This window comes from Salvelinus fontinalis, chromosome 17 (genome assembly GCF_029448725.1).
Source record: "Salvelinus fontinalis isolate EN_2023a chromosome 17, ASM2944872v1, whole genome shotgun sequence".
Classification (NCBI taxonomy): Eukaryota; Metazoa; Chordata; class Actinopteri; order Salmoniformes; family Salmonidae; genus Salvelinus; species Salvelinus fontinalis.
In genome coordinates this window covers 722255-794343 of record NC_074681.1, presented here as the reverse complement: position 1 = coordinate 794343, position 72089 = coordinate 722255, and the positions used below count along the sequence as shown (strand labels likewise).

At 43.0% G+C, this 72089-nt stretch overlaps 3 protein-coding genes across 7 annotated transcripts; 2 read left to right on the top strand and 1 right to left on the bottom strand.

Annotated features, from left to right (window-relative positions):
- The first annotated feature begins 8645 nt into the window (after nucleotides 1-8645).
- LOC129814550 (bone morphogenetic protein 2-like) lies at nucleotides 8646-11595 on the top strand. Its single transcript, XM_055867725.1, has 5 exons — nucleotides 8646-9627; nucleotides 9864-10000; nucleotides 10125-10247; nucleotides 10345-10540; nucleotides 11173-11595. The coding sequence occupies exons 1-5, from the start codon at nucleotides 9255-9257 to the stop codon at nucleotides 11592-11594; spliced, it is 1251 nt and encodes a 416-aa protein (XP_055723700.1). The 5' UTR covers nucleotides 8646-9254; the 3' UTR covers nucleotide 11595.
- A 7797-nt stretch (nucleotides 11596-19392) lies between these two features.
- On the bottom strand, nucleotides 19393-23345 carry ccl25a (chemokine (C-C motif) ligand 25a). Its single transcript, XM_055865834.1, has 5 exons — nucleotides 23259-23345; nucleotides 22676-22797; nucleotides 21941-22058; nucleotides 21595-21691; nucleotides 19393-21511 (listed from the first exon to the last, which is right to left on the bottom strand). Exons 2-5 carry the CDS (start codon nucleotides 22734-22736, stop codon nucleotides 21479-21481), a joined length of 309 nt encoding a protein of 102 aa, XP_055721809.1. The 5' UTR covers nucleotides 22737-22797; nucleotides 23259-23345; the 3' UTR covers nucleotides 19393-21478.
- A 19377-nt stretch (nucleotides 23346-42722) lies between these two features.
- Nucleotides 42723-71187, top strand: LOC129813538 (ran-binding protein 3-like). 5 transcript variants are annotated; one of them, XM_055865831.1, is made up of 16 exons: nucleotides 42723-42813; nucleotides 50355-50410; nucleotides 50572-50608; nucleotides 52268-52354; nucleotides 52457-52534; nucleotides 53596-53661; nucleotides 53946-54133; nucleotides 54430-54519; nucleotides 54664-54755; nucleotides 54994-55069; nucleotides 55706-55805; nucleotides 55952-56076; nucleotides 60313-60433; nucleotides 64015-64157; nucleotides 66918-67098; nucleotides 69460-71187. In XM_055865831.1, exons 1-16 carry the CDS (start codon nucleotides 42792-42794, stop codon nucleotides 69501-69503), a joined length of 1506 nt encoding a protein of 501 aa, XP_055721806.1. In that variant the 5' UTR covers nucleotides 42723-42791; the 3' UTR covers nucleotides 69504-71187. The 5 variants fall into 5 exon arrangements, with proteins under 5 accessions (XP_055721806.1, XP_055721804.1, XP_055721807.1 ...); XM_055865829.1 differs by having other exon boundaries at nucleotides 53931-54133; XM_055865830.1 differs by having other exon boundaries at nucleotides 42724-42813; nucleotides 53934-54133.
- Nucleotides 71188-72089: the final 902 nt, after the last annotated feature.

Here is a 72089-nt window from a genome sequence, read left to right as displayed (position 1 = left end):
CTACTATAGAATACATCTCACCACCATCCCCAGTCCTCTACTGTAGAATACATCTCACCACCATCCCCAGGCCTCTACTAGAGAATACATCTCACCACCATCCCCAGTACTCTATATGATGTCCTCTACTGTAGAATACATCTCACCACCATCCCCAGTCCTCTACTGTAGAATACATCTCAACACCATCCCCAGTCCTCTACTAGAGAATACATCTCATCACCATCCCCAGTACTCTATATGATGTCCTCTACTGTAGAATACATCTCACCACCATCCCCAGTCCTCTACTGTAGAATACATCTCACCACCATCCCCAGTCCTCTATATGATGTCCTCTACTGTAGAATACACCTCACCACCATCCCCAGGCCTCTACTATAGAATACATCTCACCACCATCCCCAGTCCTCTACTGTAGAATACATCTCACCACCATTCCCAGTCCTCTATATGATGTCCTCTACTAGAGAATACATCTCACAACCATCCCCAGTCCTCTATATGATGTCCTCTACTAGAGAATACATCTCATCACCATCCCCAGTCCTCTATATGATGTCCTCTACTGTAGAATACATCTCACCACCATCCCCAGTCCTCTACTGTAGAATACATCTCACCACCATCTCCAGTCCTCTACTGTAGAATACATCTCACCACCATCCCAGTCCTCTACTGTAGAATACATCTCACCACCATCCCCAATCCTCTACTGTAGAATACATCTCACCACCATCCCCAGTCCTCTACTGTAGAATACATCTCACCACCATCCCCAGTCCTCTACTATAGAATACATCTCACCACCATCCCCAGTTCTCTATATGATGTCCTCTACTGTAGAATACATCTCACCACCATCCCCAGTCCTCTACTGTAGAATACATCTCACCACCATCCCCAGTCCTCTACTGTAGAATACATCTCACCACCATCCCCAGTCCTCTACTATAGAATACATCTCACCACCATCCCCAGTCCTCTACTGTAGAATACATCTCACCACCATCCCCAGTCCTCTACTGTAGAATACATCTCACCACCATCCCCAGTCCTCTACTAGAGAATACATCTCACCACCATCCCCAGTCCTCTACTGTAGAATACATCTCACCACCATCTCCAGTCCTCTACTGTAGAATACATCTCACCACCATCCCCAGTCCTCTACTATAGAATACATCTCACCACCATCCCCAGTCCTCTACTGTAGAATACATCTCACCACCATCCCCAGTCCTCTACTGTAGAATACATCTCACCACCATCCCCAGTCCTCTACTGTAGAATACATCTCATCACCATCCCCAGTCCTCTATATGATGTCCTCTACTGTAGAATACATCTCACCACCATCCCCAGTCCTCTACTGTAGAATACATCTCACCACCATCCCCAGTCCTCTACTGTAGAATACATCTCAACACCATCCCCAATCCTCTACTGTAGAATACATCTCACCACCATCTCCAGTCCTCTACTGTAGAATACATCTCACCACCATCCCCAGTCCTCTACTAGAGAATACATCTCACCACCATCCCCAGTCCTCTACTGTAGAATACATCTCACCACCATCCCCAGTCCTCTACTGTAGAATACATCTCACCACCATCTCCAATCCTCTACTGTAGAATACATCTCACCAACATCCCCAGTCCTCTACTGTAGAATACATCTCACCACCATCCCCAGTCCTCTACTATAGAATACATCTCACCACCATCCCCAGTTCTCTATATGATGTCCTCTAATGTAGAATACATCTCACCACCATCCCCAGTCCTCTACTGTAGAATACATCTCACCACCATCCCCAGTCCTCTACTGTAGAATACATCTCACCACCATCCCCAGTCCTCTACTATAGAATACATCTCACCACCATCCCCAGTCCTCTACTGTAGAATACATCTCACCACCATCCCCAGTCCTCTACTGTAGAATACATCTCACCACCATCCCCAGTCCTCTACTAGAGAATACATCTCATCACCATCCCCAGTACTCTATATGATGTCCTCTACTGTAGAATACATCTCACCACCATCCCCAGTCCTCTACTAGAGAATACATCTCACCACCATCCCCAGTCCTCTACTAGAGAATACATCTCACCACCATCCCCAGTCCTCTACTAGAGAATACATCTCACCACCATCCCCAGTACTCTACTGTAGAATACATCTCACAACCATCCCCAGTCCTCTACTGTAGAATACATCTCACCACCATCCCCAGTCCTCTACTAGAGAATACATCTCACCACCATCCCCAGTCCTCTACTGTAGAATACATCTCACCACCATCCCCAGTCCTCTACTGTAGAATACATCTCACCACCATCCCCAGTCCTCTACTGTAGAATACATCTCACCACCATCCCCAGTCCTCTACTGTAGAATACATCTCACCACCATCCCCAGTCCTCTATATGATGTCCTCTACTGTAGAATACATCTCACCACCATCCCCAGTCTTCTACTGTAGAATACATCTCATCACCATCCCCAGTCCTCTATATGATGTCCTCTACTGTAGAATACATCTCACCACCATCCCCAGTCCTCTACTGTAGAATACATCTCACCACCATCCCCAGTCCTCTACTGTAGAATACATCTCACCACCATCCCCAGTCCTCTACTAGAGAATACATCTCACCACCATCCCCAGTCCTCTACTGTAGAATACATCTCACCACCATCCCCAGTCCTCTACTGTAGAATACATCTCACCACCATCCCCAGTCCTCTACTAGAGAATACATCTCACCACCATCCCCAGGCCTCTACTGTAGAATACATCTCACCACCATCCCAGTCCTCTACTGTAGAATACATCTCACCACCATCCCCAGTCCTCTACTGTAGAATACATCTCACCACCATCCCCAGTCCTCTACTGTAGAATACATCTCATCACCATCCCCAGTCCTCTATATGATGTCCTCTACTGTAGAATACATCTCACCACCATCCCCAATCCTCTACTGTAGAATACATCTCACCACCATCCCCAGTCCTCTACTGTAGAATACATCTCACCACCATCCCCAGTCCTCTACTGTAGAATACATCTCACCACCATCCCCAGTCCTCTACTGTAGAATACATCTCACCACCATCCCCTATCCTCTACTGTAGAATACATCTCACCACCATCCCCAGTCCTCTACTGTAGAATACATCTCATCACCATCCCCAGTCCTCTACTGTAGAATACATCTCACCACCATCCCCAGTCCTCTACTGTAGAATACATCTCACCACCATCCCCAGTCCTCTACTGTAGAATACATCTCACCACCATCCCCAGTCCTCTACTGTAGAATACATCTCACCACCATCCCCAGTCCTCTACTGTAGAATACATCTCACCACCATCCCTAGTCCTCTACTGTAGAATACATCTCACCACCATCCCCAGTCCTCTACTGTAGAATACATCTCACCACCATCCCCAGTCCTCTACTATAGAATACATCTCACCACCATCCCCAGTCCTCTACTGTAGAATACATCTCATCACCATCCCCAGTACTCTATATGATGTCCTCTACTGTAGAATACATCTCACCACCATCCCCAGTTATCTACTGTAGAATACATCTCACCACCATCCCCAGTACTCTACTGTAGAATACATCTCACCACCATCTCCAGTCCTCTACTGTAGAATACATCTCACCACCATCCCCAGTCCTCTATATGATGTCCTCTACTGTAGAATACATCTCACCACCATCCCCAGTACTCTACTGTAGAATACATCTCACCACCATCCCCAGTACTCTACTGTTAGAATACATCTCACCACCATCCCCAGTCCTCTACTGTAGAATATATCTCACCACCATCCCCAGGCCTCTACTATAGAATACATCTCACCACCATCCCCAGTCCTCTACTGTAGAATACATCTCACCACCATCCCCAGGCCTCTACTAGAGAATACATCTCACCACCATCCCCAGTACTCTATATGATGTCCTCTACTGTAGAATACATCTCACCACCATCCCCAGTCCTCTACTGTAGAATACATCTCAACACCATCCCCAGTCCTCTACTAGAGAATACATCTCATCACCATCCCCAGTACTCTATATGATGTCCTCTACTGTAGAATACATCTCACCACCATCCCCAGTCCTCTACTGTAGAATACATCTCAACACCATCCCCAGTCCTCTACTAGAGAATACATCTCACCACCATCCCCAATCCTCTACTGTAGAATACATCTCACCACCATCCCCAATCCTCTACTAGAGAATACATCTCACCACCATCCCCAGTCCTCTACTGTAGAATACATCTCACCACCATCCCCAGTCCTCTACTGTAGAATACATCTCACCACCATCCCCAGTCCTCTACTGTAGAATACATCTCACCACCATCCCCAGTCCTCTATATGATGTCCTCTACTGTAGAATACATCTCACCACCATCCCCAGTCCTCTACTGTAGAATACATCTCACCACCATCCCCAGTCCTCTACTGTAGAATACATCTCACCACCATCCCCAGTCCTCTACTGTAGAATACACCTCACCACCATCCCCAGGCCTCTACTAGAGAATACATCTCACCACCATCCCCAGTCCTCTACTGTAGAATACATCTCACCACCATCCCCAGTCCTCTACTGTAGAATATATCTCACCACCATCCCCAATCCTCTACTAGAGAATACATCTCACCACCATCCCCAGTCCTCTACTGTAGAATACATCTCACCACCATCCCCAGTCCTCTACTGTAGAATACATCTCACCACCATCCCCAGTCCTCTACTGTAGAATACATCTCACCACCATCCCCAGTCCTCTATATGATGTCCTCTACTGTAGAATACATCTCACCACCATCCCCAGTCCTCTACTGTAGAATACATCTCACCACCATCCCCAGTCCTCTACTGTAGAATACATCTCACCACCATCCCCAGTCCTCTACTGTAGAATACACCTCACCACCATCCCCAGGCCTCTACTAGAGAATACATCTCACCACCATCCCCAGTACTCTACTGTTAGAATACATCTCACCACCATCCCCAGTCCTCTACTGTAGAATATATCTCACCACCATCCCCAGGCCTCTACTATAGAATACATCTCACCACCATCCCCAGTCCTCTACTGTAGAATACATCTCACCACCATCCCCAGGCCTCTACTAGAGAATACATCTCACCACCATCCCCAGTACTCTATATGATGTCCTCTACTGTAGAATACATCTCACCACCATCCCCAGTCCTCTACTGTAGAATACATCTCAACACCATCCCCAGTCCTCTACTAGAGAATACATCTCATCACCATCCCCAGTACTCTATATGATGTCCTCTACTGTAGAATACATCTCACCACCATCCCCAGTCCTCTACTGTAGAATACATCTCAACACCATCCCCAGTCCTCTACTAGAGAATACATCTCACCACCATCCCCAATCCTCTACTGTAGAATACATCTCACCACCATCCCCAATCCTCTACTAGAGAATACATCTCACCACCATCCCCAGTCCTCTACTGTAGAATACATCTCACCACCATCCCCAGTCCTCTACTGTAGAATACATCTCACCACCATCCCCAGTCCTCTACTGTAGAATACATCTCACCACCATCCCCAGTCCTCTATATGATGTCCTCTACTGTAGAATACATCTCACCACCATCCCCAGTCCTCTACTGTAGAATACATCTCACCACCATCCCCAGTACTCTACTGTAGAATACATCTCACCACCATCCCCAATCCTCTACTGTAGAATACATCTCACCACCATCCCCAATCCTCTACTGTAGAATACATCTCACCACCATCCCCAGTCCTCTACTGTAGAATACACCTCACCACCATCCCCAGGCCTCTACTAGAGAATACATCTCACCACCATCCCCAGTCCTCTATATGATGTCCTCTACTGTAGAATACACCTCACCACCATCCCCAGGCCTCTACTATAGAATACATCTCACCACCATCCCCAGTCCTCTACTGTAGAATACATCTCAACACCATCCCCAGTCCTCTACTAGAGAATACATCTCACCACCATCCCCAGTCCTCTACTGTAGAATACATCTCACCACCATCCCCAGTCCTCTACTGTAGAATACATCTCACCACCATCCCCAGTCCTCTATATGATGTCCTCTACTGTAGAATACATCTCACCACCATCCCCAGTCCTCTACTGTAGAATACATCTCACCACCATCCCCAGTCCTCTACTGTAGAATACATCTCACCACCATCCCCAGTCCTCTACTGTAGAATACACCTCACCACCATCCCCAGGCCTCTACTAGAGAATACATCTCACCACCATCCCCAGTCCTCTATATGATGTCCTCTACTGTAGAATACACCTCACCACCATCCCCAGGCCTCTACCATAGAATACATCTCACCACCATCCCCAGTCCTCTACTGTAGAATACATCTCACCACCATCCCCAGTCCTCTACTGTAGAATACATCTCACCACCATCCCCAGTCCTCTACTGTAGAATACATCTCACCACCATCCCCAATCCTCTACTATAGAATACATCTCATCACAATCCCCAGTCCTCTACTATAGAATACATCTCACCACCATCCCCAGTACTCTACTAGAGAATACATCTCACCACCATCCCCAGTCCTCTATATGATGTCCTCTACTGTAGAATACATCTCACCACCATCCCCAGGCCTCTACTATAGAATACATCTCACCACCATCCCCAGTCCTCTACTGTAGAATACATCTCACCACCATCCCCAGGCCTCTACTAGAGAATACATCTCACCACCATCCCCTAAGACTGTCTTGCAGAAATCTGCCACATCCGGTCCAGAAACAACCCCCGTAGAAATGGATTTATATGGCTGCAGTGCCACTTTAATAAGCTAAATTGAATTTTACCATCTAGGCTTATACATACCAGTCCTGTCTTTATGGGTAAGATCTTCAACTTGTTTTTGGACCTTCAGCTCTACCTGGTTCTAGGCTTCAGTTTAGGCCTATGTTGAGTCAATAGTTATTACTATACTACCACAGCTTCCAGATGTCTCTGAATGCAGCACTTTGCTGAAGCTATTATTGTGTTATATGTAAAAAACTATATATTTTGAAGATAAAATGAATTCCAAAACCATGAATCAACTGGCTATCAGGCATCAGTGTGTCGAACTGCTTTGCTTTATCTTGGCCAAGTCGCAGTTGTAAATGAGAACTTGTTCTCAACTTGCCTACCTGGTTAAATAAAGGTGAAATATATATGTATTTATTTTTATTTTAAAATCAGGTAAATCAATGAAGAATCAATGACACAAACTCCTTATCTCTTCAACAAATGCTTGACTGTACTAACTTACAATTCACATTGCTCATTATCATGCCTATGGAAACCATATTGTGCAGCATGCCAAAATCCTAGACAAATATATATATATATATATTAGCATTTTGTCATGCTGCACAATATGGTTTCCATAGGCATGATAAGGAGCAATGTGAATTGTAAGTTAGTACAGTATATATATATACTGTATATATATACGTATATACTATATATATACTATATATATATAGTATATATAGTATATATAGTATATATATAGTATATACGTATATACGTATATATATATACTATATATATATAGTATATACGTATATACTATATATTATATATATATAGTAGTATATATATATAGTATATATATATATGCTGTACTAACTTACAATTCACATTGCTCATTATCATGTATATATATATATATTTGTAAGATAATCCTAGTATAATTTAGACATTTAAATGACAATAGTTAGGGCTTAAACATAATATAACAAAATTGTAATCGATCCATTTAAATAGTGATCTGAGGGAAACAGTCGGACAAGATCTGTTTGAAGGGGCACACGTGTGTAAATAGTGGTGAAAAACAACGGGTTCAGTTTGTAACGTGGGCTCTCTTTTTTTCCTCAAGAAATGTTATGGCTTTAGGGATTACGTGTCATATGTAGTAAATAAGCGATAGAACATATTTTTTTGAAGGGCTTCTCTTTAGAGAAGGCACGGCACGAGTGTCTTGAAAGGTTTTTTTTATTGTTTACTACCACCCAAGTGGTTACAAATTCTTCATCTTAAAAGGACTGTGAATTTCTCACAATTTACTAAAAAAGCCACGCGTAATCAAATGAAAGACACCTAAGAGGCATAAAGTCGTTGGTGCGTAAATATTCACATTGTAGCTTCTTATATCCTCACTCTCTTTCGTGATAAATTATAAATACGTTACGTAAGTAATACATTGATAATACTATATATTAATTGTGTTGTTTGTATGAAGGTGTGTTGCGTAAATAGAGCCTATGCATAAAAAAGAGAAGGGAGACGGTTTGAAAAGTTGACAACGGCTGAACATGTGAGAATACATTATTGCAACACAACTCATTCGATTGAAAAAAGTGTATTCAAGATATTTTACGAGAATGCTCCAGCATGTTAGACTGAAAACAGTCCATTGTAATGTATCCCTTAAATCCACGAGAATACACCTAAACCTCCTTTTATCCATACCAATGAATGACAAATGTGTGTATTTCGAGATGGATTCAATGATTGTAATTGGAGTATAGGGACCGTAACAGTTGGGGCTGTATTTGACCAGGTGTGATGAAGCCAAGAGATGATTCAAAAGGAAACATCCTCAACTAGGAGGACTTCTCTTTCTGTTCATAGAAGTAGGTGTCGTTACCAAATTATACCCATTTGTCGAAATTAATGGATCCATTATAAGGCGGTTAACCTCCTACGGTGAGCAAACATTCTTGGCTGTGCTGTCCTAAGAGAGGTTTGACAATTTTCTCGATGTTTTCTATCCGATTGAAAGCTTTAATTTGTTCCTAAATACCTTGAAAATATTTTGTAGTGATATTATTTATCTAATCTATAAGTGAGTTATTAGTCAAAAGAAAAGTTGTTTAATTGCAATTTTCTCGTCAGACGTTGAGAAAATCGTTTTAATTGAATCTACAATCGGGTCACACCTTGTTAACACCAGCATTAGCCTTGCTTTACATTCGCTAATTGTTGATTTACATTTGCGACTACATAGCATCTTTTATGGCTGTTGTCCGTGGGTTTAGGGACACTGTAGCCAATGCTGGAGCATTTGATATAAAACCTGGAGCTTCCAAAGCTCTCCCCAGTCACTCCAACTTCGGACTTCGACTGCATGCTAGAGAACAAGACACAGATGCTCCAAGAACCCACAACAAGAACCATGCGCCATTACTTTATCTCTGAGATGTTACCTGTCGCGATAATCACTGCCATTGTCACGTTAGTGAGCGTGGCTGCTGCAAGACCATCATTAAATTATTTGGAAAGCCACTTTTCCACGGAGAACGAGTCTGAAGAAGTACGTTCTGCAGCTATCAAGAGGCTGCTGGAGGTGTTTGGGATGGAGGACGCTCCTCTCCTCCGGGGCGACAAGCAGCCGCCTCAGTACATGGTTGACCTGTACAACACTGTCGCAGATGTGGACGGCGTTACCAAGGACCCCTACATTCTGGAGGGGAATACAGTGCGCAGCTTCTTCGACAAACGTAATATTTTGATATTTTAACCTCGACCCTGTCGATAGATCAGTTATATTAGGTTAGCCCTATACCTGTATCGCTATTGCACCCGCCAGTCCTATTACTCACAGTATGCAATGTTTACAAATAATTAGTATTTTACGCATGATATTACGCACGTAGTATTAGGCTCACATTTGAAGTCTATCAGGGCACTTTTGCGTACTCATTTTGACAATAAGTATTATCCTTCCCGCACACAGTGCACAGTGAACAAATTGAGTTCCTGTTCAACTTGTCCATGGTGTCCAGGAGTGAGAAGGTTCTAACCGCGGAACTCCATCTCTTCAAGCTGCGGCCTCAGGCTTCTGCGACATTCAACAGTTATCACTTCTGTCAGGTATACAACTCAATGTGACCCATTTATATATGTATATAGGCAGACATGCAGAGACTCAACTGTCCTTTAACTCCTCAAAAGTAAGTTATGCAAAGCTAATGATGAGTTCATTCATTCCCTACAGGTCAGTGTCTACCAGCTTCTGGATAGCAGCAAAATGAACATTACTCAGGGGAAGAAGTTGCTGTCTTCCAGACTGATCCCTGTCCACTCCACTGGCTGGGAAGTGTTCACCATTACACAAGCTGTAAGTATCCCATTCATCCATCCATCCACCCACCCGTCCACCATCCATCCATCCATCCATCCACCCCTAACCCCAAAATAACTCTCTCCCTATAAAGGTGCGTTCCTGGATGGCTGTTGAGGGCAATAACCTGGGTCTTCTGGTCACAGTGCAGACCCTGGGAGGAAGCCAGATGGATAAGAAGGTGGTGCGTTTTTCTTCGGGCCGTAACCACCATAAAAGCAAGCAGCCCATGCTGGTGCTGTTCACTGACGATGGCCGCCGTGCAGCCGCTCTGGATAATACAGTCAAAGGTAGCCTAACACACTATCGAGTTATTATCAATGTGTTATTACTGTATTACTAACACACTATCGAGTTATTATCAATGTGTTATTACTGTATTACTACCACACTATCGAGTTGATATCAATGTGTTATTACTGTATTACTAACACACTATCGAGTTATTATCAATGTGTTATTACTGTATTACTACCACACTATCGAGTTATTATCAATGTGTTATTACTGTATTACTAACACACTATCGAGTTATTATCAATGTGTTATTACTGTATTACTAACACACTATCGAGTTATTATTAATGTGTTATTACTGTATTACTAACACACTATCAAGTTATTATCAATGTGTTATTACTGTATTACTAACACACTATCGAGTTATTATCAATGTGTTATTACTGTATTACTAACACACTATCGAGTTATTATCACTGTGTTATTACTGTATTACTGGTGTATTAACACAACATGATGGTCTCTGTCATAATACATCATCGGTTATTTGTACTTTTATCAGTATTACTACTCTATTTTTTCTGTTGACCCTAATATCAATAGTAAATCATCTTAATTGAGCGTGTATTCAGTTCAAATGGAACCACATTTCCCAAACCGACTCTACATTTTCCCTATCCAGATCCCAATGAGAGCCCAGCTGTCCCCGGCCTGCCCAACCTCCCCAACGCCCCAGACTTCCACCGCAGCACCCGCTCCCTGGACTATGACGAGGACGAAGAGAAGATGACGTGCCAGCGCATGCCACTCTACGTGGACTTCGAGGAGATCGGCTGGTCCGGGTGGATCGTGTCGCCTCGGGGGTACAATGCCTACCACTGCAAGGGCTCCTGCCCCTTCCCCCTGGGCCAGAACATGAGACCCACTAACCACGCCACCGTCCAGTCTATCATCAACGCTCTGAAGCTGACTAAAGGCATTGAGACGCCGTGCTGCGTGCCAGACAAGCTCTTCTCCATCAACCTGCTGTATTTTGATGATGATGAGAATGTGGTGCTGAAGCAGTATGATGACATGGTGGCAGGAAGCTGCGGCTGCCATTGAGCTGGACGGGGGGGGGGGGGGGGGGGGGTGACTGTGTCAAACCAAGATGGCTGACGCAGAGCAGCAGTGGGTCTCATTCAGGAGGGCACAACGTTGCAAACCTCACAGATAGAAATGTCTTGTATAGAGCTCACACCATTCTACATGACGGAGAATGATGTTTGTTAGATGTGCTATATTTCTATCTGATTGTACTGTAATCTTGCACTTAACTGAATGTGACTGTGCTCTGTGTGGATGGATGACTGCCACAGGACTGGTGATGTACAACGCTGACCAAGCTGTATTGTGTAAAAGCAAAGGAGGACAAATATTCAAATCAGATTTCAGTCTAGGTGTTGGTATAAAACTGCCTCTTACACTCAGCGATGAAGATGAAGCAGTATGCAGGCAGAGTCCTACGTGTAACATATGTACATAGGTAGAAATTATAATATATGACAGGGCATGACTTGATTTCCTGTGACAGATGTAAATGTGTATATTATATGATTGATGATTGTTAACTATTATAACATTTTAATAAATTGTGAGAGAAAAAAATAATAATTGTTTGTTTGACGGAATGAGTATACTGAGAAACATCAACTATGACGTACTGTAGGTACATTCCACTAATATCAAGAAGGGGGCCTTCTATATTTAGAAAACCTTCCTAGCTACATCCATGGCTTGCCTGATGAATACAGCAGACCGCTGCTGTCCTATCTATCCTACATGCCGGTGTAGTCGTACAGATGATGGCACCTTGCTGGAGAACAGAAAGCAACATACGTCACAGCTGTCTTCATTACAACAGGTTAGATGAAGCCTTGAAAGGAGAAAAACAGTGACCTAAACTGGGGCAGGTTTGCTCTGTTCTGTGTGTGAATTTCTTTATACCAAAGTCACTGTCAGACTGATTCAGTGATTAGTAATTAAGGATGTCCAGCAATATACAGGAATATATAATGCTATATGCTATAATTATATAATCTATGATATATACTATATATACAAATGTATGTGGACACCCCTTCAAAATAGTGAATTCGGCTATTTCAGCCACACCCGTTGCTGACAGGTGTATAAAATCGAGCACACCGCCATGCAATCTCCATAGACAAACACTGGCAGTAGAATGGCCTTACTGAAGAGCTCAGTGACTTTCAACGTGGCACCGTCATAGGATGCCACCTTTCCAACAAGTCAGTTTGTCAAATTTCTGCCCTGCTAGAGCTGCCCCGGTCAACTGTAAGTGCTGTTATTGTGAAGTGGAAACATCTAGGAGCAAAAACAGCTCAGCCGTGAAGTGGTAGGCCACACAAGCTCACAGAACATGACCGCCAAGTGCTGAAGCGTGTAAAAATCGTCTGTCCTCGGTTGCAACACTCACTACCGAGTTATAAACTGCCTCTGGAAGCAAGGTCAGCACAATAACTGTTTGTCGGGAGCGTCATGTAATGTGTTTCCATGGACGAGCAGCCGCACTCAAGCCTAAGATCACCATGAGCAATGCCAAGCGTCGGCTGGAGTGGTGTAAAGCTAGCCACCTTTGTACTCTGGAGCAGTGGAAATGCATTCTCTGGAGTGATGAATCACGCTTCACCATCTGGCAGTCCGACGTCCGAATCTGGGTTTGGCGAATGCCAGTAGAATGCTACCTGCCCCAATGCATAGTGCCAACTGTAAAGTTTGGTGGAGAAGGAATAATTGTCTGGGGCTGTTTTTTGTCGTTCGATAAGCAGGTGTCTAGATAGTCCGTCTGTAGATGCTCTACAAATGGTCACACTATCAACAAACTATCTGTTGATTAGCAACTGATTGCTAAGGGTAGGTTTAGAATAATGGGTAAGGGTTAAGTTTAAGTTTAGGATAAGGGTTAGGGTTAGGGTTAGTAGATAGTTGAAATGTTACTGATAGTCTCCAGACTATCCAAATAAAGTGTTACTGATATACAGTATAATATATATATATATATATATATATATCACACATTATGCGATAATAGAATTCTTATAATTAGCATTATATGCTATAATGCATCTGTATAGGTGACCGTGTGTACTGTAGCAGTGTACACATACGGCTATGCACAGACACTATCTGACCATTAGGAAGGAATTTACTTTTCACAGACTGACTGTCCTGCTTTTCAAACTGTATGTAAAACCAATTAAATAGGCAGGTAAAAGACAATTAAATAGTCAGGTAAAATATAATTAAATAGTCAGGTAAAATACAATTAAATAGTCAGGTAAAATACAATTAAATAGTCAGGTAAACTTACGTTGTGTTTTGACATTTCCCATTAACTTACATTGTGTTTTTTCATTTCCCATGAACTTACATTATGTTTTGTCATTTCCCATTAACTTACATTGTGTTATTGATTGGGTACTATTGCTTCTCTACATTCACATCATCATGTGATAATGTATGTCAACAATATACATGGATCACCTGGTACTACTTACTTGCCTACTTAATTTAGGAAATATTATAACCATGTCATAAATGACCGTACCATAACCATCAATGACATCAACAAGTAGGCCTAACTCATGTGAGAGCAATATTAGCACCCCGCATCTTGGACCAATGCAGTCTCAGTCCCTGAGTCTAAAATGCATTATTTCTTAACCCAACTTCTCAGGTCCACATTTTAGCAGATGCTTTTATCCAGAGCAACTTACAGGAGCAAATATGGTTAAGTACATTGCTCAAGGGCACATTGGCAGATTTTCCACATAGTCAACTCAAGGATTCAAACCAGCAACCATACAGATACTGGCGCAATGCTCTTAACCGCCAGGTTACCTGCTGCCCAGTAGTAAATAGTTGAATTCACCTGAAGTTATTTCAGTCTTTGAGGCACCAGTGATTGGAAACAATCAATCAACGAGTCAGCCGGCCAGGTACTAAGCTGTGACATGACTCACAGTTAGATGCTATCAGAAACACCATGACAGGCTCTGTCTGTTACACATCATGGAGGAAGACCAAGAACCCATGAAGATGGAAAAAGAGCAATGTGCATCCTAAATGGTACCCTATTCCCTTTATAGTGCACTACTTTTCACCGGGACAGATAGAGTTCTGGTCAAAAGTAGTGCACTATATAAGGAATAGGTTGCCATTTTGGACGAATACCAGACTTTACACATCACCGCTGGTTACATAATAAGAGATCACAGCACAGGATGGGAATGGACATGCATCAGAACTGTGAGAAAACAATCTAGTATCTTTGAGTTAATACCGCACCATACAGGTGATAAATCTCACTTGACTTGGTTAACTATGACATCGTAAATCACTCTCACTAGGCATCAGTTTTCACCAACATACATTTGATCAATCAGTCTTGCGATTAAAATCAAATCAAATCAAATTGTTTTTGTCACATGCGCCGAATATAACAGATGTAGACCTTACAGTGAAATGCTTACTTACAAGACTTTAACCAACAGTGCAGTTTTAAGAAAAATACCTAAAATAATTAAGAAATAAAAGTAACAAATAATTAAAGAGCAGCAGTAAAATAACAATAGCAAGGCTATATACAGGGGGTACCGGTACAGAGTCAATGTGCGGGGGCACCGGTTAGTCGAGGTAATTGAGGTAACGTACATGTAGGTAGAGTTATTAAAGTGACTATGCATAGATAATAACAGAGAGTTGCAGCAGCGTAATGGGCAGTGCAAAAAGTCTGAGTAGCCATTTGATTAGATGTTCAGGAGTCGTATGACTTGGGGGTAGAAGCTGTTCAGAAGCCTCTTGGACCTGAACTTGGTAATCCGGTACCGCTTGCCGTGTGGTAGCAGAGAGAACAGTCTATGACTAGGGTGGCTGGAGTCTTTGACACTTTTTAGGGCCTTCCTCTGACACCGCCTGGTATAGAGGTCCTGGATAGCAGGAAGCTTGGCCCCAGTGATGTACTCGGCCGTTTGCACTACTCTCTGTAGTGCCTTGCTGTTGGAGGCCAGGCGGTGATGCAACCAGTCAGGATGCTCTCGATGGTGCAGCTGTAGAACCTTTTGAGGATCTGAGGACCCATGCCAAATCTTTTCAGTCTCCTGAGGGGGAATAGGTTTTGTCCTGCCCTCTTCGCGACTGTCTTGGTGTTCTTGGACAATGTTAATTTGTTGGTGATGTAGACGCCAAAGAACTTGAAGCTCCCAACCTGCTCCACTGCAGCCCCGTCGATGAGAATGGGGGCATGCTCGGTCCTCTTTTTCCTACAGTCCACAATTATCTCCTTTGTCTTGATCACGTTGAGGGAGAGGTTGTTGTCCTGGCACCACACAGCCAGGTCTCTGACCTCCTCCCTATAGGTTGTCTCATCGTTGTCGGTGATCAGGCCTACCACCGTTATGGCATCGGCAAACTTAATGATGGTGTTGGAGTCATGCCTGGCCGTGCAGTCATGAGTGAACAGGGAGTACAGGAGGGGACTGAGCACGCACTCCTGAGGGGCCCCCGTGTTGAGGATCAGCGTGGCGGATGTGTTGTTACCTACCCTCACCACCTGTGGGCGGCCCATCAGGAAGTCCAGGATCCAGTTACAGAGGAAGGTGTTTAGAGCGTGATCACACAGTCTTCCAGAACAGCTGATGTTCTCATCCATGTGTTGGTGTTATTTGCCTCGAAGTGAGCATAGACGTAGTTTAGCTCTTCTTGTAGGCTCGTGTCAGGAGGATAGAATTATGGTCAGATTTGCCAAATGGAGGGCAAGGGAGAGCTTTGTATACATCTATGTGTATGGAGTAAAGGTGGTCCAGAGTTATTTTCCTTTGGTTGCACATTTAACATGCTGACAGAAATTTGGTAAAACGGATTGAAGTTTCCCTGCATTAAAGTCCCTGACCACTAGGAGCGCCACCTCTGGATGAGCGTTTTCCTGTTTGCTTATGGCGGAATACAGCTCATTGAGTGTGGTCTTAGTGCCAGCATCGGTCTGTGGTCGTATGTAGACACCTTCAAAAATTCAGATGAAAACTCTCTGTTGTGCACCAGCTGTTGTTTACAAATATACATAGACCCCCACCCCTTGTCTTACCAGAGGCTGCTGTTCTATCCTGCCGATACAGTGTATAACCCGCCAACTGTATGTTATTTATGTCGTCATTCAGCCACGACTCGGTGAAACACAAGATATTACAGTTTTTAATGTCCTGTAGGTAGGATATATGTGATTTTAGTTCGTCCAATTTATTATCCAGCGTTGTACGTTGGCCAATAGGACCAATGGCAAAGGCAGATTAGCCACTCGTCGGCGGATCCTCACAAGGCACCTCGATCTCCTTCCGCGATACCTCTTCTGTCTCTTTCTCCTGCAAATGATGGGGATGAGGGCCTGTTTGGGTGTCTGGAGTAAATCCCTCTCATCCGACTCATTAAAGAAAAATTCTTCGTCCAATTTAAGGTGAGTAATCGCTGTTCTGATATCCAGAAGCTCTTTTCGGTCATAAGAGACGGTAGCAGAACCAACATTATGTACAAAATAAGTTACAAACATTGCAAAAATAAATAAATAAATAGCATGGCTGGTTAAGAGACAATAAAACGACAGTCATCCTCTCCGGCAGCCATCCCCTCCGGCAGCCATCCCCTCCGGCAGCCATCCCCTCTGGCAGCCATTCCCTCCGGCAGCCATCCTCTCCGGCAGCCATCCCCTCCGGCAGCCATCCCCTCCGGCAGCCATCCTCTCCGGCAGCCATCCCCTCCGGCAGCCATCCCCTCCGGCAGCCATCCTCTCCGGCAGCCATCCCCTCCGGCAGTCATCCTTTCCGGCAGCCTACCCCTCCGGTAGCCATCCTCTCCGGCAGCCATCCTCTCCAGCAGCCATCCCCTCCGGCAGCCATCCCCTCCGGCAGTCATCCTCTCCGGCAGCCATCCCCTCCGGCAGCCATCCCCTCCGGCAGCCATCCTCTCCGGCAGCCATCCCCTCCGGCAGTCATCCTCTCCGGCAGCCATCCCCTCCGGCAGCCATCCCCTCCGGCAGCCATCCTCTCCGGCAGCCTACCCCTCCGGCAGCCATCCCCTCCGGCAGCCATCCCCTCCGGCAGCCATCCTCTCCGGCAGCCATCCCCTCCGGCAGCCATCCTCTCCGGCAGCCATCCTCTTCTATTTTGTACTGTAAAAAACATTTTGTCGCACTTATGAAAAACACTGAAAGGTAGATGGGAATATAGCCTTTCCTACTTGGATATTCTGGCTAAAATAACACATTAGCCATCACCTGGAAGCTTTAACAAAAACAACATCTGTGGTAATGCTATACTGATAGGGGTATTTCTGTATCATGTCTATTTCTTCTTTTCATTCAGTCCACATATCTTCCTTATCGTATCAATTGTGCATTTGATACCACTAAGTCGTGTGATAAAGGCAACACCTTAGCCAGTATTAGTCACGGCAGGTAGCCGCCGTGGTGGTTAGGTTAGGGTGTTGGACTAGTAACCGAAAGGTTGCAAGATCAAATCCCCGAGCTGGTAAGGTAAAAATCTGTCGTTCTACCCCTGAACAACGCAGTTAACCCACTGATCCTAGGCTGTCATTATACATAAGAATTTGTTCTTAACTGACTTGCCTAGTTAAATAAAGGTTAAAATAAAAAATTACTGTTTCAAAGGGTTGGTGAAGGAACAAAGTGTCCAATGTATTTGATTGTATTGTCCTTGAACCGCGTGACAATAAAGATGTCAAAGGTTATGCAACACAAGGGCTCTTGGGTTTGACAGTAAAAGTGAAAGTGTAAAGGTCTGTAGTGAAGTCTATCGACCCAGAACCATAAAAGGGACAGAGAGAAATATTTAACAGCTGTAATAAACACGGGAATATTAGGGACATTACTGTGCATTTTCAGAAAAGCCACAACATGTACAGTATGTAAGTATATTGGTTGTTTTGAATGCCGGTAGATTCTGTTAACCTCTTTCTAATTCATTTATAAAGGAAATGTTCTCTTAGTGGTGTCATAACTCATCAACCATTAACATTTATAAAGGAACGGTTCTCTTAGTGGTGTCATAACTCATCAAGCATTAACCCATTAAAGTCTAAGCCGGTGGAAGGAGGGGGGGGACGGGGGAGTCAGGAAACAAATATATATTTTGACATGTATTTAACCCCTTATTTTTTGTCACGAAACACTCTCCATGTACACTTCCATTCATTTTTTCAACTGGTGCTGGAGACCTACAGCCTAGTCTAGTGAGGACCGTGGGCGTTCTAGAGCAAAATTACACGTAGGACATATACGTGAGACTGACTCTCACCTTTCCACAGACGGGTCACAAGCATTTCACTACAAACATCTGCTAAACACATGTAGGTGACCAATAAAATGGTATTTTATTTTATTTATTAGTGTGTCGCCCAAAGTGTTCGGGACGCTACAGACAGAAGTTTGATAGATCGGCTGTACCGACTTCAGACGAGTCCCAAGACGCTTGTGGGGGGGGGGGTCGTAGAGCAAAACAGAGGACACTGTGCTGTTCATGAGAGTCTCATCTTTCCACAGAAGGGTCACAATAGTTTTGTAGGCCAAACTGTTCGGACGCTACATTTTCAGGATGCCTCATAGTCTGACAAACACCTCTCTAGCTCTGTCACCTTTCGACCGCAGATGCAAAAGTGCGACATCGGCGGACGCGGTGGATTGAGACAAATCCAATATCTCTATCTTAAACTGGCATACTTTGATGGGGATTCGGTATCATGCTAATTAGACATAGACTCTTGGGGGTTAACATTTATAAAGGAACTGTTCTCTTAGTTGTGTCATACCTCATAAACCATAAACAAAACAGAGTGAAACGAAGTAAACAACTTTATTAGTATTTGTTAGTGAAAAGCAATATAACAAACGAGAAAAATATACATTTGACAAAAATCTACAGTATCAAAACATACAAGGAATACACAAATACAAAAGAGATTTCATTCAAAAATTGGAGGCACTTATACTTGGTGGTGCTATGTTCAATACAAATCAAATCAAATTGTATTTCTCACATGCGCCGACCTTACAGTGAAATGCAATACCAGATTTTATGCAGTGGTGTAAAGTACTTAAGTAAAAATACTTTTTGGGGTCATCTTTACTTTACTTTACTATTTATATTTTTGACAACTTTTAGTTTAACTTCACTACATTCCTGAAGAAAATAATGTACTTTTCACTCCTTACATTTTCCCTGACACCCAAAAGTACATTTTGAATGCTTAGCAGGACAGGAAAATGGACTAATTCACGCCCTTATCAAGAGAACATCTCTGGTCATCCCTACTGCCTCTGATCTGATGGACTCACTAAACACACATGCTTTGCTTGTAAATGATGTCTGAGTGTTGGAGTGTGCCCCTGGCTATCTGTAAATGATGTCTGAGTGTTGGAGTGTGCCCCTGGCTATCTGTAAATAATGTCTGAGTGTTGGAGTATGCCCCTGGCTCTCTGTAAATGATGTCTGAGTGTTGGAGTGTGCCCCTGGCTATCTGTAAATAATGTCTGAGTGTTGGAGTGTGCCCCTGGCTCTCTGTAAATGATGTCTGAGTGTTGGAGTGTTCCCCTGGCTCTCTGTAAATGATGTCTGAGTGTTGGAGTGTGCCCCTGGCTATCTGTAAATAATGTCTGAGTGTTGGAGTGTGCCCCTGGCTCTCTGTAAATGATGTCTGAGTGTTGGAGTGTTCCCCTGGCTCTCTGTAAATAATGTCTGAGTGTTGGAGTGTGCCCCTGGCTCTCTGTAAATGATGTCTGAGTGTTGGAGTGTTCCCCTGGCTCTCTGTAAATAATGTCTGAGTGTTGGAGTGTGCCCCTGGCTCTCTGTAAATGATGTCTGAGTGTTGGAGTGTTCCCCTGGCTCTCTGTAAATGATGTCTGAGTGTTGGAGTGTGCCCCAGGCTATCTGTAAATGATGTCTGAGTGTTGGAGTGGGCCCCTGGCTCTCTGTAAATAATGTCTGAGTGTTGGAGTGTGCCCCTGGCTATCTGTAAATGATGTCTGAGTGTTGGAGTGTGCCCCTGGCTCTCTGTAAATAATGTCTGAGTGTTGGAGTGTGCCCCTGGCTATCTGTAAATGATGTCTGAGTGTTGGAGTGGGCCCCTGGCTCTCTGTAAATGATGTCTGAGTGTTGGAGTGTTCCCCTGGCTATCCATAAATAAAGGAAAACAATAAAACGATGCCGTGCGGTTTGCTTAAATAATATAAGGAATTTTTTATTATTTTACTTTTACTTTTGATACTTAAGTATATTTTAGTAATGACATTTACTTTTGATACTTAAGTATATTTAAAACCAAATACTTTTACTTTTACTCAAGTAGTAATTTACTGGGTGACTTTCACTTTTACTTGAGTCATTTTCTATTAAGGTTTCTTTACTTTTACTCAAGTATGACAATTGGGTACTTTTTACATCACTGGTTTTATGCTACACACAAAAAACTGTACAAACACACGCTCACACACTCACATGCTCACACACACGCGCGCGCGCGCACACACACGCATACACACACGCACACACACACACGCACACACGCACACACGCACACGCACACACACTCACACACACACGCACACACACACGCACACACACACACACAGGTTCCGACAGGATTGCTATACAGTAAAATGCAGCCATACGGAATGGCTGGGCTGGCTTCAACAGGTATGGGTGTCTGTTAAAGGAATAGCAGAACTGCACAGTAGCAGAAAACATGCATCATTGCCAGTTAGATCTCTGTTAAAGCAGCAGATGCCTTCTGCAGTAGAAAAGCAAAAATGTCCCTCAAATGACCAGACATCATCAAAAATCGTACTGATTTACAACAGGACTCGTCACGGCAGGATGGCAGAGTAAAAGGTTATAGACGACACGGTCTCGAAGGCAGAGCTTCTAGCCTCTTGGCTTCTTTAGCCCCTTCATGTGCTGGAAAACAAATATGTTGGTTTCAGGAAGATGAATTAAATCGATGAATAAATAAATCCAGTTGTGATGTTAGAAATTCTCACCTTTTTACTCTTCTTGGTTTCAACCTTCTGCATCAGTTCATTCACCCACTTCTCTCCAGGGTCAGCACAGAACAACCTGCCTCTCTTCATGGTGAACCTGGCGCGGACAGGAGCAGAAATAAAAACTCAGGGTGACCTTCAAAACACCAACGCCGATGAAGCTTACAGTTAGTAGTTGAACCTCATGAAGTGAGTGAACCTCCGCCGTGCATCACAGAGCTGGATGTCTCGTCCATTGAAGGTGCATTTCTTTTTATTTATTTTTGCTTTTAACATGTTCTGTATTACTAAAGTCATATAGCAGCCTTTTCATGGTTACGCTCCTCTATTCTCAGTCAGGACTTACACAATAGCGTGGATGTTGCAGCCCCCGTCTGTCTCCTGCCTCCTGTAACTCGTCACCAACCTCAAAGCAGTCTTCCTCACCTTCCGCACGTACTTCAGACAGCAGTCTTCATAGGAACCTAGGGGGCCATGGAGAGGATCGCAGCTCAACATCTGTACTTTATAATGAATGAAATAAGAGAAGGCCCCCAACTCTGCACAGAAATGAATCAGTGTATTCCATTTTTTTTAAGTTTTTTTTTTTTACATTTGGTTCAAAATGGAATAAACAGACTTTTTTTCCCGCTCTCAACCTTAATTCTAAGAGTGAAGACCTTCTTTTTGTCATTGACTGTTTCAGGTTGGAAGTGCACAGGTTCGATTCAGCATCAATGAAGAAGAGCATGTAGATATGACTGACAGCCTTTGACCCATATGTTACTATCAGTAAAGTAAAGCTAACAACACCGCCGACTGAAACGCTATCTGAAAATCAGTGATCAAATAAAAACAGGGTGAGGCTGGCTTATCTCTCTGAGAACAGAGGTCAGTTGGTAGTATCATAATCCTTGTATCTGTATTTTTCCTGTATTTTTCCTGTGTAACAGTGCATGTTATGAATGTCAAATCCATAAACAACAACTCATCAATTAATAAAAAATATTGTACAAAAGCCCGTTTTACATCAGCACTTGTCACATAGCGCTAAATTAACCGATACCCAACCCATGTAAAATCCTATTTATACTAAACGTACCTTGGGCCAGCGTGACGCATAGACAGGCTAGGATTAGAATGAACATTAGGTTGAACCGCATGGCTGGATGTGTGGTCGTGGCTCTGTGAAGAGATCTTGGCGGTGCAGAGTGGAATCAAACCCTGCAGCAATACAGGAATAGCCATAAACCTTTATCAATGTCTCTCTGCCTCCAGCAACTTCCCACATCTTACTGCCCCAAGCCATCCACTTTCAAGTTGTTTTGTAGTTTTACCCAGGCTATATTGTAACATTTGTATTCCATTGCTAATGGACATCAGCAATCCCCTTAAAATAAAGTGAACTAAATATGCACACTTTTCAGTCCAGATGTATAATTATATAGAAAATAGTAATACGTCCAAATGTATACCGCCTATATCAACTCACAATATCTTGTTAAACCTTTTGCAAGCTAAAAAAAAGTGAATAATACATATTTCATTGATGATAATACACAAAATCTATAACATTCAAAACTATGCAAAAATCATATGCTTTTCATATGACAGTGACACAAAAGTAGTAATCCTTGTATTCTAGAAGGCTATCCTGTACAAAGACAGCTATCAGTACTACTCACAGAACTCTGAAGGAGATAGGATGTCTTCAGTTAGCTACTGTTTCCTTGGTTCTGCTGGGTGTGCAAGGGAACGTGCTCTTATGTAGTTAGCGCCAAACAGACAGAGCTTAGATTGTATTACCTGACGTGTCACACCCCTGTGCACCTGAGGTACTCTTCACTTTTACTATTTTTTTATTGAAGTATGATTTTTATTGGGTAAGCAGAAAATTGATTGACACATGGAGCGTTGTTTAGAAAACTTGGCAAAATAGATATGGGTTTTTGATATATCTGGGCAATCTCCAACTGAAGGACGGTTATACTTTCGGGTTCACACTGTTTATTTCTCTTTAAATAGGGCAATATCTTAGACATTGAACTGAAAGGACCAATCGAATAGTATAGTTAATTCAGTTTCTCATAGTTGTGAAATCATTTTCATTTACCAATTGAGAGTTAGGAACTATATGGTATACTATATCTGCATTATTGTCTATATGTAGTTATTGATATAGACTTGTTCTGTTCAATGTTCTCTACCTATATAGTACACTAAATAACCCCAATTCATGTTGTTAACATTGCTGTCACCGTTCAAACCGAAGAAGGTTCAGGAACTTTAAAGCCAATTATCTCAGAATCATCTTTTGTTCCAAAGCTCTCGCAATAGCTTTACCGATCAAGTCTAAGATGAAAGGGCTCACCTGTCATAAGTATCTGTTCTTATCTCTTACATAATGTGTTCTTGATTCATGGCCAAATGTGGAAGCATTATTTACAAAACGCAAGTCTATAACTCAAACTATTAAATGGATGAAATATTAGACTCAAACTTGGCTACTTATTATTATTTTTTATTGACGGGTCTACAAAATCTACCCAAAAAGCCTCTGTTGAAACTTGCTATAAAACGAGCCTGGCCCTTCGCTAATTAATTAGCTTTAGGCTAATTGTCATAGAAAAAGATGTGTGACTCAGGGGATGCATGTAACTCAGGGAGCAGATCAGCAATCATATTGTCTGGTGTAACCGCAGATCATTTTTGTCAGTAACCTGAGAGACTCTTCTCTACTACTCTTCTCGACTCTACTCTACTGACTCAGGGGATGCATGTAACTCAGGGAGCAGATCAGCAATCATATTGTCTGGTGTAACAGCAGATCATTTTTGTCAGTAACCTGAGAGACTCTTCTCTACTACTCTCTTCTATTAAATGGTAGCAACAGTGTCAAAGGTCATTGTTTTTTGCTTCTCCTTTAATTGGTTTTATTGTCAGCGGTAGTCCACACTTTTTACTCCCAACAGATAAAGTCATGGCTTCCTTTATCAAGCCAGGAAAGCCCATTAAAATTCCTATCTGAGAATTGCCAAGATAGTGAGCCTGACCAAACCTCTCCATTGTAAAACAATGTTTTTTTCTGGGAAGACTGCTAGAGCCAGGCACTGTATGATTAGAATGGTCTGTAGACAGTGCTCAGACCATACAATCTGCAACCTCATACAACATGATCACAAATCATTAATACAGAGTTTTTTTATCCACCTTTCCTTTCCTTGTAAAATAGACAAAGGTAGACAAAGGTCTATTTTACAAGGGAGCCCTGCATATACACAATTTACAAAAACAACATAATACAAATATACAAAATTACTATCCATAAGAAAGTATAGGTTGCAATAACATGCTACACACATTTTGGTGCATTTCCACTGATGATTTGCCCAGTGTTCGACCCAAAAGGCTCAGACTTTTCTGAGCCAGCACCCGTGTCTCACTGGGGTAGGGCTCTGGCGGACCTGCTCTGACTTGAAGCCAAGGCAAGGCCCTGGGTATTTTTCAGCTGTCATTTTCATAACATTGGCTTTACTGTGAACTTCAACCCCTTCTCACAAAGCAACAGTTTTTAACGCTCGACACAAGTCTTTAGTGTCACACTCCTGATGGAAACACAATAAATTTGCTCTATGCAGAAATCGACTCTGCCATTTCCTGGTTGCTAAAATTCTAATAGTTCACCTAATTTTCAGATTATGTGACAAAACATAACAAGCAAGTAGAGTGTAGAAAAACCTTCAGAGGAGGCTGGTGGGAGGACCAATAGGAGGACGGGCTCATTGTACTGGCTGGAATGGAATGAATGGAACGGTATCAAACATATCAAACAATTGGAAATCACGTTTGACTCCAATTACTCCTTTTCCAGCCATTAAAATGAGCCCGTCCTCTTATTGTTCATCCCACCAGCCTCCACTGTAATCATCTAAATGTCTGTGAAAAATATTTGTCCATAACCAAAAATTTAGTATTTTTGAAAATAAAAGTCCCAAAAACAAAACTTAAGCATGGGAAGCATAGAAATAGCACACATAGAACAGACATACCGCTTCTTAGACTTGCTTTCAATAAAAAAAAAATGTTTTTAAAAACTTTATTTAACTAGGCAAGTCAGTTAAGAACAAATTCTTATTTTCAATGACAGCCTAGGAACAGTGGGTTAACCCAAAAGCCATGTTGAGAAATAAAGTGATGAAAGAAATCAGACAGGCCAAGGCAAACTTTTTTATTAACATAATTGGTGAAGCAAAGGGAAATTCTAAAATGATCTGGGAGAATCTAAAAACGTTAACAGGGAAAGACCATAGTAACACTGCAAAAAGACTAGAAATCATGGTGAATAACAATCTAACACAGGATGCAGTCGAAATAACAATAGCCTTCAATTCCTACTTCCTGACTCTGTCAGGGTACTGACACAGAACCCCTCCACTGGTTTCTTGGGCTCAGTGCTAGTGAATGACACTCAACCTGTCTTCATCATAAGGTGGGTTTCTGAGTCAAAGGTGAACAAGGTGATTAGCTCACTAAAGAACTCTAAAGCCAAAGATGTGTTTGGGCTGGACTCTACCTTTCTTAAAAACTACAAAGAGTCACTCGTTGGCCCCATTACTAAGGTCACCAACACATCTATTGGTCTGGGGGTGTTTCCAAGGGTATGGAGGTCGGCCATAATAACGGCCATCTTTAAATCGAGTGACCCTGCTGACATGAGTAACTACAGGCCCATTAGTATACTACCTGTGGTGTCGAAGGTTGTTGAAAAGTGTGTAGCAGAACAACTGATTGCCCACCTCAACAACAGCCCCTTCACATTACACTCCATGCAGTTTGGCTTCAGAGCAAAACACTCCACGGAAACGGCCAACTGCTTTCTTCTGGAAAATGTGAAGTCCAAGATGGACAAAGGAGGCGTTGTTGGGGCTGTGTTTCTGGACCTAAGGAATGCTTTTGATACTGTTAACCATGAGATTCTCATCACAAAATTGTCCAAGTTCAACTTTTCCCCCGATGCCTTGAGATGGATGAAATCATACCTTGAAGGCAGAACTCAGTGTGTCAGAGTGAGCAATGAGCTGTCGCCCACTATTAGCTATGATGTGGGCATGCCCCAAGGGTCAATACTGGGGCCGCTCCTGTTCAGCCTGTACATTAATGATTTGCCTTCTGTCTGCACTGGGTCTGAAGTTCCAATGAATGCAGATGATACAGTGATATATGTGCATGCAAAGAACAAACAACAAGCTGCACAAGAACTCACTACTGTAATGGTCCAGGTTACAAAGTGGCTCAGTGACTCATGTTTGCATCTCAATGTGAAAAGAACTGTCTGCATGTTCTTCACAAAGAGGGCAACTGATGCTACTGAGCCAGATGTATATGTGTCAGGGGAGAAGCTCCAGATGTCTATGTGTCAGGGGAGAAGCTCCAGGTGGTATCTGATGCTACTGAGCCAGATGTATATGTGTCAGGGGAGAAGCTCCAGGTGGTATCTGATTTTAAGAACCTTGGCATCATACTTGATTCCAACCTCTCTTTTAAAAAGGATGTGAAAAGGGTCATTCAAATAACCAAATTCAACCATGGTAATTTCCGATTTATATGAAATTGTTTGACTACAGAGGTAGCAAAAGTGTACTTCAAATTTATGATACTCCCTCACTTAACATACTGCTTGACTAGTTGGGCCCAAGCTTGCTGTACAACATTAAAACCTATTCAGTCTGTCTACAAACAGGCTCTCAAAGTGCTTGATAGGAAGCCCAATAGCCATCATCACTGTTACATCCTCAGAAAGCATGAGCTCCTGAGTTGGGAAAATCTTGTGCAATACACCAACGCATGTCTTGTATTCAAGATCCTAAATGGCCTGGCTCCCCCTCCACTCAGTATTTTTGTTAAACAGAAAACCCAAACCTATGGCAGCAGATCCACAAGGTCCGCCATGAGAGGTGACTGTATAGTTCCCTTAAGGAAAAGCACCCGCTTTCTCTGTGAGAGCTTCCCATGTATGGAATACACTGCCATCAGACACACATAACTGCACCACCTATCACACTTTCTCAAAAAACATGAAGACATGGCTAAAGGTCAATCAGATTTGTGAACACAATCCCTAGCTGTGTATTGCCGCTTTCCGTGTTGTCTGTTGTCTGTAGCTTGTGAGGTGTGGAAACACTTTGTTGCTTTTATGGATTTTGTCTTGTTGCTTTTTGTTCTATGTTGCTCTGCCTGCATGCTGTGTCTTGCTTGTCCTATGTTGCTCTGCGTGTGCTCTCTTCTCAATGATTGTCTGTATTGTAATTGTTTTTAATAACCTGCCCGGGTACTGCGGTTGAAAATTAGCCGGCTGGCTAAAACCGTCACTATTACTGAAACGTTGATATATGTGCACTGTCCCTGTAAAAATAAAAAATAAACTCACTAAACATCTTGTTCAGGGGCAGAACAACAGATGTTTACCTTGTCAGCTCAGGGATTCAATCTTGCAACCTTTTGGTTATCTAGTCCAACGCTCTAAACACTAGGCTACCTGCGCCCCAATAACAATGACAGATCTATAACTCACATTTCTATGTGAATTTGTTTGTATATAAAACGCTGGCGACACCCTGGTGTGGGGGTAAGTCGAGATGGAAAAGCAGGAATGCACAGATATATGCCAGAATGTAGAAATATTGAATTACAATTTCTCTCTGTAAACTCAACCTATTCTACTTTTAGAGTCATGTAGGGATTTAGTGACAGGAATTACATATCGTTGTAAAAGAGGGGTTTTGTGCTCACAAATAATTTCCCCTCTGGACATATTATGTTCTGACAGCTGTGACAATCTCATGCGTTAAGCAGAGCTATAGGTAGTGCACTTCATAGCGTTTAGGTTGCCATTTGAGACGCACACTATGAGTCTAACTCTGACATTAAAGAGCCTCTGTCAGCATGGCCTTAAATCATATCTTCTTCAGTGTTTGGCCTCTCATCTCCTCTTTCCAGCTGAAATACGATTCTATTGGGATTTAAAACCTTTTAAAAAACCCTGGGATTTTTAGAAATTCTAACATTAGATTATAAAAAAATAAAAATAAATGTCTTTATTGTAAAGCGCTATATAATGCTCCAGGATTCATTTTGTTAGTTAAAAAAAAATCTGAACTTTAAACAACATTTATAAAGCAAACATTATCCTTTAGAAATGATCTAGTGCAGCAAATACTTCAACAGTTTTAGCAAACTGTATGTTGCAGATCAGTGATTACATATATTTTTCAGAATATTGCCCCCAAAAAAATGTATCTTAAGGGGGATAGCCATCTGTGAAGGAGTTGACAAGCCATCTGTGAAATAGTTGACAAGCCATCTGTGAAATAGTTGACAAGCCACTGGTGGAGTTGACAAAAAAACAAAAAAAACATATTTTTTCCTCTATCATTATAAGTTCTATACAAACATTTGTCAAATATAGAAAGTATTAATTTGAAAATCTCCAATAAAAAAAACTGGCGGATTTGAGGTTTTACGGAGTTGGCAAAAAATGTCATTTTTCTTCTTCATTCAAGTGGTTTACAAAGTAGCATTTTCGTTTTCCCTCAGTTGCTTATAGCTCTAAAACATAATTAAAATAAATATATTTGAAACAAAATTAATATCCTATCAGGGAGATGGAGTTGACAGTTTATGGATGTGACCAGGGTGATTTCAATATTGACTGTTTAAGTCTATCAAAAGTAGAGAACTTTCCAGACCATGAAATGTCTTGTTGCACTATATGTAATGAGGACATTAATATTCATTTAGGATTTCAGACAAATCTGACGGAGTTCACCAAATATACAGCCAATTTTTTAAAGGAATCACAGTTTTGAGAAAAATATTCTTTAAAGTCAGCGAGGGCTATTGCAAGAAACTAAATAAGATCTCCTTTCAGGCAATATTAATTATTGCCAGGTTTTAGAATTATAAAACCTTTTGGGGAGAGTTTGAAATTGGGATCCTTTGCTCCAGACATATCTGGGCATAAAGCCGACATGGAAATTAATAATATTGAAAATATTTATAAAATTCCGAGAGGGGCAACACCCTTGTCTCGCTAAACTTAATTTTTAAGATCAAATAATTCAACCAAAAAATTTTTTGCTGTTCAACTATAAAAAATAAAGTTTCCCTGCCAGACAAGAACTGTTCCGATTTTCATGAATCCCTGGTTGATGGGAAAGCGTCAGCCCTGAGTGGACATGTCATCTGATAGCGTTGTTCAGTGATGCTCAAGTCACTTTCACAACCGTGTCCCAAATAGGGCACCCTATTCCATATGTGCCCTGGCCAAAAGTAGTGAGCTACAAAGGGAATAGGGTGCGTCCCATAACAGCCAAATGAGGCATATCAACAGCCTGCCCTTTCTGTTTTGTTTGTCCTCGGGGTTATTTTTCTTGTCAGTGTTTTTTGGTGTTATGGTCCTGCAAGTGAGGATACTAATGCTACACTGTGGCCTCACTTTGTCAAACAAAACCCTCACACCCTTTTCTGTTGCCACCCAGCATGGCAGGAGAGGAGATAGCTTAAGAGTGAGTTGTTCAAATGCCAAGGAAATGTAATATAAACATAATTTTCTTGAGAAAATAATAGTTCCCATAAAATAAGATAAATCTGATTTGATGTGATTTACTCACATTGTTTCGGTCATTTTCTAAAAGTTTGACGCAACCCTCACTTTCTTTTCCTTGTGAAACACAACCGTTTGTTTCATAATCACCTGCCATAGTTAAAAGAGTCATCTGGGAACAAATACAAAACAGTGGACACAAAGTTGGCTTGAGTTGTCCCATTTCCTGGTAACGGCTTCATAGCTACTGATCCTGACAGATTAATGGCACTGAACTCTGAACAATAGCTGAGAAATACCTTGTCATAAAGTCTTAGAAAAAGATAATGGCCCACTGCCAAGAGATCCTGGTTCGCTTCCCAAATGGCACCCTATACCCTATATAGTGCACTACTACCTATGGGCTCTGGTCAAAAGTAGGGAATAGGGTGCTATTTGGAACACCAAAAAGGGATTCAGGTTGCATGAATGAGACTTATGTCTCTCTCCAACTTTCATAGTTTGTCATGTTGCATGCGTTTTGGGAAAAGCAATATGCAAAGCCATTAATCAGTGTTGCTGAATGAAACCTTTACTTTGGCACAGAGAGAAGCCTCAGTATAGGTTCACATACTGACCTGTATATTAAAGAACTGTCTAACACTCTTCCTGACATCAGTGAAGCATCAAGTATGGCCTTGATTGTCACTCCAAAGACATTGCGCAAAACAGAGTGAAATATGGACACGTCACTAATATGAAGCTATTATTAATTAGAGTTTTAACCAGCCATTTATAAATAAGATGTACCAAACATGGGATAAAACTAATATTTTGACTGTTATTGATGTACTATTTGGATTCTCCTACTGAAAATGTCAAGGCAGGCATGACCGATAACAGGAACACTTCCCCATCCATACAGAATGTTATTTTTATATTCGAGTCGTGCATCACACAATGTCAACAAACATTGTAAACCGCAGAAAAAAACGGAATGTACTACTGTTTCCTGTTAGAATATTTTCACTATTTCACTAGTCGACGCTATTTAACAGTATATAACAACCACTGTGTTTACTGTGTGAGTAAGATATATGTTTACTGTTATGTATATGTTTAATGTTTACTGTTAATTTTTATTGTTTATTTCACTTTTGTATATTATCTACCTCACTTGCTTTGGCAATGTTAACACATGTTTCCCATGCCAATAAAGCCCCTTGAATTGAATTGAATTGAATATATGTATATATCAAATCAAATTTTATTGGTCACATACACATGTTTAGCAGATGTTATTGTGGGTTTGGAAAAATGCTTGTTGCAAACTTTCCATAAGAACTAGAAGCGAGGCAGTCCTCTGTCGGAGTCATCTCAATTTTTCTATAGTGTATATGAGTTGGGGGGAGGGGCATGCATATGGCTCTTAGATGTGCGTCTCTAGTCAGGTTTAGACTTACTATTGTTTATGGAGCAGCACACTTGAAAAGCTTCCATCTTTTCCTCCTTCTTCTGTCTGTGATGAATGTGGAGTAGGCCTAGAGCAGTTAAGCATGGGAGTGGGAGGGGACATGTATGGGCTTGGTAGTGCCTCGGGAAAAATGTTGAACTCAGATTCTGTCTTGACGTGTGAAAGACATGAGCTCTCATGTGGTTATCTATAGCAGGGTTTCCCAAACTCTGTCCTGGGGCTCCCCCTGGGTGCGTGCTTTGGTTTTTGCCCCCTAGCACTACACAGCTGATTCAAATAAACCAACTCATTATCAAGCTTTGATTACTTGAATCGCAAGATTCAGTTGCAAGATCAAATCACCGAGCTGACAAGGTAAAAATCTGTCGTTCTGCCCCTGAACAAGGCAGTTAACCCACTGTTCCTAGGCTGTCATTGAAAATAAGAATTTGTTCTTAACTAACTTGCCTAATTAAATAAAGGTAAAATAAATCAATAAATCTATATGACTAGAAATACAAGAGCTCTTACATGGTTATCTATAGCCAGATTAGGATGAGGTATTTTTTTCAAATACATTTTCAAATGTGTCATAGCATGTTGAATTCCCTTGTACGCTACCCCACCTAGTGGTGGATCTGCAAGCAAGTTACACCTCTTAACCTTGTGCGCAAATCAAATCAATCCTCTACCTACCTATTGAGTCTTGATACTTCTCTCTTCAAGCCCTCTTGGGACAAGTTACGTTATTTTTAGATGAAGGAGAGGAAGTTAGATCATTGTGATCATGTTGCACCATGAGCACTGGAGTACCACACACACCCTACAGCCCCAGGGGTTTTGAAGTGTCTGTCCTATATCTAGGAGATATAAGAAAGCGCAGAAATATATATATATATATATACAGTACCAGTCAAAAGTTTGGAGACACCTACTCATTCAAAGGTTTTTCTTTATTTTTACTATTTTTTTACATTGTACAATAATGGTGAAGACATCAAAACTATGAAATAACACATATGGAATCACGTAGTAACCAAAAACAGTGTTAAAGTCAAAATATATTTTATATTTTAGATTCTTCAAAGTAGCCACCCTTTCCCTTGATGACGGCTATGCACACTCTTAGAATTCTCTCAACCAGCTTCAGCTGGAATGCTTTTCCAACAGTCTTTAAGGAGTTCCTACATATGCTGAGCACTTTTTGGCTGCTTTTCCTTTATTCTGAGGTCCAACTAATCCCAAACCATCTCAAATTGGGTTGAGGTCGGGTGATTGTGGAGGCCAGGTCATCTGATGCAGCACTCCATCACTCTATTTGGTCAAATAGCCCTTACGCAGCCTTGAGGTGTGTTTTGGGTCATTGTCCTGTTAAAAAAAACAAATTATAGTCCCACTAAGCAGTGGTGTAAAAAGTAGCCAATTGTCATACTTGATTATAGACACCTTAATAAAAAGTTACTCAAGTAAAAGTGAAAGTCAGCCAGTAAAATACTGCTTGAGTAAAAGTCTAAAAGTATTTGGTTTTAAATATACTTTAGTATCAAAAGTAAAAGTATGAATCCTTTAAAAATCCGTATATTAATCAAATCAAATCAAAATGTATTTGTCACATGCACCGACTAAAACAGGTGCAGACCATGAAATTCTTACTTACAAACCCTTAACCAACAATGCAGAAAAACAGAGTTAAGAAAATATTTACTAAATAAACTAAAGTAACACAATAAAATAACAATAACGAGGCTACAGTATATGCAGGTGGTACAGGTACCGAGTCAATGTGCTGGGGAACAGCTTAGTCGAGGTAATTGAGGTAATATGTACATGTAGGTAGGGGTAAAGGGGCAACGCAGATGGCACCATTTTCTTGTTTTTAAAATGTATGGATAGCCAGGGTCCACACTTCAACATTCAGACATTATTTACAAAAGATGCATTTATGTTTAGTGAGTCTGCCAGAGGCAGTAGGGATGACCATGTGTTCTCTTGATAAGTGCATGAATTTTACCATTTTCCTGCCCTGCTAAGCATTCAAAATGTAACGAGTACAATTGATTATCAGGGAAAAAGTATGGAGTAGAAAGTACTACATTTTCTTCAGGAATGTAGTGATGTAAAAGTAAAAGTTGTCAAAAATATAAATAGTAAGGTACAGATTCCCCCCCAAATTACTTAAATAGTACTTTAATGTATTTTTACTTAAGTACTTCACACCACTGCCGCTAAGCGCAAACCAGATGGGATGGCGTATCGCTGCAGAATGCTGGGGTAGCCATGCTGGTTAAGTGTGCCTTAAATTCTAAATAAATCACAAACAGTGTCACAACCAAAGCACCCCCACACCATCACACCTCCTCCTCCATGCTTCAGGAGTTCATGGCAGAAGTGAGAAAGGTATTCAAATTTCCAGTTTCCAGGAGAAAGGCGGCCAGTTAACTGCTTGTCTTAGATCAAAACTCCCGTAGTGTGGCAGACTACGCGGTGGACTTTCGCACATTGGCCGCCGAGAGCGCCTGGAATCCGGAGTTTCTTTTCGATACTTTTCTGCACGGATTATCTGAGGAGGTAAAGGACGAGCTAGCTGCTCTGAGGAGGTAAAGGATGAGCTAGCTGCTCTGAGGAGGGAAAGGATGAGCTAGCTGCTCTGAGGAGGTAAAGGATGAGCTAGCTGCTCTGATGAGGTAAAGGATGAGCTAGCTGCTCTGAGGAGGGAAAGGATGAGCTAGCTGCTCTGAGGAGGCAAAGGATGAGCTCGCTGCTCTGAGGACTTAAAGGATGAGCTAGCTGCTCTGAGGAGGTAAAGGATGAGCTAGCTGCTCTGAGGAGGTAAAGGATGAGCTAGCTGCTCTGAGGAGGGAAAGGATGAGCTAGCTGCTCTGAGGAGGCAAAGGATGAGCTCGCTGCTCTGAGGAGGTAAAGGATGAGCTCGCTGCTCTGAGGAGGCAAAGGATGAGCTAGCTGCTCTGAGGAGGTAAAGGATGAGCTCGCTGCTCTGAGGAGGTAAAGGATGAGCTAGCTGCTCTGAGGAGGTAAAGGATGAGCTAGCTGCTCTGAGGAGGTAAAGGATGAGCTAGCTGCTCTGAGGAGGTAAAGGATGAGCTGCCGTTGGACCTCGACTCCCTTATCGTCTTAACCATTAAAATTGATGGACGCCTAACGGAATGCAAAAGTGAGAGGAAGTCTGGTCTCGGGCACACTCATCAAAATCAAATAAAATGTTATTGGTCACATACACATGGTTAGCAGATGTTAATGCGAGTGTAGCGAAATGCTTGTGCTTCTGGTTCCTACCGTGCAGTAATATCTAACAAGTAATCTAACAATTTCACAACTACTACCTTATACACACAAGTGTAAAGGAATGAATATGAATATGTACATATAAATATATGGATGAGCGATGGCCGTGCGGCATAGGCAAGATGCAGTAAATGGTATAGAGTACAGTATATACACATGAGATGAGTAATGTAGGATATGTAAACATCCTATAACGTGGCCTTGTTTAAAGTGACTTGTAATACATTTATTACATCAAATTTTTTATTATTAAAGTGGTTAGAGATTGAGTCAGTATGTTGGCAGCAGCCTCTCTATGTTAGTGATGGCTGTTTAACAGTCTGATGGCCTTGAGATAGAAGCTGTTTTTCAGTCTCTCGGTCGCAGCTTTGATGCACCTGTACTGACCTCGCCTTCTGGATGATAGCGGGATGAACAGGCAGTGGCTCGGGTGGTTGTTATCCTTGATGATCTTTTTTGCCTTCCTGTGACATCGGGTGGTGTAGGTGTCCTGGAGGGCGGGCAGGTAGTTTGCCCCCGGTGATGCGTTGTGCAGACCTCACTACCCTCTGGAGAGCCTTACGGTTGTGGGCGGAGCAGTTGCTGTACCAGGCGGGGATACAGCCCGACAGGATGCTGTCGATTGTCCATCTGTAAAAGTTTGTGAGTGTTTTCGGTGACAAGCCAAATTTCTTCAGCCTCCTGAGGTTGAAGAGGAGCTGTTGCGCCTTCTTCACCACGTTGTCTGTGTGGGTGGACCATTTCAGTTTGTCCGTGATGTGTACGCCGAGGAACTTAACTTTCCACCTTCTCCACTACTGTCCCGTCGATGTGGATAGGGGGGGTGCTCCCTCTGCTGTTTCCTGAAGTCCACGATCATCTCCTTTGTTTTGTTGACGTTGAGTGTGAGGTTATTTTCCTGACACCACACTCCGAGGACCCTCACCTCCTCCCTTGAGGCCGTCTCGTCGTTGTTGGTAATCAAGCCTACCACTGTAATGTCGTCTGCAAACTTGATGATTGAGTTGGAGGCGTGCATGGCCACGCAGTCATGGGTGAACAGCGACCTTTTGGGGCGGTAAGAAAATTGGAGTGGATCTAGGGTGTCAGGTAGGGTGGAGGTGATATGATCCTTGACTAGTCTCTCAAAGCACTTCATGATGACGAAAGTGAGTGCTACGGGGCGATAGTCGTTTAGCTCAGTTACCTTATATAGCGCGTTCACCTCCTATGGTATCCGGAAGTTTCCGAGAGGAGTCGAAGCCACCCGAGATTTCTCGTCTACGACGGATGAGTGTGATACTCCTGAGCTTATGCAGTTGGTAAGAACTAGGCTATCAGTTTGGGAGCGCTCACGGAGGATGAATAATAACTGTTGTCTGTACTGTGGAGGGGCAGGACATTTTATAGCTACCTGCCCTATTAGGAAACCTGTCTCTAGTGGGTACCAGTACTGTGGTGAGTCAGACTGGGAGTTCCCTAATTCCCATCACCCGCACACCCCTTTTTGCTCTTGAGCTGTGGGGAGACCAATCTAAGTCTCTCTGAGTGCTCAGTGAATATGAGGCTGATGAAAATCTTATGGATGCCACGATAGCTTCGGAGCTTGTTATTCCCACTCAGCCGCTCTCTGTAACCATGGATGCTAGGGCACTGGACGGCCGCTCTATAGGGGAAGTCCCCCATAGTACTGTGCCCGTTCAATTACGGGTTTCTGGTAACCACAGTGAGACAATACAGTTCCTCATTACATCTCCCCATGTTACGGTTGTTTTGGGATTTTCCTGGCTTCAAAAGCACAATACGATGATTGATTGAACCACAAGCTCCATCCTGGGTTGGAGCACATTTAGCAATTCCCACTGCCTTCAAGCAGTACAGCCTTCCTCAAGTCATCTTCCTCAGGATGTTAGCAAGACTGTGGATGTCTCTGCTATCCCCACAGAATACCATGACCTCCTGGAGGTGTTCAGTAAGGTACGTGCTATTTCCCTTCCCACGCACCGTCCTTGTGATTGTGCCATTGGTCTTCTCCCAGGCACCACACCACCTCGGGGTTGATTGTACTCTCTGTCTGGACCAGAGACCAAAGCGATGGAGGAGTACATAGTCTCTGGCCACTGGGGCCGTCCGTCCGTCTGCATCTCCTGACGTTTTTTCTTTGTGGAGAAGAAGGACAAGACCCTGCGTCTGTGCATTGACTACCAGGGACTTAATGACATTACTGTCAAGAATCGTTACCCCCTTCCTCTCCTCAGTGTTTGAACCTCTCCAGGGGGCCACCATATTTTCCAAGTTGGACCTTCAAAATTTAGACTCACCAACTCGCAGTTTTCTAGGCATTGGTCAATGATGCGCTTCGGGACATGCTAAACCGGTTTGTGTTCGTGTACCTTGACGACATCCTGTTTTCTCCCCGGTCTGCCCAAGAACATGTTCTTAATGTCAGACAGGTCCTTCAGCGCCTCCTGGAGAACCAACTGTTTGTGAAAGCCGAGAAGTGTGAGTTCCACCGCTCTACTATCACCTTTCTGGGATTTGTAATTACTGATGGAAATGTTCATATGGATCCTGGAAAGGTGAAAGCAGTGGTGGATTGGCCTCAACCAACGTCCTGGCGGGCTCCTCTCGGTACTCACCTCTCCCAATGTACCGTTCAAATGGTCTCCAGTTGTCAACAAAGCCTTTGTGGACCTGAAGCATGGACAACAGCACCCATCCTCATCCACCCGGTCCCCTCTCGTCAATTTGTGGTGGAAGTGGATGTTTCAGATGTTGGAGTGGGGACCATCCTGTCCCAGCGATCTCCCCAGGACCAGAAGCTTCATCCCTGTGCCTTCCTGTCCCATTGTCTCAATCGCGGTGAAGATGGCATTGGAAGAGTGGAGGCACTGGCTGGAAGGAGCAGAACAGCCATTCCTGGTCTGGCCCGACCATAAAAACCTGGAATATCTCCGTACAACCAAGCGCCTCAACTCCAGGCAGGCCCGGTGGGCCCTACTGTTCACCAGATTTTACTTCACCATCTCCTACTGCCCAGGGTCCAAGAACGTGAAGCCTGACGCACTCTCCCGCCTATACAGTTCCTCTGCCACACCCTCGACCTCTGAAACCATTCTCCCTACCTCACGCCTTGCTATCACTGTGGATTGTGGTATTGAGAACCTGGTCCGCGAGGCACAACACTCCCAGCCTGGACCTGAAGGGGGCCCGACTAACCGGCTGTTTGTCCCTAACTCAGTCCGGTCCCGGGTCCTGGAATGGGCTCATTCCTCCAGGCTGACGTGTCATCCAGGGTCCCATCGTACACTAGCCTTTCTTCAACAATGTTTCTGGAGGCCCACAATGGTCCCTGACGTCTCTGCCTTTGTCACCGCATGCACTGTGTGTGCTCAACAAGACTCCACGGTAAGCTCCTTCTGGCCTCCTGCAACCACTACCGGTCCCTCATCATCCCTGGTCTCATATATATCTGGACTTTGTCACTGGGCTCCCTCCAACTGATGGCAACACTGTCATTCTGACGGTAGTCAACCGGTTCTCCAAGGCCGCCCATTTCATCCCTCTCCCCAAACTACCTTCTGCCAAGGAGACGGCCCAGCTTGTGGTGCAGCATGTCTTCCGCTAGCGCATTGGGCAGAGGGTATGGCTGTCCACACGGGACCTGCCCCTTCGGGTAGAGTCCCGCAAACTGTCCCCTCGTTTCATTGGTCCTTTTCCCATCTCCAAAGTCCTGAATTCCACTGTTGTCCATCTTGTGTTACCCCGTACCCTCCGTATTCACCCTACCTTCCACGTGTCTAAAATTAAGCCCGTGTCTCCCTGTTTTTTGTCTTCTGTTCCCAGGCCCACTCCCCCTCCCCGTGTCATTGATGGTCATCCGGCCTACATGGCCAGGAGGAGAGGTGCTGGGATCCCGCTAGAGGCATCCTGGATCCAGCCCTCATCACGACTTCCACTGCCGACACCCCGGTCAACCAGGTATGCACCCAGGTAGGACGCCAGGTGGCATCCCTAGAGGGGGGGGGGGGGGGTACTGTCACACCCTGATCTGTTTCACCTGTCCTTTATGTTGTCTCCACCCCCTCCAGGTGTCGCTTGTTTTCCCCAGTGTATTTATCCCTGTGTTTCCTGTCTCTCTGTTCCAGTTCGTCTTGTATGTTTCCAAGTCAACCAGCATTTTCCCTGTTCTCCTGCTTTTTGCATTCTCCTTTTTCTAGTCTTCCCGGTTTTGACCCTTGCCTGTTTCTGGACTTTGTACCCGCCTGCCTGACCATTCTGCCTGCCTTGACCACGAGCCTGTCTGCCACTTTGTACCTCCTGGACTCTGATCTGGTTTTGACCTTTTTGCCTGTCCACGACCATTCTCTTGCCTACTCCTTTTGGATTGATAAACATTTTAAGACTCCAACCATCTGCCTCCTGTGTCTGCATCTGGGTCTCGCCTTGATAATTACGGCAAGAACAGCTCAAATAAGCAAAGAGAAATGATAGTCCCTCATTACTTTAAGACATGAAGGTCAGTCAATCTGTAAAATTTCAAGAACTTTGAAAGTTTCATCAAGTGAAGTCGCAAAAACCATCAAGCGCTATGATGAAACTGGCTCTCATGAGGAAAGGAAAACCCACAGTTACCTCGGCTGCAGAGGACAAATTCATTAGAATAACTGCACTTCAAATTGCAGCACAAATAAAGTAAGATCTCAACATCTATTGTTCAGAGGAGACTGCGTGAATCAAGCCTTCATGGTCAAATTGCTGCAAATAAACCACTACTAAAGGACACCAATAAGAAGAATAGACATGCTTGGACCAAGAAACACGAGCAATGGACATTAGACTGGTGGAAGTCTGTCCTTTGGTCTGATGAGTCCAAATTTGAGATTTTTGGTTCCAAATGCTGTGTCTTTGTGAGACGCACAGTAGGTGAATGGATGATCTCTGCATGTGTAGTTCCCAACGTGAAGCATAGAGGAGGAGGTGTGCTTTGCTGATGACACTGTCTGGGATTTATTTAGAATTCAAGGCACACTTAACCAGCATGGCTACCACAGCATTCTGCAGCAGTTCACCATCCCATTTGGTTTGCACTTAGTCCCACTATCATTTGTTTTTCAAAAGGGCAATTACCTAATACACCTCCAGGCTGTGTAAGGGCTATTTGACCAAGGAGAGTGATGGAGTGCTAGATCAGATGTCCTGGCCTCCACAATCACCTGACCTCAACCCAGTTGAGATGGTTTGGAGGAGTTGGACCGCAGAGTGAAGAAAAAGCAGCCAACAAGTGTTCAGCATATGTGGGAACTCCCTCAAGACTGTTGGAAAAGCATTCCAGGTAAAGCTGGTTGAGAGAATGCCAAGCATGTTCAAAGCTGTCATCAACACAAATGGTGGCTACTTTTGAAGAATCTAAAATAAAAAATATATTTTGATTTGTTTAACAATTTTTTTAGTTACTACGTGATTCCTTGTGTTATTTCGTAGTTTTGATGTCGTTACTATTATTCTACAATAAAGAAAATAGTTAAAATAAAGAAAAACCCCTGAATGAGTAGGTGTGTCCAAACTTTTGACTGGTACTGCATGCATGTGTGTATATATACAGTTGAAGTCGGATGTTTACATACACTTCGGTTGGAGTTATTAAAACTTGTTTTTCAACAACTCCACAAATTTCTTATGAACAAACTATAGTTTTGGCAAGTCGGTTAGGACATCTACTTCATGCATGACACAAGTAATTTTTCCAACAATTGTTTACAGACAGATTATTTCACTTATAATTCACTGTATCACAATTCCGTTGGGAGAAAAGTTTACATACACTAAGTTGACTGTGCCTTTAAACAGCTTGGAAAATTCTAGAAAATGCTTTAGAAGCTTCTGATAGGCTAATTGACATAATTTGAGTCAATTGAAGGTGTACATGTGGATGTATCACCTTCAAACTCAGTGTCTCTTTGCTTGACATCATGCGGAAATTAAAAGAAATCAGCCAAGACCTCAGAATTTTTTTTGTAGACCTCCACAAGTCTGGTTCATCCTTGGGAGCAATGTCCAAACGCCTGAAGGTACCATGTTCATCTGTCCAAACAATAGTACGCAAGTATAAACACCATGGGACCACGCAGCCGCCATACCGCTCAGAAAGGAGACAAGTTGAGTTCTGAGGACCTTGTGAAGATGCTGGAGGAAACAGGTACAAAAGTATCTATATCCACAGTAAAACGAGTCCTATATCAACATAACCTGAATGTACGCTCAGCAAGGAAGAAGCCACTGCTCCAAAAACAGCAATTAAAAAAGCCAGACTACGGTTTGCAACTGCACATGGGGACAAAGTTCGTACTTTTTGGAGAAATGTCCTCTGGTCTGATGAAACAAAAATATAACTTTTTGGCCATAATGACCATCGTTATGTTTGGAGGAAAAAGGGGGAGGCTTGCAAGCGGGAGAACACCATCCCAACCGTGAAGCACGGGGTGGCAGCATCATGTTGTGGGGGTGCTTTGCTGCAGGAGGGGCTGGTACACTTCACAAAATAGATGGCATCATGAGGAAGGGAAAATTGTGGATATATTGAAGCAACATCTCAAGACATCAGTCAGGAAGTTAAAGCTTGGTCGCAAACGGGTCTTCCGAATGGACAATGACCCCAAGCATACTTCCAAAGTTGTGGCAAATGGCTTAAGGTCAACAAAGTCAAGGTATTGGAGTGGCCATCACAAAGCCCTGACCTCAATCCTATGGAAAATGTGTGGGCAGAACTGAAAAAGCATGTGCGAGCAAGGACGCCTACAAACCTGACTCAGTTACACCAGCTCTATCAGGAGGAATGGGCCAAAATGCACCCAACTTATTGTGAGAAGCTTGTGGAAGGCTACCTGAAACATTTGACCCACGTTAAAGGCAATGCTACCAAATACTAATTGAGTGTATGTAAACTTCTGACCCACTGGGAATGTGATGAAAGAAATACAAGCTGAAATAAATCTCTCTTCTATTATTCTGACATTTCACATTCTTAAAATAAAGTGGTGATCCTAACTTACCTAACTTACCTAAGACAGGGAACTTTTACTATGATTAAATGTCGGGAATTGTGAAAAAGATTTTAAATGTATTTGACTAAGGTGTACGTAAACTTCCAACTTCAACTGTGTGTATATATATATATATATATATATATATATATATATATATATATATATATGTATGTATGTTGTATGTATATGTATGTATGTTACTGCTTGACTAAAACAATCTGGGTTTACCAACAATCAACCACTCTACTAATTGAGGTCAGCCCTAGTAGAACGCCAGAAAATTAGCTTTAAAAATTCAAAATTCTCTCAGCCTCATTTTAAAATGTGTACAATAGCATAAGTTTAGTTAAAAAACTGCAAATGTTTCTCTCTGCCCCATGGCAATATGCGTAGAATAGCTGGAAATTTGCTTAAAAACAGCAACCTTTTCTCTCAACCTACAATTCTACACATTTTGCCGTTAGTCTATCTTTTACACCCCTAAAAGGTCCTTTGTCAGATCTTGCGGGGGCCCCGCGAAATCATGAGATGTCTGAATTGAAAACCAAAGTTTGTTACACTCTGTTTCACTCCTGGAGTTGATGGCCTTAGCCTAGGGGTAGATATCCTATTAGCTTGGTCACAAATTGATTAAGCTACTTTGGATGGTGCTCTCTCTGAAAATAACACTTTGAATTGCTGCTAATGATAGACAAATCATACGTTAATATTGAAGATATTGATTATGTTCTACGTTTCCATTTCAAATTCTACTGGTGATCGATATTGAGCGATTTTGTCTACTTCTGCGAGTTTTATTTCTTTCTGCCTACACGTATTTTGCGTGGTGGATTGTGGGTGTGAGCAAAGAAGGAAAATGGCGGACTTGGCAAATGAAGGTGAGCAGTGGTCTTGTGAGGAAACGAAACCGTTGGATTATCTACATTACGTTTTAAGTATAGTTAAATTACTGTGTGCTAAAAGTATTGCTTCGCAGCCTTTCAATAGAACAGTTGAATGAAAAAAATGTCAACTCCGGTTGCATACAAAAGAAAACGTTAGCTTTCAGAGCAAGCGTCTCTTTTTAGGCGGGGATGGGACGCTGGCTAACGTTAGCTAGGTAATCAGAAATGATACTATGAACTACGTGTTAGTAAGGTGTGTGTATATATAATCAATTAGTAATGTACGTTTAATACATGTTTGCTTCCTACCTAGCTATGTGGGTTGCTTATTTGTGGTTGTCACATCTAACGTTACTGTAATTAGCTAACAATTATCAGCTAGCTAACGTTAGCCGGCGAAATGACTCGCTACTCATTGGCGGGGGCTATGGCTAACTTTAGCAGGAGTGTTATTTGTCAAGGACCGTCAGCTAGCCAGTAAAACCCTGAATTCTTGAAAGGTTAGCCAACTATCTGTCAAAACCACACTTGCCAGCGAGATAGTTAGCAATTTTAATGAATGTTGCACATTCGGAACTGGAGAGGACTAGGTAGTTAGTACAATAACTAACAAGTCTGCTGGGGGAGCCTATTCTTACGCCAAATCCAGTTCGCGACGCGTTGTGGGTTGTACATTCACTGACTTGACTGTGACTATTTATATTAGTTAGCCTATATGATGTAACTAGCTTACTAAATTGTTTTGATGTATCTGATTGGGAGCTAGGCTAGTGGCTATGTCGCGGTAGGAACGTTAAGGCTGCTGCACAGACGCTATGGAGACTCTAGTTAAAGATGCACTATGCAGAAATCGCTCCGCCATTTCCCGGTTGCAAAAATTCTAATAGTTTGCCTAATTTAAGTTTGTGACAAAACAAGCAGGTGTAGACAATCATTGTACCATCTAATCTGCTTTTAAGTATTTTACATAGCCAAAAAATATAGTATTTTCAAATGTTTGAAGCTGGTGTAAACCGAAAAGTAAAATATGCAGAAATATACTTAACTGGAAGCATAGAAATAATGCACATAGAAGCTTTAAATTAGAATTATGGATCTATAGCACGCATTGCTATGTGAATTTGGCAGTCGCCCAAAAAGTTACATATTGTAGCTTAACTGCAGTGTTTTGTTCACTTCTCCGTGATGGCAGCCTCCCGAAATCAACATTGATAGTGCCTTCGGAAAGTAGTTACATTTACATTTAAGTCATTTAGCAGACGCTCTTATCCAGAGCGACTTACAAATTGGTGCATTCACCTTATGACATCCAAGTATTCAGACCCCTTGACTTTTTCCACATTGTTAGGTTACAGCCTTATTCTAAAATGTATTACATTGTATTTTTTACTTATCAATCTACACACAATACCCCATAATTACAAAGCAAAAAGATGTTTAGAAATGTTTGCAAATGTATAAAATAAAAAAACATTTACATAAGTATTCAGATCCTTTACTCAGTACTTTGTTGAAGCACCTTTGGCAGCAATTACAGCCTTGAGTCTTCTGGAGTATGCCTCTACAAGTTTGGCAGACCTGTATTTGGTGAGTTTCTCCCATTCTATGCAGATCCTCTCAAGTTCTGTCAGGTTGAATGGGGAGCGTTGCTTCACAGCTATTTTCAGGTCTCTCCAGAGATGTTCGATCAGGTTCAAGTCTGGCCTCTGGCTGGGCCACTCAAGAACATTCAGAGACTTGTCCCGAAGCCACTCCTGCGTTGTCTTGGCTGTGGGTATATGGGTTGTTGTCCTGTTGGAAGGTGAACCTTTGCTCCAGTCTGAGGTCCTGGGCACTCTGGAGCAGGTTTTCATCAGTACTTTGCTCTGTTCATCTTTGCCTTGATCCAGACTAGTCTCCCAGTCCCTGCTGCTGAAAAACACAGACACAGCATTATGCTGCCACCACCATGCTTCACTGTAGGGATGGTGCCATGCTTCCTCCAGAATGTGGCAATTGGCATTCAGGCCAAAGAGTTCAATCTTGGTTTCATCAGACCAGAGCATCTTGTTTCATGGTCAGTCTTTAGGGGCCTTTTGGCAAACTCCAAGCGGGCTGTCATGTGCCTTTTTACTGAAGAGTGACTTCTGTTTGGCCATAAAGACCTGATTGGTGGAGTGCTGCAGAGATGGTTGACCTTCTGGAAGGTACTCCCATCTCCACAGATGGACTCTAGAGCTCTGTCCGGGTGACCATCGGGTTTTTGGTCACCTCCATGACCAAGGCCCTTCTCCCCCGATTGCTCAGTTTGGCCAGGCTGCCAGCTCTAGGAAGACTCTTGGTGGTTCCAAACTTCTTCCATTTAAGAATGATGGAGGCCACTGTATTCTTGGGGACCTTCAATGCTGCAGAAATGTTTTGGTACCCTTCCCTAGATCTGTGCCTTGACACAATCCTGTCTCGGAGCTCTACGGACAATTCCTTCGACCTCAGGGCTTGGTTTTTGCTCTGACATGCACTATCAACTGTGGGACCTTTTTATATAGACAGGTGTGTGCCTTTCCAAATCATGTCCAATCAATTGAATTTACCACAGGTAGACTCCAATCAAGTTGTAGAAACATCTCAAGGATGATCAATGGAAACAGGATACACCTGAGCTCGATTACGAGTCTCATAGCAAAGGATCTGAATACTAATGTATGTCTGTTTTTTTTCTTAATACATTTGCAAACATTTCTAAAAACCTGTTTTCACTTTGTCATCATGGGGTACATTGTGTTTATTTGCTGAGGACTTATTTTTTAAAATCCATTTAAGAATAGGGCTGTAACGTAACAGCATTTGGGGAAAAGGGGGGGTCTGAATACTTTCCAAAGGCACTGTGTATGACTTCCACAAGTTCTCATCTAACCAACAATGTGTGAGTTATTCCAAGTTTCCGTGTGGCCTTTGAATAGTGTTGGGTTTGAACCGCTCTACACCAGAAATATTTCCCCCCTGTTCTATTGATTTCAGTGTAATATCTATGGAAGTGATTAACAAAAAAAGTGTTGCGGTACACTTAGTGTGTAACTCTTCAAGATGTATCTTGCTGTCTTCTACAACGTGTCCTCTAACCAGGGATGTAAACCTACCTGTTATTCCTATATTCCGGTTGGTTTTTGTGCTGTGTTAGTTTTAACAGGATGTCCAACCTCATCTCCCCCTCTTGCGCAATTGATTTCAACGTGATATCGATATGCGTGATTGACGAAAGTGTTGCATTTTCTTTCTGTTTGGCGACCCCCATATCAAAATGCAACATTCCAAAATGTAGCTGCAGGTTGTCTTCTAACCAGTGAGGTAGCTGCAGGTTGTCTTCTAACCAGTGAGGTAGCTGCAGGTTGTCTTCTAACCAGTGAGGTAGCTGCGGGTTGTCTTCTAACCAGTGAGGTAGCTGCGGGTTGTCCTCTAACCAGTGAGGTAGCTGCGGGTTGTCCTCTAACCAGTGAGGTAGCTGCGGGTTGTCCTCTAACCAGTGAGGTAGCTGCGGGTTGTCCTCTAACCAGTGAGGTAGCTGCGGGTTGTCCTCTAACCAGTGAGGTAGCTGCGGGTTGTCTTCTAACCAGTGAGGTAGCTGCGGGTTGTCTTCTAACCAGTGAGGTAGCTGCGGGTTGTCTTCTAACCAGTGAGGTAGCTGCGGGTTGTCTTCTAACCAGTGAGGTAGCTGCGGGTTGTCTTCTAACCAGTGAGGTAGCTGCGGGTTGTCTTCTAACCAGTGAGGTAGCTGCGGGTTGTCTTCTAACCAGTGAGGTAGCTGCGGGTTGTCTTCTAACCAGTGAGGTAGCTGCGGGTTGTCTTCTAACCAGTGAGGTAGCTGCGGGTTGTCTTCTAACCAGTGAGGTAGCTGCGGGTTGTCTTCTAACCAGTGAGGTAGCTGCGGGTTGTCCTCTAACCAGTGAGGTAGCTGCGGGTTGTCCTCTAACCAGTGAGGTAGCTGCGGGTTGTCCTCTAACCAGTGAGGTAGCTGCGGGTTGTCCTCTAACCAGTGAGGTAGCTGCGGGTTGTCCTCTAACCAGTGAGGTAGCTGCGGGTTGTCCTCTAACCAGTGAGGTAGCTGCGGGTTGTCCTCTAACCAGTGAGGTAGCAAAACATCTCCAGTTTCCAAGTGTTTTTTGAGTTGTGGTAGTTTCAGCAGCGCATATCTCCTTGTTAATTGATGAGTGATTTATTGCTATATGTCAAAACAACAGGGTTTTTGGTGCTGGTACAGTTTGAGATGCTTGTTTAAAGAAACTAGAATGATTATTATTGTTGCACATGTACAGTGTCTTCAAAGTGTTCATACCCTTTGACTTATTCCACATTTTGTTGTTACAGCCTGAATTAAAAATGGATAGATTTTTTCCCCCCAGCCCATCACTAATGACAAAGTGATAAAATGTTTTTAGAAATGTTTGCAAATGTATTGAAAAACAGAAATCTAATTTACATAAGTATTCACTTCACACCCTGAGTCAATATTTTATAGTAGCACTTTTGTCGCTGATTACAGCTTTGAGTCTTCTTGGGTATGTCTATCAGCTTTACACATCTGGATTTGGGGATTTTCTCCCATTCTTCCTTGCAGATTTTCTTAAGCTCTGTTAAGTTAGATGGGGGAGCAGCAGTGAACAGAAATCTTAGTCTTTTGACAGATTTTCAATGGTATTCAAGTTTGGGCTTTGTTTGGGCCACTCAAGGACTTTCACATTCTTGTTCTGAAGCCATTCCAGTATTACTTTGGCTGTATGCTTGGGGTCTTTGTCCCGTTGGAACGTAAATCTTCGCCCCCAGTCTAAAGTCAATTGCACTCTGAAGCAGGTTCTCAAGGATTTTCCTGTATTTGGTTCCATTCATTGTTCCTTCTATCCTTACCAGTCTCCCAGTCCCTGCAGCTGAAAAGCATCCCTATAGCATGATGCTGCCGCCACCACCATGCTTCACTGTAGGGATGGTGTTAGGTGGGTGATGAGCTGTGCCTGTGTTCTCTCAAGACATAGGGCTTTGCATTCAGGCCAAAGAGTAAAATTTGTCTCATCAGACCAAATAATATTTTGCCTTATGCTCATAGTCTTTCACGGGCCTTTTTGCAAACTCCAGACGTGCTGTCATGTGCCATTTTCTCAGGAGTGTCTTCCATTGGGCCACTCTATGATAAAGCCCACATTGAAGTGCTGTAAAGACTGTTGTCCTTCTGGAAGGTTCTCCCATCTCGTCTAAAGAACTCTGTAGATCTGTCAGTGGTTATTAGGTTCTTGGTCACCTCCCTGACAAGGTCCTTCTTGCCAGGTTGATCAGTCGGACGGCCAGCTCTAGGCAGAGTCTGAGTAGTTCCATATCCTAATGATGGAGACCTCTGTGCTCTTGGAAACTTTCAACACTCTAGAAGTTGTTTATACCCTTCCTCAGCTAAATGCCTCATCACAACTCTTATCTCTGAGATCTACAGACGGTTCCTTTGACTTCATGGTATAGTTTCTTCTCTGACACGCACTGTCAACTGTGGGACCTTATATAGACAGGTGTGTGTCTTTCTATATCATGTCCAAACAATTGAATTGGCCACAGGTGGACTCCAATCAAGTTGTAGTGCTGTCTCAAGGATGATCAAAGGAAAATTGGATGTACCTGAGCTCAATTTAGTGTCATAGCAAAGGGGTGTGAATACTTACGCAAATGACATATTTCTGTATTTTATTTGAAAATAAATTTGCAAAAATGTCTAAAAACATGTTTTCACTTTGCCATTATAGGGTGTTGTGTGTAGCTGGGTGAGAAATAAATGTAATACATGTTGAGATCAGGCTGTAATGCAACTATGTGGAATAAGTCAAGGGGATTGAATACTTTCTGAATGCACTGTATGTGCATATAGTACATTTTTATGTTTTCAATATCACAAACTGTTTCTGCCTATTGGTATTGATTTGGACACTTTAAAACTGTGTTTTGACATTGGGGCTATTTATCAAAATGTCTGGCCATCAAGAAGCTTGTGGACCATTTTAAGGTTTAAGAATATACATTTAATTAGGTAAAAACTGCTTAATGAGTCCAAAAATGTGATTTATTTTTATGATACCCCAGAAATCACCAAATCTGGTTTGCCCTGCCTGGTCATGTGTGTGTCACTGTCGTACACCACAACTGTTTGTCACTTATGACAACAGTTGTTTCGGTCAAGCTAAAAATATTGTGAGTTGAGCTGGATCACATGCTTGTGTTTATTTACAAAGCAGGACAGTCCTCTCTCCGACCCTGGCCTGTAGAGGAGCTAGTTGTCCTGTCGGCTTCAGTTAGGTCATGAGTTTTGATGGTCCAAATCCAATGCTCTTGTCCATACATGTAGACTACTTGAGCCACTCATAGGATAGATAGACTATAAATAGCTAGCTAAAGGATATACAGTGCTTTCGGAAAGTATTCAGATCACTTGGCTTTTTTGTTACAGCCTTATTCTAAAATGGATAAAATAAAAATCCTCATCAATCTACACACTGTACCCCATAATGACAAAGTGAAAACAGGTTTTTAGAAAATTATGCGAAAGTAATAAACATAAAAACACATACCATATTTACTGTAGTGTTCAGACCCTTTGCTTTGAGACTCACAATTGACCTCAGGTGCATCCTGTTTCCATTGATCATCCTTGAGATGTTTCTACAACTTGATTGGAGTACACCTGTGGTAATTCATATGTTTGGACATGATTTGGAAAGGCACACACCTGTCTATATAAGGTCCCACAGTTGACAGTGCATGTCCGAGCAAAAACTAAGCCATGAGGTCGAAGGAAATTGTCCGTAGAGTTCCGAGACAGGATTGTGTCGAGGCACAGATCTGGGGAAGGGTACCAAAACATTTCTGCAGCATTGACTGGTGACTGAACTAATCAGTGTTGTGTGCCACTCGTTTTAAACGGAACTAAAGGATTATAATGCAAGTTGTTTATTCTCAGGCTTTGCATCATGAATGTTTGGCATCTATTCAGAAGTGTCTGAACGCAGTGGTGAGCGTTGCTATGCTTTCTGGGTAGAACTAATTTAGCGGAAAGTTGGAAGGAGGAGAAAATAAAGTCTGAATCCATGTGTCGGGTTTCTTTTTTTGGGGGGGGGGGGCAGAAATACTCACCAGGTTTATGGTTTAGCCTAGGCTTAGCTAAATGCAATATTCCTGAATTTCCGTAAGTGTCACTGAGCATCTTTGTAGAATTAGAAACACATTCCTGTGTTTAAACAGAGAGAGTCAAGTGTGCCAGACACTAGGCCTTCTAGCTGTTTGCAACAAAAAACACATTATGGCAGAACTTGTCAATTCAAGACGGCTGCAGGGTGTTCGTTCACGACGCTTGTTTAAAAAAAGAAGATTTTTTTTACGATCACCGTGACAAGTGTTGAAACAAACAACTGATTGACAGGTTGTGCGATGTCTTTAAAAAAGAAAATATTAGGCCTACACTTCACACAAGTCACTGAAGCATACTCTTCTTCTGTATGATGAAAGATGCTTTCCTTCTTCTTTTGAAACAGAGAAACCTGCCATAGTGCCACCAATGTTTGTGTTCCAAAAAGATAAAGCACCAAAGGTAAGTCACATCGTGTTGTTTCTTCCCGCCTGACTTTCATTGACATGAGTGGGCCTCTTCTTTATGGAAATTCCCTGTAAAGATTCCATCATTTGATTAAGTAGTTGTTGTTATTTTTAGACTGAGAAACACAGTAGATTCAGTACTGCTTTCTATTACAGCGGGCAGCTGATGGATCCAGTGGAGAAGATGGAGAAGGTAAGACTACATCTGCATATCAGATTTGGCAGTAAAAAAATATATATATATACTTTCCCTAATATTTTCCATCTAATCTTAAAATTGATGTTTGTTTTTATAAATCTTGTAATTCGTTTACCAGCAGGGGTATTGTATTTCCTAAGCTGGAACCCAGCTGGGGCTTTTTAAACTGGCATGTTCTTTATCAACCCTGAATGCTGATTGGCTGAAATCCATTTTATATCAGAACGTATACCACGCGTATGACACAATTATTTTTACTGTTCTAATTACGTTGGTAACCAGTTTATAATAGCGATAAGGCACCTCAGGGGTTTGTGTTATATGGCCAATATACCACGGCTAAGGACTGCATCCAGGCACTCCTTGTTGTGCGTAAGAAGAGCACTTAGCTGTGGTATATTGGCCATATAGCACACCTCCTCGGGCCTTATTGCTTAATTAAAGTGCAACTGAATGCAATAAACAACTTCGCTGATAGAGAAACTTTTCTATTTGGCATCGATATTAATCAAATTTCAAATCAAATGTATTCATATAGCCCTTCTTACATCAGCTGATATATCAAAGTGCTGTACAGAAACCCAGCCTAAAACCCCAAACAGCAAGCAATGCAGGTGTAGAAGCACGGTGGCTAGGAAAAACTCCCTAGACAGGCCAAAACCTAGGAAGAAACCTAGAGAGGAACTAGGCTATGAGGGGTGGCCAGTCCTCTTCTGGCTGTGCCGGGTGGAGATTATAACAGAACATGGCTAAGATGTTCATAAATGACCAGCATGGTCAAATAATAGTAATCACAGTGAACAGGTCAGGGTTCCATAACCGCAGGCAGAACAGTTGAAACTGGAGCAGCAGCACGGCCAGGTGGACTGGGAACAACAAGGAGTCATCATGCCAGGTAGTCCTGAGGCATGGTCCTAGGGCTCAGGTCCTCCGATAGAGAGAATTAGAGAGAGCATACTTAAATTCACACAGGACACCGGATAAGACAGGAGAAGTACTCCAGATATAACAGACTGACCCTAGCCCCCCGACACAAACTACTGCAGCATAAATACTGGAGGCTGAGACAGGTCAAACATTTATTCTAATGTCAAAATTGAGTACAAATTGTAAATGTGAATATTTCGGTCATAAAGTCAGTCTCGTCCTAAACTGAGTTTTGTAAGTGAGTTCGTCATGACTTACTTGAGGGTTTGGTTTTGATTTCGACAATGCTCACTTGTCCACTAACACAGGATACACAGCTGCGGTGATTTGTGCTCTATCCAATCCTACCGCAGACCGTGAGACAGACTAACCAGCAGAGCAGACTTTGTTTACATAAGACAACTTCACACATTTTTTTTCTTGATAAATACTTCACCAAACACTTAACTAGATTGCATGACCAAAATCTCAGCAAAAACGTCCAAATGTATTGCAAATTTCTTGAGATCAGTCTGACTTTTGAGGAGTGATACTGGCTTTGTTCCTATGGCGTCTCATTTGGGACAAACATCAGTAACTGGTCACATCCAACCACACCCAAAAGACTGAAATCTCTTTTTTTCTTTCTTAATGAGTGACGGAGAAACAAATGCGGAATCGGTGCGTTCAGTCCGCTCTTTAATCATGTGAATTGAAGGCTGTCTTTTTTGGGGGGGGGGGCTTCAGATTCAGACAGAGACGATGGTGGCTATTGTCCTCCGGTGAAAAGAGAGAGGACTTCATCTTCAACACAGTTCCCGTCTTCACATTCTGGTAGTAGAAAACATCAGAGAAGCTGACTGTGTTTCAGTTGATTCATGAAGAGTAATACAGGAAACTTGCCTTGTGTGTAATGTTTCTTCTTGCTCTCTGCAGTGGCTAATAAGAACAATGTCTTTATGCCATCAAGTTTCTGGCAGTCTCCCACTGGGAATTCCGAGGACTCGGAGCCAGGTGAGGCATAGTGTTTACTTCCTATGGTTCCTCCTCATTATAAACGCTCCCCAATCATTTAAGTCTCCAGTATGTGACATGCATTTGTATGCTTGTGAACTGTAGTCCAGGCCAAAGCATTTTTTTAATGCACAAATAAGTTACAGTACAACTCAATGGCAAGGAAAGCTAACAAAAAGGTATGATTTTTTTTTTAAACTTTGGTTTATGTGTAGTCTCTCACATACCTTAATTCAAGATGGGTTCACATAGACAAGAAGCATACCTTATAGGGGGAAAAAACACAGGTACCATGGGTTAAACTTGACAGGGAAGAATAGCAGGACAGAGAAAAAGAAACATTGTTTTAATGTAGACATTGAATGTGTCTTACACTCCTCCAAACATCCCAATGAGGTGCTGAAGTTGACGCTTATTTTCCTCACAGCAAAAAAAAAATTCTGTGCCATTTAAAACATTTTAAGATTGAAAGAAATTACAAAAATACAGAATCTCAGCTCAAAAGGCTACCAAACGTATGTAGAATTTGTTTGGCGATCAAGAAAATACGATTTCCATTTTGTCCATTCTGGGGGAAAAGGGTTAATTAAACACCAATATGTATGATCTCCAAGACCTTAGTGACACCAGCTTTGAAAATGACCTTCATTCAAGCACTTAGTAAAATGTGTCTTTCTATAAATGTGTAGTGCTTAGTTTTAAAGGGATACTAAGGGGATTTTGTCAATGAAACCATTTATCTACTTCCCCAGATGAACCCGAGGATACCATTTGTCCCTGCATGCAGTTTGAATGAAGTTGCTAACTAGAGTTAGCGCAATGACAAAGTCTATGATAACTGCTAGTAGATACCATTCACTGCGCTAACGCTAGTTAGGATTGGCTTGCGAAACTACCTCTAACTTCCATCATACTGGATGCAGAGACAAATGGTATCTCCATGGGTTCATCTGTGTTCATTTTATGATGGTATTAAATGTACCCTCCCCACACACTGAAAGATGCCATTTTTGTTTATGGTCTTTTTTAACAATTCTACCTCCTGTTTTTTTTTTTGCCAGAAGAGAAGCCAGTTGGGTTTCGTTTAAAACCACCAACTCTTATCCACGGGAAGGCACCTAGTTCAGGTGGGTATTGGTGCCTGGGTATTGGTGCCTGGGTATTGGTGTGTGTGTGTTGATTACAGAGAGCAACTCTAGTCAGGTTAAATGGTCAGGAAAACTCCTAAAACGTAGATGGTGTTACAGCATGTTAATATGATTGGAAGTGCATGGTAGTAGTTTTGATATAGTCTGTGGTCGTGCTTGTTGTAATATCGTACTGATATAGTACATGGTAGGTGTGATATAGTTGTGAATGGACTAGTTCTGTAAGGCATTCAGATCCAATCCATTAGCAGGTTATGTTCCAGGCGTCCCCAGTCAGAAACCCAAGGAGCAACTTCGCAGTGTCCTCCGGCCAGCCTTACTCCAGGCCCCGCCAGCCAAGACCAACTCAGAGTCCACTAACGGGGTGAAGAAGACGACAGACGGGACGTCAGAAGTGTCCACCATCTTCCATAACAACACTGAGCAGTCAGACGGCCTCGCCAGGTCACCGGTGAGGACTGGCGTCATGGTCCTGTGTTAATATGCAGAAGCTTGTGTAATGTGACGACGGTGCAGCAACAAAATAATTTAAAAGTGGAACGATAATTGAATGCGTCTCTATGGCAATGACTTATTTTGCCTGTAGTTGTATGATGTTGTGACTACCAAGACCACCACCTTGGATATGATTTAGTCCATGTTATTACTGTCAAAATCATTCAGAAATTTAATTTTTTGGTTTTCAAAAAATGCCTTTTTTTACCAACAACACATTTTAAAGTTAAATTCAATATATGTTTAATCTAGAAACGTGACAAAGAGGAGGACGGAATGAGGGACGACTGTCCTGCAGAGTCCTCTTTCGTGTTTGGACAAAATATCAAAGACAGAGCGAAGGTTCATATTTTTGTAGGATGCTGATAGGCTGTTTTCAATATTTTATTCATTTTTTGTACATTTTCTCAAATGAAGTGAATTATGATCTCAGTTTCTTTGGTAACGTCTCTCTATTCCTCTCTGTCTGTCTCTCTCTGTCTCTAGTTGGAAGAGAGCACTAACGATGGCAAGTCGTTGCCCCTGGCCTCTCAGAAGGAGGGAACTAACTATTTCTTAGAGTACATTGCCACCCCCAGGTAATGTAGTGTCCTCAGAGTTGAAAAAAAATCTTATTACTGGCTTTTCAGACCATTTTACTCTTTTCACTATTTTGAAGGTTGAACTTATAAAGCTCGTAATATTATGGTTTCAGCTACCTTAGTTTTTAAAAGCCGTAATTGTAAGTTGAGCCGTAATTGTAAGCCGTAATTAAGTGTCTGCTAAATGACTGACCTTCTAATAATAACTTATTGTTCTTCTTTTCAACCTCTCCAGTTTAAAGAACGCCACAAACAATACGGACAAGGGGGCCAAATTTGTCTTTGGGCAGAACATGTCAGAGAGGGTTCTGGTGAGTCGAGACTGTTTTAGCGGGTGGTGTTTTCCTTCAGGCCATGACAAACAGTAGAGCTGGTGGGAGATCGAAAACCCTAATCGATACAGCTCCATGAGAAATGGATCAACCTTGGTACTGTTATGGAATCTTGTAGCAAATCCAATCATGCAAGACAATGTGTTTTGAGTTGGGACTAGAAAACCACACACATATTATGAGTGGACTTTATTATTGTACTGTCGAGACACTGGTTTGACTGGCTGCGTCCTGTGTGGTTTGACTGGCTGCGTCCTGTGTGGTTTGACTGGCTGCGTCCTGTGTGGTTGACTGGCTGCCTCCTGTGTGGTTGACTGGCTGCCTCCTGTGTGGTTGACTGGCTGCCTCCTGTGTGGTTGACTGGCTGCCTCCTGTGTGGTTGACTGGCTGCCTCCTGTGTGGTTGACTGGCTGCCTCCTGTGTGGTTGACTGGCTGCCTCCTGTGTGGTTGACTGGCTGCCTCCTGTGTGGTTGACTGGCTGCCTCCTGTGTGGTTGACTGGCTGCCTCCTGTGTGGTTGACTGGCTGCCTCCTGTGTGGTTGACTGGCTGCCTCCTGTGAGGTTGACTGGCTGCCTCCTGTGTGGTTGACTGGCTGCCTCCTGTGTTATTTCAGAGTCCTCCTAGAGGAGGTGAGGCATCAGAAGAGGACTGTAAAGACTTACCGGCTCCCCCTGTGTCTGAACCCTCCTCAAAGGAAAACACACCAGAGAAGGGTAAGAGACACACACACACACACACACGTCTCGCAGTATAAATCTTAAGAGACTGGCTTTCTCTATCTTTACTACAGACTAGTGCTGGCCCCAGTGTGTTAATCAGTTAGATGTGCGTCATTGTGTGTGTGTGTGTGTGTTCCCAGGTAACAACGTGACAGAGTCACTGGAGGAGTCTGCAGCAGCGTACACCAAAGCCACAGCCAAGAAGTGTATCTTAGAGAAAGTAGACGTCAAAACTGGAGAGGAATCAGAAAGTAACGTTTTACAGGTCGGTGGCTAGTCTCTATTGCTGACTATGTTGGAATACATCAAGGTGCGTAGTCTTAGTTTTACTCTGTTTATTTACAACCTAATGGACAACTAGGGAAAGCTCAAACCAAGTTTATTCACTCGATGCTACAGACGGCTTAACAGACAGACCATATTTACATAAGCACTTGGTATTTAAATCTTCCTCCTATGCTGTCTCTCCTCCTTACACATCTGGACAGCCAATACATCTCTGCTGCTAGGCAGGACTTTAGTGATGCCTGTTCTCTCTCTCTCTTCATCTGACCTGACCTCGGCCCCAATTCCTCACTCCTCTCCAACTCACGGCTGTCCTGTTGACTTGTACCAGACTGTGGGCCCTTCTCCTTTCCATAGGATCCCTGATGTCTGACAATAACATGTTCTGACTGAATGTAAACGTCCTACATTCCCCTCTCCCTCAGTGACATGAAATAAGGATATTTCATATTTTCAAGTTTAGTAGTCAGAACCCATCAATAGTCACTAAGGATTAGTTTTCAGATCATAATGTATTACATGGACAGGGAGGAGCCGGTCGAGGATAATGTATTAGATGGACAGGGAGGAGCTGGTCTAGGATAATGCATAGTGTATTAGATGGACAGGGAGGAGCTGATCTAGGATAATGCATTAGATTAGATGGACAGGGAGGAGCTGGTCTAAGATAATGTATTAGATGGACAGGGAGGAGCTGGTCTCGGATAATGTATTAGATGGACAGGGAGGAGCTGATCTAGGATAATGTATGAGATGGACAGGGAGGAGCTGGTCTAGGATAATGTATTAGATGGACAGGGAGGAGCTGGTCTAGGATAATGTATTAGATGGACAGGGAGGAGCTGATCTAGGATAATGTATTCGATTACATGGACAGGGAGGAGCTGATCCTAGAGCGGTACTCACAATCTGAGACACTTGATACATACACCCCGCCGATCAGTAATGTGTGTGGAGACAAAATCGGCAAGCCCTCTTTTGAGGACAAATATCTTAGTATTTCTTTTACAGCTTTTCTGCTAAATATACATTTTACATACATGGTACTTTTTATATAAAGCAATCCCATAACAATAGTACATTACCAAACATAAGCTCTTTAATCCCACCCCCTCAGCCACTCTCAGCCCATCCCACCTATCACGATAGACCAACCTCGTTTGGTTTCCATGTGCCATATATTTTTTTTGTTCTGTGATGTTTTACAAACATTTTGAACCGTTCTAATCGTATAGTATCCACAGATTGTGAGCTAAAGATGAACCTTTTGTACAAGTATTATTTATTGACTATGGCTTTCCAAATCCCCCAAAACGACTATATGGAAGGTTCATTTGAAGTGTTTTTTTTTATTTATTTTTTACCATTTCTGAACCTGTGACCAGAAACAAGCTATATAGGGGCAATACCAGAATAAATTATCTAATGATTCTGTCTCTTCGCAGCAAAATCTACAGAGCTGAGATTGTTGTATGCTATATTATATATCTCTCTCAGCAAAAAAAGAAACTTCACTTTTTCAGGACCATGTCTCTCAAAGATAATTCATAAAAATGCAAATAGATCTTCACTGTAAAGGGTTTAAACACTATTTCCCATGCTTGTTCAATAAACCATAAACAATTAATGAACATGCACCTGTGGAATGGTCGTTAAGACAATAAAAGCTTACAGACGGTAGGAATTTAAGGTCACAGTTATGAACACTTAGGACACTAAAGAGGCCTTTCTACTGACTCTGGAAAAACACCAAAAGAAAGATGCCCAGGGTCCCTGCTCATCTGCGTGAACGTGCCTTAGGCATGCTGCAAGGAGGCAGATGTGGCCCGGGCAATAAATTGCAACGTCCGTACTGTGAGACGCCTAAAACAGCTCTACAGGGAGACAGGATGGACAGCTGATCGTCCTAGCAGTGGCAGACCACGTGTAACAACACCTGCACAGGATCGGTACATCTGAACATCACACCTGCGGGACAGGTACAGGATGGCAACAACAACGCACAATCCCTCCATCAGTGCTCAGACTGTCCGCAATAGGCTGAGAGAGGCTGGACTGAGGGCTTGTAGGCCTGTTGTAAGGCAGGTCCTCACCAGACATCACCGGCAACAACGTCGCCTATGGGCACAAACCCTCAGTCGCTGCGTCAGACAGGACTGGCAAAAAGTGCTCTTCACTGACGAGTCGCGGTTTTGTCTCACCAGAGGGGATGGTCGGATTCGCGTTTGTCGAAGGAATGAGCGTTACACCGAGGCCTGTACTCTGGAGCGGGATTGATTTGGAGGTGGAGGGTTCGTCATGGTTTGGGGCGGTGTGTCACAGCATCATCGGACTGAGCTTGTTGTCATTGCAGGCAATCTCAACGCTGTGCGTTACAGGGAAAGAAATGTCCGGTAACTTGCAGAACTGGCAAATCTGGTGCAGTCCACGAGGAGGAGATGCACAGCAGTACTTAATGCAGCTGGTGGCCACACCAGATGCTGACTGTTACTTTTGATTTTGACCCCCTCTTTGTTCAGGAACACATTATTCCATTTCTGTTCGTCACATGTTTGTGGATCTTGTTCAGTTTATGTCTCAGTTGTTGAATCTTGTTGTTCAAATATTTGTATGTTTGCTGAAAATACGTCCTCGCAGTTGATATATATATATCATTCTGTTGGTGGCAAGAATTGTGTATAATAATTTAAATTGAAAAACTTTTGTACCAGTTCGTAAGCCATGTGCCATGGAATCGGTACATCAAAAAATCTCTTCCCATTTTATTTTGCAATCTGTATTGTGCCGCTGTCAACATTTGTCCTCAACTGAAACTGGTATATTCTATTTATGCCAATTCCTTTCAGCCAATTAGTATATTTTAATATATGGCAGGCAAACAAGTTCCCTACCTTCTCCCTTTTCCACTTGCCTCCATGTTTGTGGTAATGCTGCAATCAGTTGGTTGTTCGTTTTGGATTGAATAGATATTTTCGATAGCTGCATATGTGACATAGCTCCACTGTTTCTATTGTTAGTTAAAAAAATTGAGAGTAAATAACTCCGACATTAGAGAAGCTTAACCAAGTTTAATTCTGCCCAAAGGGTCTTTTACAGCTGTAATTCAGACCGGCCAAAACATTTCTCACCATCATAGGTATATATATCCCACTTAAGACACTCCTCCTTCTCTCCAATCCTTACATCTTATGGTTCCACAGGAAGAGGATAGTAAACCCTTATTACTCCCTTCAGGGGATCTGACCTCAACCCCTCCTTCGCCTAATCCAGATGTCCATCTGCCTCCCCTATAGCAATCCTTTGATCTCCTCCCGTCCACCCAGCACATTCCACAGCCACTCAGTCTTTCTCCAGATCTCACTCGTTTATGTACTATGCGTCTGATCTATCATGTCTTTAATATCTCAATGTTCAACATTTTGAATCCAACACTATTCATAATATCATTATTAAATATAATAAAACATGTTTATTTTTATTTTTTAATAAATCAGTATATTTGAGTTTAACCATAACATTTGTTCTATCGTTTTTCTGGAGGATAAAACTGAAATTGTAACCAGCTTTGTACGGCTTGTTTAAGAAAAGGTGATACTTTAAACAACATATCATTTTCAATTAGTCGGTAATGAGAAGTTGTAATCTGTATGAAGGAGAAAGGGCCACTTTGGAACAAAGGATGAGCCTTCATAATCTACTGGAGAACCATTTGGGGTTTAAGTATTACTTATGTATGAGTGAAGCTTTTAGTGAGAGGTTTAAAGCTTTAAATATTTAATTTTAGCCCCCTAAACTCATATTTTATATAATATATATATTTTTAACTGGGCAAGTCAGTTAAGAACAAATTCTTATTTACAATGACAGCCTACCCCAGCAAAACTCGGGCGACACCGGGCCAATTGTACGCCACACTATGGGACTCCCAATCACAGCCAGATGTGATACAGGCTGGATAAATAAGCACATTTTTAATTTTGTCTGGCTTAGCGTTCCAAAAAAAATAAAATAATAATTCTCATATGATTTAAAAAACGAGTCGTCTGGGGTAGGCAGCGCTATTTGTAATGAATTAAACAGTGATAGGACCAAAGAGTTAATCAATGTCTATTTATGGGAAAATCACAAGTATTTACCTCTCCATGGTTGCAGAATCTTTATCTATTTTTGCAAACTTTCTATTGAAATTGAAATTGATTTGTTGTCCCTCTCTCAGGTCCAGTGCAAGTTGTTTGTGTTTGACATGACGGCCCAGTCGTGGATAGAGCGAGGTCGAGGGCTGCTCAGGCTTAATGACATGGCATCCACAGATGACGGATCTTTACAGTCACGCCTAGGTAGGTGCACAAACCTGTACACATTCATGAATGTTTGTTTGTCTCAGTAACTTACAGGATAACTCACAATGTCTTCCTAAGAACCTACCACAGTCATCATGGTTATTGGGATTGAACATTCCAAAAAGGATTGAAGGAATACAATGCCTTCCGAAAGTAACCCCTTGATTTATTCCACATTTTGTTGTTACAGCCTGAATTTAAAATGGATATATGTGTTCCCCAGTGATCTGTCTAATTACCCTGTAAATATGTGTTCTCCAGTAACTACCCTGTGTGTGTATATATATATACACTGCTCAAAAAAATAAAGGGAACACTTAAACAACACAATGTAACTCCAAGTCAATCACACTTCTGTGAATTCAAACTGTCCACTTAGGAAGCAACACTGATTGACAATACATTTCACATGCTGTTGTGCAAATGGAATAGACAAAAGGTGGAAATTATAGGCAATTAGCAAGACACCCCCCAAAACAGGAGTGATTCTGCAGGTGGTGACCACAGACCACTTCTCAGTTCCTATGCTTCCTGGCTGATGTTTTGGTCACTTTTGAATGCTGGCGGTGCTCTCACTCTAGTGGTAGCATGAGACGGAGTCTACAACCCACACAAGTGGCTCAAGTAGTGCAGTTCATCCAGGATGGCACATCAATGCGAACTGTGGCAAAAAGGTTTGCTGTGTCTGTCAGCGTAGTGTCCAGAGCATGCAGGCGCTACCAGGAGACAGGCCAGTACATCAGGAGACGTGGAGGAGGCCGTAGGAGGGCAACAACCCAGCAGCAGGACCGCTACCTCCGCCTTAGTGCAAGGAGGTGCACTGCCAGAGCCCTGCAAAATGACCTCCAGCAGGCCACAAATGTGCATGTGTCTGCTCAAACGGTCATAAACAGACTCCATGAGGGTGGTATGAGGGCCCGACGTCCACAGGTGGGGGTTGTGCTTACAGCCCAACACTGTGCAGGACGTTTGGCATTTGCCAGAGAACACCAAGATTGGCAAATTCGCCACTGGCGCCCTGTGCTCTTCACAGATGAAAGCAGGTTCACACTGAGCACATGAGCACATGTGACAGACGTGACAGAGTCTGGAGACGCCGTGGAGAACGTTCTGCTGCCTGCAACATCCTCCAGCATGACCGGTTTGGCGATGGGTCAGTCATGGTGTGGGGTGGCATTTCTTTGTGGGGCCGCACAGCCCTCCATGGGCTCGCCAGAGGTAGCCTGACTGCCATTAGGTACCGAGATGAGATCCTCAGACCCCTTGTGAGACCATATGCTGACACATGCACATTTGTGGCCTGCTGGAGGTCATTTTGCAGGGCTCTGGCAGTGCACCTCCTTGCACTAAGGCGGAGGTAGCGGTCCTGCTGCTGGGTTGTTGCCCTCCTACGGCCTCCTCCACGTCTCCTGATGTACTGGCCTGTCTCCTGGTAGCGCCTGCATGCTCTGGACACTACGCTGACAGACACAGCAAACCTTTTTGCCACAGTTCGCATTGATGTGCCATCCTGGATGAACTGCACTACCTGAGCCACTTGTGTGGGTTGTAGACTCCGTCTCATGCTACCACTAGAGTGAGAGCACCGCCAGCATTCAAAAGTGACCAAAACATCAGCCAGGAAGCATAGGAACTGAGAAGTGGTCTGTGGTCACCACCTGCAGAATCACTCCTGTTTTGGGGGGTGTCTTGCTAATTGCCTATAATTTCCACCTTTTGTCTATTCCATTTGCACAACAGCATGTGAAATGTATTGTCAATCAGTGTTGCTTCCTAAGTGGACAGTTTGATTTCACAGAAGTGTGATTGACTTGGAGTTACATTGTGTTGTTTAAGTGTTCCCTTTATTTTTTTGAGCAGTGTATATAACAGTTGAAGTCGGAGGTTTACATACACCTTAGCCAAATACATTTAAACTCCGTTTTTCACAATTCCTGACATTTAATCCTAGTAAAAATTCCCTGTCTTAAATCTGTTAGGATCACCGCTTTATTTTAAGAATGTGAAATGTCAGAATAATAGGAGAGAGAGTGATTTATTTCAGATTTTATTTCTTTCATCACATTCCCAGTGGGTCAGAAGTTTACATACACTCAATTAGTATTTGGTAGCATTGCCTTTAAATTGTTTAACTTGGATCAAACATTTCGTGTGGCCTTCCATAAGCTTCCCACAATAAATTGGGTGAATTATGGCCCATTCCTCCTGACAGAGCTGGTGTAACTGAGTCAGGTTTGTAGGCCTCCTTGCTCACACATGCTTTTTCAGTTCTACCCACAAATTGTCTATAGGATTGAGGTCAGGGCTTTGTGATGGCCACTCCAATACCTTGACTTTGTTGTCCTTAAGCCATTTTGCCACAACTTTGGAAGTATGCTTGGGGTCATTGTCTATTTGGAAGACCCATTTGCGACCAAGCTTCAACTTCCTGACTGATGTCTTGATGTTGCTTCAATATATCCACATAATTTCTTCTTGATGATGCCATCTATTTTGTGAAGTGCACCAGTCCCTCCTGCAGCAAAGCACCCCCACAATATGATGCTGCAACCCCCGTGCTTCACGGTTGGGATGGTGTTCTTATGCTGCAAGCCTCCCCCTTTTTCCTCCAAACATAACGATGGTCATTATGGCCAAACAGTTCTATTTTTGTTTCATCAGACCAGAGGACATTTCTCCAAAAAGTACGATCTTTGTCCCCATGTGCAGTTGCAAACCGTAGTCTGGCTTTTTTATGGCGGTTTTGGAGCAGTGGCTTCTTCCTCACTGAGCGGCCTTTCAGGTTATGTCGATATGGGACTCTTTTTTTACTGTGGATATAGATACTTTTGTACCTCTTTCCTCCAGCATCTTCACAAGGTCCTTTGCTGTTGTTCTGGGGTTGCTTTGCACTTTTCACACCAAAGTATGTTCATCTCTAGGAGACAGAACTTTTTTACTTTTTTCCTTCCTGAGCGGTATGACGGCTGCGTGGTCCCATGGTGTTTATACTTGCGTACTATTGTTTGGACAGATAAACGTGGTAACTTCAGGCGTTTGGAAATTTCTCCCAATGATGAACCAGACATGGGGTCTACAATTTATTTTCTGAGGTCTTGGCTGGTTTCTTTTAATTTCCCCATGTGGTCAAGCAAAGAGGCACTGAGTTTGAAGGTAGGCCTTGAAATACATCCACAGGTACACCTCCAATTGACTCAAATGATGTCAATAAGCCTATCAGAAGCTTCTAAAGCAATGACATCATTTTCTGGAATTTTCCAAGCTGTTTAAAGGCACAGTCAACTTAGTGTATGTAAACTTCTGACCAACTGGAATTGTGATACAATTGTGAAATAATCTGTCTTTTATCAATTGTTGGAAAAATTACTTGTGTCATATGCACAAAGTAGATGTCCTAACCGACTTACCAAAACTATAGAACTATAGAAATTTGTGGAGTGGTTGAAAAACGAGTTTTAATGACTCCTACCTAAGTGTATGTAAACTTCCGACTTCAACTGTATATATATATCTATCCTTGTTCCCCAGCGATCTGTCTGTAACTACCCTGTGTGTATGTATATATCTGTGTTCCCCAGTGATGCGGACCCAGGGCAGCTTAAGGTTGATCCTGAACACCAAGCTGTGGCCCCAGATGCAGGTGGACAAGGCCAGCGAGAAGAGTGTCCGCGTCACCGCCATGGACACAGAGGACCAGGGGGTCAAAGTGTTCCTAATATCGGTACGACACCACCCCTAGTCTGCATCACACATACGGCACCATCCCCTAGTCTGCATCACGCATACGGCACCATCCCCTAGTCTGCATCACGCATACGGCACCATCCCCTAGTCTGCATCACGCATACGGCACCATCCCCTAGTCTGCATCACGCATACGGCACCATCCCCTAGTCTGCATCACGCATACGGCACCATCCCCTAGCCTGCATCACGCATACGGCACCATCCCCTAGCCTGCATCACGCATACGGCACCATCCCCTAGACTGCATCACACATACGGCACCATCCCCTAGTCTGCATCACGCATACGGCACCATCCCCTAGTCTGCATCACGCATACGGCACCATCCCCTAGCCTGCATCACGCATACGGCACCATCCCCTAGCCTGCATCACGCATACGGCACCATCCCCTAGCCTGCATCACGCATACGGCACCATCCCCTAGCCTGCATCACGCATACGGCACCATCCCCTAGCCTGCATCACGCATACGGCACCATCCCCTAGTCTGCATCACGCATACGGCACCATCCCCTAGTCTGCATCACGCATACGGCACCATCCCCTAGTCTGCATCACGCATACGGCACCATCCCCTAGTCTGCATCACGCATACGGCACCATCCCCTAGTCTGCATCACGCATACGGCACCATCCCCTAGTCTGCATCACGCATACGGCACCATCCCCTAGTCTGCATCACGCATACGGCACCATCCCCTAGTCTGCATCACGCATACGGCACCATCCCCTAGTCTGCATCACGCATACGGCACCATCCCCTAGTCTGCATCACGCATACGGCACCATCCCCTAGTCTGCATCACGCATACGGCACCATCCCCTAGTCTGCATCACGCATACGGCACCATCCCCTAGTCTGCATCACGCATACGGCACCATCCCCTAGTCTGCATCACGCATACGGCACCATCCCCTAGTCTGCATCACGCATACGGCACCATCCCCTAGTCTGCATCACGCATACGGCACCATCCCCTAGTCTGCATCACGCATACGGCACCATCCCCTAGTCTGCATCACGCATACGGCACCATCCCCTAGTCTGCATCACGCATACGGCACCATCCCCTAGTCTGCATCACGCATACGGCACCATCCCCTAGTCTGCATCACGCATACGGCACCATCCCCTAGTCTGCATCACGCATACGGCACCATCCCCTAGTCTGCATCACGCATACGGCACCATCCCCTAGTCTGCATCACGCATACGGCACCATCCCCTAGTCTGCATCACGCATACGGCACCATCCCCTAGTCTGCATCACGCATACGGCACCATCCCCTAGTCTGCATCACGCATACGGCACCATCCCCTAGTCTGCATCACGCATACGGCACCATCCCCTAGTCTGCATCACGCATACGGCACCATCCCCTAGTCTGCATCACGCATACGGCACCATCCCCTAGTCTGCATCACGCATACGGCACCATCCCCTAGTCTGCATCACGCATACGGCACCATCCCCTAGTCTGCATCACGCATACGGCACCATCCCCTAGTCTGCATCACGCATACGGCACCATCCCCTAGCCTGCATCACGCATACGGCACCATCCCCTAGCCTGCATCACGCATACGGCACCATCCCCTAGCCTGCATCACGCATACGGCACCATCCCCTAGTCTGCATCACGCATACGGCACCATCCCCTAGTCTGCATCACGCATACGGCACCATCCCCTAGTCTGCATCACGCATACGGCACCATCCCCTAGTCTGCATCACGCATACGGCACCATCCCCTAGTCTGCATCACGCATACGGCACCATCCCCTAGCCTGCATCACGCATACGGCACCATCCCCTAGCCTGCATCACGCATACGGCACCATCCCCTAGCCTGCATCACGCATACGGCACCATCCCCTAGTCTGCATCACGCATACGGCACCATCCCCTAGTCTGCATCACGCATACGGCACCATCCCCTAGTCTGCATCACGCATACGGCACCATCCCCTAGTCTGCATCACGCATACGGCACCATCCCCTAGTCTGCATCACGCATACGGCACCATCCCCTAGCCTGCATCACGCATACGGCACCATCCCCTAGTCTGCATCACGCATACGGCACCATCCCCTAGCCTGCATCACGCATACGGCACCATCCCCTAGTCTGCATCACGCATACGGCACCATCCCCTAGCCTGCATCACGCATACGGCACCATCCCCTAGTCTGCATCACGCATACGGCACCATCCCCTAGTCTGCATCACGCATACGGCACCATCCCCTAGTCTGCATCACGCATATAACAAAATCAATGGGAGCACCCCCCCCCCCCATGCCATGACATTCTCCCTGACTATCTAGTTTTTATTTCAGTGCTTGTTAGATCTCAAAGATGATCTTGCTACATTATCTTTTCTACATACTTTTATATCTTGTTTTAGTAATTTAAGTTTACACTGAAAACGTTTTACCCTTTGGGAAAATGTAATAAAAACAATTGAAAAATATAACTGCGTCACTGCTAAATGCATATAGGGGAAACAATGGTGTCTGTCGGAAGTTGTTTATCTCTTGGTTCAGGCCATAAATCTCCACCCAGCACAGCCGGAAGAGGACTGACTACCCCTCAGAGCCTGGTTTCTCTCAAGGTTTCTTTCCTAGCCACTGTTTTTCTGCGTTGCTCACTCTTTGGTGTTTTAGGCTGAGTAATCCGTAAAAAAGGGCTTTACAAAATAAATGTGATTTTTAATTTTTTGGTTTCCAGGCCAGTTCTAAGGACACAGGTCAGCTTGCTGCAGCGCTGCACCATCGTATCCTGGCCTTGAAGAGCCGTGCGGACCAGGAGCCCCATGAGGCCCCGGCTACAGACTGCGTCCCCGAGGCTGACCTGCCCCACTCTGAGGGGGACAGCGATGAGGAAGACCAGGTCAACAACGCAGCAGCAGGTCTGTACCTAGCTACCTCTCTAGTGGTATTAGTGGGTGGGTGTGTCATTCAATCACTTTTTGTGAGACTTCAACTGCCTTTGGTACTTGTTTGTGTACTTTTAGTCAGTATGTCTACCCATATCTCTCCAGTCACTATTGATAGTGTGTTCAGTCATCAGACCTGCCAACGACAGGTAGCCTAGTGGTTAGAGCGTTGGAATTGTAACCGAAATGTTGCGAGATCAAATCACCGAGCTGACAAGGTAAAAATCTGTCGTTCTGCCCCTGAACAAGGCATTAAACCCACTAGGTCGTCATTGAAAATAAGAATGAGTTCTTAACTGACTTGCCTGGTTAAAGAATGGAGAAAAAAAAACTACACGCTTTCTGCGTACCATGCACGCAATTTGAGATCAAAGCATGCTGGTAGAAAAAAAAACGACTATTAAAATAGGCTTCTAGTTGGCACATTCTAGTGTTTGACTCAACCATCTGAAGTTGGAGCTGAGCCAATCAGAGAACTGGTTTCCTCCCTCGAGCTGGATGGCAGCTCTCTGTTTGTTTACATCAATGATGTGTGAGGGGAAAATGGCGAACGAAATGTTTGCCAAATACATTTTCCAAAATTGTATCTAAGTCAGGTGCACAACCACTTTCTTAATTGTCTACTTAGCTAAGGCGTCATTACAGCGTTTAGTCAACTAAAATAAAACTTTCTTAACCGCGCATGCTTTGATCTCCGCAACGGTAGCAGGCAGGAGAAGGCAGGAGCGCATTGACGAGCAAGGAAACGTGTGTGTGGTGCTGATGGAAATGGACAAGGCAGAGAGCTTTTCCGCTAATACCGTCGTTAACGTAACGCTATGTCGGACTGTTAACGATTAGTAGGCCTATGTTAATTAAACAGTTCTTGATCTGTAGGCTGCTAAGTATTGATAATAGTCCGTTCACCAATGACAACAAGGCATGTTGGATACTAGGTAGCCTAGTAGTCAGACTTAACTTGATGGATTATGTCAGGGATGGAGATCAGCAACAAGCTCCTATAGGTCTAGTTCACTTGTTTCATATTACCAAATAGCCTACAGTAAACTAGACTACTACATTGCATCCAGTAATTGAATTATTCTGAATTTTCTCCCCAAACAAAATGGAAAAAAGTCTGTTTACATTTTCACTAGACTATCCACATAGACACCTATTCATTATACAAATCATTACTCCTAAATTGAACCTAGAAACATTTGAAAGTGTTATTGAGACCACCTCCATTTCATTTAGGATAAAACAAGACTTATGTGTTAACTACATTTGTTTGATATAAAGTAAGACTCTAGGTTTCAGGAAATGGCACTTACTGGTAAAAGAAATAATAATCCGTCTCATGCTACCACTAGAGTGAGAGCACCGCCAGCATTCAAAAGTGACTAAAACATCAGCCAGGAAGCATAGGAACTGAGAAGTGGTCTGTGGTCACCACCTGCAGAATCACTCCTTTTTTGGGGGTGTCTTGCTAATTGCCTATAATTTCCACCTTTTGTCTATTCCATTTGCACAACAGCATGTGACATTTATTGTCAATCAGTGTTGCTTCCTAAGTGGACAGTTTGATTTCACAGAAGTGTGATTGACTTGGAGTTACATTGTGTTGTTTAAGTGTTCCCTTTATTTTTTTGAGCAGTGTATATTTTGTGCACAGCATTTTTTGAGTTACTTGTATAACTTTATTAGCTGGGATGACTGTTCTGCAAATACTTTAGGTTCAGAGACTGTATAAAATGTTCGCAATGCGCTCGTTAGCATTTTAGCATTCTCTATGGGATTTTACATGTACTTGTTAGCATTGCTAACCTTCGGGATGACAGAGGATCAGTGGGGTTTGAAAATAGAGCTCATTGTGTTCAGTACCGGTATAAAATTATGACAATCTGGATACCGCCCAAGCCTACAATTCTAGTTTGTCCAGTCACTGTTCGGCTGCTCTGCAATTTTTCTGTTTTTAAGCTAATTTCCTGCAATTCTACACATTTTGCCATGGCTTATGCCTTGTTCTTATGCTAGCTAAATGACTCAAACATAACAAAATTAATGGGGACTCCATTACATTTTTGGAATTTCAGATTCTCTCTCTGACTGTCTTGTTTTTATTTTGGTTATTTGTTAAATCTCAAAGATATTATTTAAAAATATATATATATTTATAAAATAATATTGCTCCATTCTATTATCTACATTCTTAATATCATCTGGTTTTATTTATTTTTAAGTTTAACACTGAAAACAATTTACCATCCGGAAAATGATTCCTGTGTGCCACTGCTAAATGCATATAGGGCAAACCCTTTGATTGTATTATATTAACAGTGTTCTGTCCTGCAGGTAACTCCGAGGGAGGGGAGACCCAGGCTGCTGGGAACACATAGCGTTAGTCACCCTAAAGGACTGCCTGTCAGGATACTGCTGCTGTTTAAGGGGCATTTTACTGCAGGCATCCCCACGGACACCCCACCTTGACCAACATGGGTCCTTCAGACCAGTACTTTTGGATATTTAGAATTCTAGCTCCAGGATTAAAAATTAAAAAAAACCTGTGCCCGAGTGTCTCTCACCCTAACTCGTGCAGTTCATTTTTTCCTTTGCATTCAAAAAAAGTAAACATCTGGAGTTATTTTTATAATTTTTTTCTCGGCTGCAATAAGAAACCACAGCTTTTTGGGGGAGGTTTGTGACTTGGCTTCTCATCATATTGATGAGTGTGAGGGTGTTTTCCTCTCTGACATTTTAAGGTATGACACATGTTTTATGAATGCAGTTTCTACTATGGGACCTTTCTATTCACCCACACGTCTTGGACCCACCCAACCAGCACCTGCTCCAGAGGAACTCATGGCTGTCACCGTGTACTGATCTGTCTTATGGTCAGTCATTTGACTGGTCCTTCATCGGCTCACCATCCCCATCCATCCAGCTCTAACGTCGAATAGTTTCTGGATATGTCATTTATTTGTGGTCATCAATTTTCGTGAGTTATCTAACAACACATAATATGCACTGTGTTTCTAATGTCTACGGCTAGTTCGCATCACTCAGTCTTCAAATGATAGCATTTTCTATTTAGTAAATAAATGACTAAAACAAATACAACTCTTGTGGGTTAATGCTCCAAGGATAACCAACGGAGCAGGCAACAAGGGGCATGTCCCAATAATATCTCCTTTCTCCTGAAAGTGTGTACTTATTCAGTCCGAGCAGGTCTGACCCTAACTCGTGAGATACGATACTTCCCACACATCTAAAAGCATTGGATTGGTGGCGTCCATCGTTTTAACCACATTTCCATTCAAATCAGTGAAGGAAAGTGAACAAGTGCACATGTTTTGGAGGAAAGAGTTGGGACAAAACCAAGGATTCACCTGGAAAATGTCTTTAAAATTGATGACTTTGTATCATCTAGTCATTGATCCTGTTATGCATCTCAAGAAAGTAACGCAACAAAATCTACCTACATTTTGTGTCATGGTTTTCATTTCTGACATTTTGAGCGTTTGTGTTGATACAGTATTATTTGTTGTTTGATAATATAAACATTTAATCCATTTGGAGAGAAAAAATGAGCAGGAATTAAGATTTATTTTGTCTGTGGGGGGGAAAATGGGAGTTCATTCAAACAACCGTACTACCCTTGAAATGTCATGTACATTTGAATATAGGCCGTGGCTGCTGAGTAGACTTTTCTGGGATCTAAAGATCCCGAAGCGTCTGTGTATGTGCGGATGACTTTCTACTATGCTACAATGTTCTGTTATTTAAAATATCATTAAATGATCTTGCAGACATTGATTCATCTTTTAATCTAACTTTATTAAACAAGCACCATTCGTCTGAATAGGTCTGTTCTCTACGACTAGAGCAGAGAATGTACACATGTACAGAACGTGATCCGCACATGCACAGAAGCAGATCCTGAGATAGGATCCGCAACCACGCCGTTGAATATATGAATTATCCTTTAGTTAGCGATCCGCAGCTACTCCGTTGAATATATTATTCTTTAGTAATCGTTCTCAACTCCTCTCCCTCTTTACAAAATAAAACATTTTGGACTGACTTATGTATTTTTCATTATGAAACCATCAAACACTAATTTCTCCCATATCGCCAAGAGCTGAAATAGGGACTGCAGATGAATGTACCTACAAAAGCAATGACATTCATTCACAATGGGCAGTGGGAAGGAAGCTTGAGAAGTTTACAATTTGACAAGTTTCTGTTAAATGTTTACTTCAAACTGAAACCTTTTTTAGTGACATAATGGGGTTCACAGTATGTTATGTGATAGGCAGTGTTGCCAGGTTAAGCTAGAATTTCTAGCACAATGACCACTCAAAACCCACCCACAAGACCTGACAACTAGCCCACATTTTTGTTCCAGCAGCAAGAGAGGTGTTTGTACATTTATCCAGTAGTTGTCTCCACAATGACAATCTAAATATTTATGGTCACATTGTTTCTCTGCATTTATTACTGGTTCATCACACCAATTGATTTAATCTGAATTTTAAACTGGGTGGTTAGAGCCCTGAATGCTGATTGGCTGACAGCCGTGGTGTATCAGACCGTATACCACGTATGACAAAACATTTTTTTACTGCTCTAATAAGTTGATAGCCAGTTTTATAATAGCAATAAGGCACCTCGAGGGTTTGTGGTATATTTGTTAATATACAACGGCTAAGGGCTGTATCCAGACACTCCGTGATGCATTGTGTCTAAGAACAGCCATTAGCCGTGGTATATTAGCCATATACCACACCCCCTTGTGCCTTATTGCTTAACTATAGAAGTGATTGATAGTGAATGGTTAAGCCATATATTTTTTTCAAGAAAATATTGTGAAATAGTGTTAAGTCACATTGCTCTAAAATAATCGTATTCCTTTAAACTGTATGCCGTCATTGTAAATAAGAATTTGTTCTTAACCGACTTGCCTAGTTAAAGGTGAAATAAAT

Excerpts from the sequence above, each read along its gene's own strand:
- LOC129814550 (XM_055867725.1), top strand. The coding sequence starts at position 9,255 with ATGCTAGAGAACAAGACACAGATGCTCCAAGAACCCACAACAAGAACC. Across the intron at positions 10,001-10,124 it reads ACAGTTATCACTTCTGTCAG|GTCAGTGTCTACCAGCTTCT; the intron begins GTATACAACTCA and ends CATTCCCTACAG. Across the intron at positions 10,248-10,344 it reads TGTTCACCATTACACAAGCT|GTGCGTTCCTGGATGGCTGT; the intron begins GTAAGTATCCCA and ends CTCCCTATAAAG.
- ccl25a (XM_055865834.1), bottom strand. The coding sequence starts at position 22,736 with ATGCGGTTCAACCTAATGTTCATTCTAATCCTAGCCTGTCTATGCGTC. Across the intron at positions 22,059-22,675 it reads ATGCGTCACGCTGGCCCAAG|GTTCCTATGAAGACTGCTGT; the intron begins GTACGTTTAGTA and ends ATGGCCCCCTAG. Across the intron at positions 21,512-21,594 it reads AAACCAAGAAGAGTAAAAAG|CACATGAAGGGGCTAAAGAA; the intron begins GTGAGAATTTCT and ends TTTGTTTTCCAG.
- LOC129813538 (XM_055865829.1), top strand. The coding sequence starts at position 42,792 with ATGGCGGACTTGGCAAATGAAG. Across the intron at positions 54,520-54,663 it reads ATATCAAAGACAGAGCGAAG|TTGGAAGAGAGCACTAACGA; the intron begins GTTCATATTTTT and ends CTCTGTCTCTAG. Across the intron at positions 55,070-55,705 it reads ACATGTCAGAGAGGGTTCTG|AGTCCTCCTAGAGGAGGTGA; the intron begins GTGAGTCGAGAC and ends GTGTTATTTCAG.